Genomic DNA, 72,089 nt, shown 5'->3' with positions numbered 1-72,089 from the left:
CCTCTGTAATGCCTTACACACATGGAAAAAACCCAAACAAAAAATAAAAATAAAAAGGCACCTAAAAACTTAGGAAATTGTCTCTGCAAACTGCTAAATGTTGTCTGAGATGAGTTGACTTGGACGTACCATTTTCCCAGTGGAGACAAGAGCTCACAGTGTTTCTGTACTTCCTTCCTTCAGCCATATTCATGACACTGATAGCTCACTCTAACATGTGGTGCTACCAAAACCTGCCTTCCTATGGATCTGTGTCTTGTGGTTGATTCTCTAATGTCCATTAAGGCTTTAGTTTTTGCTACAGAATTTCCTTCTGGACAACCAGTAAAGGTTTTTTCCATTGACTATGAATAGGAAATCTTTAACTGTAGAGTACCTTTGAGGTCTCCATTTTTTTGTCAAAAGTCATTGAAATTGTACAACATATTCAAAAATACTCAGGAAAAAAAGAAGAGGACTGAAAGGTTAGGCAGGCAAAGACACTGACAGGGAGGCTATCACAAAGGTAGCATGACTGTAGAGTACTTCTTTCACTAGGAAACTAGGGCAAACAGCATTTTCATTGCTTTTTATTATGTCCTGCTGTGCATTGCCATCTTCTGCCTGCAAACATCAAAGAGCCAGTGTTGTAGTAACCATCCATGACGTGATGCTGAACAGGAGGAGATGAAATTCCCAGTAACAGGAGATCTATTTCTATCTAAACTACCCAGGCAATAACACTAGAAAAGCCTTTTAGAAAATGCATAACATAATGAGAAGCTGAGCAAATGTTTTCCAAAAATTCATTTCCACTCCACCCTAACAATTGCCATCAAATCCTGACTTTTTTTTCATTTTGGCGCAAAACAAATTAAGCTTAAAATAAGATCTATATTACATCCTGAATGAACATAAAAATGTTTGCATTGAGACCTCTATCTGCATGGGGTACAGCAACGGGCTCATGGCCGAAAAAATAAGACTGAGCAGATGATATAACCAACAGATGGTGACGTTTCATAGCATTGTCCCTAGACAGTCCCACAGTTCCAGGAATCACTATGCAGCTTGCCGGATCACAAGATACTGAGCATCATTGGTAAAGGGAAACTGCTGTAGGGATGTCAAGGAGCAGAAATGATGAGCAGTCCTTCCTTGGAAAGAAAGTATGCTACAGAGAGATGTATTTTGGTCCTGTTGCATGTTACAATCAGTTGTGCTATGAATTATCTAGTCCCTCAGGTACTTCTACACCTTCCTTAGCCAAAACCAGCAGATAAGTCCCTCCTTTACCGCAGAATTGCAGAAACATTTTGTTTAAGTGCCACATTAACAGGGACAACCACTAGGAAGTTCTTGAAAAGCTCAACTGTACAATATATATGCTGCCTCATCTCATATCTTCCCTGTAACAGTGGTGAAGGGATGGATGTCACACCGTTTATGGTGCCATGGTGTGCTGAAATGGGAAAATTTGGTTGCACATATTTCTGTTTATTAGCAGCCTTCTTGAGAAGACTGTTCAAGTCCTTCTCTCCTGATCCCAAATTATTTTCCCTTGGACTTATTGGTTTCAGCTGGACTCACTGTTTCTGTCCTGACTCAGACCTCTCCTTAGCCCAGGAGGCACTCAGTGAAACGTCAGTAAGTCAGTCCTGTGACTGTATGAATAGCAATGCAGCTGGGCACAAGGTTTCCATCATGTACCTTGGAAGAGGTGATTGTGCAGCTGCAAACCCCACTGAGCTGGAACAATGAGAAACATTGAAGCAGCAGCATGAACTGTGACTGCATGTAGGATCCTCCAGATTGTAGTGGGGCTGAGCAGCTCCGAAGACATCTGGATGCAAACACATACACGCATGGTTTCTGAGTTCAGTCTGCACTGATAACTGGTAAGGTCTCTGGACTTTGATGTAAACACAGTCTAATAGCCAGAGCATTAAATACAAGAGTTAGTATCCCTTCTCACACTGGCTGGAATTAATGATGATAAATAGAGATGTCCCTGATAGTCATACAAAAATCAAATTCTTTTGGAAAGCTGCTCATTTTCTGCCTTCTTAAAAACAGCCTCCTGCCTTAGAAAGAAAATAAACCAACCCACAAAAAGTCTTCTCTATTTGAAAACCAGTGTCAAAGAGGCTGTTTGAGGGCAGGACCCTCTAATATCTGAAAGGCCAAAAGACTCCCAGAGGAAGCTGAGGAGCACCCATGCAGAGGGTTATATAGATTACACTGATCACATTGATGGAACAGTGTATCTGATCCACTGTCTCCTCAGAACAATTCAAATGTCCTGGTGGCTAAGTAAGCATTCTTAGGTGAGGTAGGTGAGACACTGAATGTCCAGACCACCCCAAAATCAGAATTCTTGTTCAGCTGCTGAAATTTTGAGCTGTTTAACCTCAAAAAAATCTGCACAGTCACCCAGGCTGGTTGTCACTGGTTTTGATTTGAGCAAATTTGAGCTTTGCACAGTCAGGGACTTGGGCAGCTTCACACATGATGTGTTTGAAGAGCCTTCCTCCATCAGCTGAGGCACCAGTAACTGAGATCACAGTATCTAAAATAGCCATGAACCTTGTTGATACGCTGAGAACTGAACCTGGTATCTGCAGGAATTGCATAGCATCTGTCACATGGCAAGCCATGTCATCACAGACTTACTCAGCTAGGTCTGAAGGAGATTCTCTTTGGTTAGGAGTGGCGGGGGGAGTGGAGTACCACACATCCATCTTGTACAAACAAAACCATTTGAGACAGCAGTGAAGCTTTAAAGCAAACAAATCAACTCTGAACAGTGCAGTGTCAGTAACTGTAGTTCCAGTCTTGAAGTGTGCTGAAGCTGTGGCTTGTTTGACTGTTTGTTGCTCCACATTGTTTGTTCAGGGGCAGCAGTGGGGAAGGTGTTAAAAGCTACCTTAGTCCCATGGGTGCTTCAGGCTACAGGGAACATCATGAACTAGCAATACCAGGGTGATGGGGGACCAGCAGGCTCAGAATATCCTGTGGTGATTTTGCTGCAGAATATAATTTGTTTCCCGGCTTTCCTGCTGGAAACATATGGCCATCATTAATAACAATCACTGATTATTCCAGTTTCTGATCGAACACAAGACACTTGTGTGTGCAAAATGAGACAAAACTATATTGGCAGACAATCTAAAGAGACAAAAGAGAGAATTATGTGGGTTTGTTTGAGGATGTGAGTCTAGAAGAGTGAACTGGAGTTTAATTTGACTAGTCATCTACAAATCACACCATGTCATTTTTACTGCAGCTGAAAACATGCCTGATCACTGTTGCTTTCCTATGTTTGAACCCTACTCTTTTCGAAGTATGAACTGCATTTTGGAGTCAGACTTATAAAGGAAGCCAATAATTAACAAAATTATTGCTAAATCCATTAACTGCAAAAACATCCTTCCAGGTCTTGGCAGTTGCCCACCAGGATCTTATCTTCCCGCACTATTTCATTTTGGCAGAATTTTCAGACGTTAACTGCTGTGACACAGAACAACACATATTGGCTGGAATGCCAGCTCTTTAGACCTTGTATTCATCACTTATAAGCTTTTACCACAGCTAAAACATTTAATTTCTTAATTTTATAGTAGTGATTTGGACAAAAATATCTGTGAATGAGAGAAATTTGAAAACTTGGAATAAAATGCAACCAAGTTTTATTCTGGGTCAGTGTTGTTTCTCTGACATGTCAATAACCTGTAGGATAAGGTGTAATGGATAAAACGAACCTTTCCTAACAGACATTCTCAGCTTTTAGTAGTGATTTTAAGACCTTCTGAGCTAGAGTTTGAAGATGAGCAACACTTTATGCACAGCTACCATGGGTATATGGTTTTTTATGCCATCTAGAAGCAAATTTCTGTGCACTAAGTGAAAAAGAAACATGCTGTTCCTCTTTGTTTTAAACCTGACACCAGGAACTTCAACAGAAGTTCCTTCATCACCAGTGATGAATCAGATAATCATCCGCTTCTCTGCATTACTCATGGTGGTACAGATCATGGTCTTGAGAGCAGCCTAGGGAGAAAAATTCACCTGCAGATTACCTAACTGGGATTTTGGTAACTCGCTTCCCCTCCAAATGATTATTGTTATTTATATTTTGAATTTGGTTTCGAATCAGCTTCATCCAACTTTGCAAAAGCTGCTGCTGTTCTTTGTTTCCAAGGAAATATTTGGATCAAACATAGCACCAAGAAGCTGCTGCTATTATTATTTAGCAAATAGCCCAAAACTTTGTTTTGTATCCAAACCTCTCTCAGACTTTGAAGAGTTTGGAAATCTAATCCCACACTGAAGCTTTGCAAACAATCCCTCTCTTTAAAATGGGCCAAGCCACAAAGTCAAATCCAGTCCTGCCGAACCTTCACATTGCTCAATACTTGTCATGAGCTCCAATCACTGCTTTCTGTTTCATCTCTGTTATTCATTATTGCTGTTATGCTGTGCCTCCCCCTCCCTGTATCCATAAGAAAATGCATCAGACGAAAACTGATGAGGCTTTCTAATATTGCCAGTGATATTATTGCAGAACTGTATTCATTACGTACCTTGAGGCTTATTAGAAGCATCTGGAAAGTTATGCGTCAAGGGTGTCAACAAAGGCCTCTGAGATTTCACCTTCTTCCTCTCAGACAATTTTCTTTTAATTTTCTTTTGGGCAAACAACTCCAAAATACCTCTGTTTCATCTCTAGTCAAAATATCATATGAGGTAAACATACCCCATTTATATTAAAAATTTTTCTTGCTGGCTTGCTTTTTTGTGTTTGGGTTCTTTTGTTGGGTTTTTTTTTGGGGTTGTTTTTTTTTCCCTCCAGAATTGCACACTAAAAATTTAATGATCCTTTGCATACATTATAGACTTATATGGAGATCTATGCTGCTTTAAAGTCAAGCATAAATGTTTGCTTCATAAAAAATTGCTCCAGAGGTTTAGAATGTCAGCAAAACAACTCTCCGCATGGGGCAATGATAGCCAGGAGTAGGTATTTATTCTTTGCTCTTTAGAGATGTGACCCACTTTAACCAATGTTAAATGGAAATCCATCCACTGATACAGGCAATAGGGTGAACTAAAAAACATAATCAGTGCCTGGTTCCTACATATGTGCATGTCCTTGTTTCTTTCTGCCTTCTTGGTATATGAGTTTCCAGTTCTTGTGGGTTTGGGACTTTTCTGCTGATGGTTTTGAGTTTTCTTTAGGCTTCTGGAAAGATGTGACATCTTATTACTGGTTTTCCATCAATCTCTTTGGACTATGTTGTTTCATCTGTTCTTCTAAGGAGTATTCTTTACCTCTGGGGCCAAATACTACTGCTCAGACTGCGTCCAAGGCAAGAATGCTAGGACAGTCATCTCTCCTCCTCTTCCAGCTCTGTTCCTTCCTTCTCCCCTTATTTCCTACATCCAGAGTGTGCCATGTTCAAGTTCCAAATCAAACCTCAATGTTGCTGGTAAGCCTGAGCCCCAAGTTATCTTTGACGCCTCCAAAAAGACCCAAAAACCTCAGCGTGATGTGTTTGCCTTCATGAATCACATTCACATAGCATGGAAGTCTAAGCCAACACTACTGAGCTCCAGGCTTCTGATATCTAGTTTTGTTCATCATAAAGCCAGTTCTCTCTCCTGGTTCCCCTCTGAACTAAACTAAGCGTCACAAAGATAATTGAGTATAAATACACAGATTTTGACACTGTGATGGTGTAAATTGAAATCTAGTTAGCAACGAATTTTATCCTCCTTCATTACTATGACTCATCTTTGCTTAGTCACTTCTTGGTGTCAAGGTTTCCTTTCCCCGGAACAATGTGTCTTCTGCCCTGGAACAAGGCTCACTTGATAGAGGTGGATGCTGTGACTAGACATGTCCACCCAGCTGGAGGGTTCAGCTCCAGGAGTGAAGGTTGGAAAAGTTTTGTGCAAAACAGATGCTTAAATATGGTCCTTTCTCCTACTGCAAAAGTTATTTTACAGCAGAGCACAATCCTTTCTGTATTTCTTCCTGGGAGCTCCTTTAGCATCAGCACAGATGTCCACTCAGGGGAATCAGTTGCTTTTCTTCTATTTATGTTTTTCTGCCAGACAATAAAATAATAGGGGTTAGCACTAAACAAACCCTGGTGGAGACGTATATTTTACAAGACTTCAGAAACACAGAATACTAATAGACATAGATAAAAGCCTTGTGGGAGACCACGCCCTCCGACCAGGGAGTGGAGACATTTTGTGTTCTGTTCCTGGAATAACACACAACAGGAACATCAGTGAAAAATGACATGTATAAACAGGGAACAGGAGACACAAATGCATTTCCATTATCATTTCGACTTGACTCTATCCACCCATAATTCAATGGCTGTTGCCATAGCAATGGAGTACCTTACCATTTTCCCGTCTTTTTCTTTGTAACACCCACATGAGTTGAGGAGTTGAGGAGGGATTGTCTACACATTACAGACAGGGAATGAGGTATGGCAGGAGGTGTTTTAGCAGCTAATTGAAGTGGTGGGTTCATTTCGACACCTTGGTTCACAGCAACGAGGGAGTCAGAGGCATCAGCATCCTAACCCGACACACCCATGTCCCAATGTCTCCCTGCTTGAGAGGGGTAATTGCAGATGTAAGGTGTCCCACAAGTTAAAGGGACACTAGGTAGAGTGCTAAGAAACAAAATCTTGGCTAGAGGATGTTTTCACATCTCTGGAGGATTTCAAAGTTGAATTCTGATCTTACCACATCTCTAGTTGCTCAGATATGGTAGTACCTGCGTGCCTGTGTATACTTGGACCTGGAGCCACTGTCTCAGGGGCATTAACTTGTGGTGACATATCTCCATTAGCTCTATCCACTCAAGCTAGTGGAGATTTCTTTCAAATCCCCTCTTTCTAGGCAGCTATGCCATCTCAGCCCCTCACTGTAGAGCAGCAACTGAACACCAATTACCATGCACACTCTGGGCCTTCAGATTTGAAAGGACAAGATAAAACACTGTATGAGTAGGAAATTAAAGTAATTCCCTCAATGTCCAACCCCATGCCATCCAAAACTCAGCAATTAGCATTTTACCTCTTTTTTTTTTTTTTTTTTTTTTTTTTTGTAAAATCTTTTAAGATGATCATTCTGGAACACAGGCAGGCTGCTTGCAGCTGTAATTTGCAGAGGGAGCCTCTCATTTATACTCCTAGTCCTGTGAATTTAGTGTTTATGCTGGTATATGAGCTGGTTACTCTCCCTGGCAGGATGGCAGGTTGATCATCCAAAGGCACAAGGACTCACAGGCATTACCATAGACCTGAGCTATCCATCTCTGGTTTTCCCCTTTGAGCCTGTGCTTCATAGAAGCATAGAATATTTTGGTTGGAAGGCACCTTAGAGATCATCTAATTCCAACTCCCCTGGCCATGGGCAAGGACACCTGCCACTAGACCAGGTTGCTCAAAGCCTCATTCAACCTACCTTGAACACTTCCAGGTGTGGGGTACCTACAATTTCTCCAGGCAATGTGTTCCACTACCCGCAGTCAAGAATTTTTTCCTGATGTTTGCTCTCTTCTTGCATCTCCATTCTTGTCCACTGCATTTGACCTCTCTTCTCCTAGGTGGTTTTCCTCTCTGACCTGTTTCTCTCCCATCTCACCCTTCTCAATCGCAGTCTTCTCTGGTGCTTTCTGGTCACTGCAGACTTGCTGGTGCAAGCAAAACAGAGCAATGGTAGAAGGGCAGATCAACACTCCCTCCCCTCACTCCCTCCCTGTAGCTCCTTTCCCTTCTACCTACTGGGACCAGAAATGGGATAAAATACCTGTTCTCCCTTCCTCTCCTCACTAATGAAGAGTGAAAAGCTTATTGCTCAACTCCACAATCTGCTGCGGACATGGGAACACATCCTGGCATCAGCTGGAGGGTTCAAATCCCACAAGTGCTGCTGCAGGGGACATGTCTGTCATCAGACACATCTGGGAAGAGTTTTCTTGCAGCTGAAGGACTGAAAGGAAATTTTAATGGATGTCAGGAAAGGAGGGAAAAACTCAATGTCCAAGGCATTTTTTGAGAACCTGGCTTCTCAACCAGTGGCCATTGCTGTTTATCCAGAGACCACTCCTGGGCCAGATACCCAGATCCACTGCTTAGGGTGCTGGGCCACTCATCTCCCCCAGTTTTATAGCAGGGGCTTGCTTGCATGCACAATGTCTTGGCTGCACTGCTCTGAAGAGAACAGACTTTCTTCCCGTCTCCCAGTGCAGCAGGATGGTGGCTCCACTGCTATTCAACACAGAGCACTGTGCGAGAGGCACAGGAGACCAGGCAGACTAAACCATCTTCCCCCCAGCCACTGGGTTCAAGCAACAATTTAGTCATGGCTGAGGGCATTCCCGTTCCCTGGAGGAATGAGCTGGGTGTTTTTCAGACACCATGCTTCATTTAAGTGTTTTTATAGCATTACTTTTCAGCTGCAGGGTGTGGTGAGTGGGGGGCTGCAGCTCTGACGTGCTGATTAGCGCAAGGACTATTACGCACATGGCTCGATGAGACCCAGCGATCATCTGAGCAGGAAAGAACCCTCAGAATAACATAAAATCAGGATTGGTTATAAACTTGGCATCTGGGGAGTCCTCTGAACTATCTGTCATTCTCAGACGTTCACCACTAGGGAAAGTTAATTAAAACAAGGTGCTGAGAGAGGCTTGCTGCTCTTCTCTCCAGAGCAGCTCACTGCTTAATTGGAGAAACAGCCATTTTCAGTGATGTAGTGGAACAACAGAAGCTCTTTTGGACAGGAGGTCCCTCAATATGAAAAGGAAGGCTGACGACAGTGAAATACATTTTACCAGCACTGATTTTTAGCAGAATCAAAATCCTGCTAGTGACGGTTTAGTCTGGATGATGAACTGGCAAATCACACACATGGTAAAAAGTGTGACTGGGGTAACAGAAACCCCCTCCCGTCGTGTTCTCCTGTTTTGGTTGCAAGTGCTTGTGCCCTGCAGAAATCTCTTTCCTGGAAAAAAAAATCCCTCTCTGACAGACCAGAAGCTTATGCATTGTGTCTGATTCCCAGGGAGCTGATTTTGGTGGGATTTGAGCTTGAGCAGGGGATTAGAGGGCAGCCCAGGGACCAAGCTACCTCAGCTGAGTTGCTTTCCAGTCTAACCAGTTGGAAAAGTGTGCAGTCTACCAGTGAAGGAGCGCTCTCTCGTGGACTACGCAGAGGGTGAGTAGAGCATGTGTCAGCTGTATTGGATCGGAGGTGATTAATAAAGAAAATAAAGACTGTGGAAGAAAGACATGACATAAACCAGCACGGCAGTTAAGTGTAACCAGATGTCAGGTTGTTTTGATCTTCTCCTTGAAGAGCTAAGGAAGAGGAAAGACAAATACCACCACCCCCCTTCATTGTAAGAGCCACTTTAGGCACCCGCTGTGCTGCTTGAGGCCAACTGAGATGAAAGGTAAGGTCCGATGTGTCACATACCCCTGCCTGGGGGCTGTGAATTGCAGAAGGATGTAGGACAGCTTGCAGCAAGGCACAGACATGCTGGTTTTGCTCTAACTTTGCTCGCATTGGGGTTTTGGCAAAGCAGCCAGCAGCTGAGAATGGCAGCTGGACCAGAAAACTTCAGGTAGGTGTGTTTCTGCCCATGGTTGTGAGAATGTGAACACAGAAAGGAAAGAGAAACACAGATGATGAATGAGAGGAAGAGCCTGTTAATTGATATATCATGGTTTGCACAAGGATGACAGCCACACTTATCTTTGCTGGGTGAGTGAAATGATTTGCCTATGGTCTTAGAAAAAGTCTGTGACAAAGTATGATAGCCTGAAACAAGTTGTTCCACCTCCTAGAGTACCCTCCACCTTTTTGGACCTGCCTTGCTGAAGAACATGCAATTTATTCTGTTCACATTGCACCCACATACCCATCTGCATCTTATGGTACAGGAGCTTTCAGAAACTAGAAGAGAATCACGGAATTGGAAAAGTCCTCGAAGAGCATCAATTCCAACCATTAACCTGTCACTGCCAAGTCCACCATGTTCCCAAGTGCCACAACTACCTGCATTTGAACACTTCCAGAGATGATGACTCCACCCCTTCCCTAAGCAGCCTTTTCCAGTGCTTGACAACTCTTTCAGTGAAGAATTTTTTCCTAACATAAAGTCTAAAGCTGCTCTAGTGCAAATTGAGTTTATTTCCTCTTGCCTGTAGCTTGTTACTTGGTAAATAGCCACCAGAAACCCCCAGAAAGACAGATAGAGCCTTTTCCAGCCCACATCCAATACATGGAGCTGAGCTCTATCAGCAAAATACTGCTACTTACAGTTAAGCATATCCTTAAATAATTCACTGTAGTATGCTTACATGCTTTACTCTATGGAAGTTCCTCCCTTGAACTCCTCCTTGGATTTCAGTCAGAGGATAATGCTCAGAGATTGAGATAGGACCAGAAACCAGAGTTTGATACTGCTGTGGATGAACATCTTCACTCCATCAGCTGAATACCAATTAAACATTTACATCATATATATATTATTATTATGTATTATGTAGATATTATATATGTTATAATATATGTCAGAACGTGTATATTATCCAGATGGAATTCTAATGGCGTATTTACACTGCTTCTTGACATCCTTCCTGCCAGTCAGCCAGATATGAAATCATTTGGCAGATCCCCATCTAAATTACTCAATATGGGGTAAAACATGGCTTGCACATATGTCTACAGTCTTAGAGAAGAAGCAGAAGTGGCAGCTCTTTGCTGCATCTGTTGCATTATCCACTCAGTATTTCAGTCACTCAGAATAATGCTGATCCAGGAGCAGGCTTGGAAGTGTTTTGCGCTCTTTAAAATGCAGGAAAAGGTAATCCGGGTTCCAGTGTCTTATTGTGTAAGACTACATGGTCTGCTTTAGAGAAAGCTGCAGAAGGTAAAGCGGTAGAAGAAAGGAGACAACAGCTATGTCCCTATTTCACAGCACGATGCTGGCAGTGCTAGTAGGAAAAGGCATGCTGCCCTCCCCAGTGCCTTGCTCCTTCTAAATCCACCAGAGAAGAAGGCAGTCCTAGAACCTGGGGAAGTGGTTTCTCACCAGACTGTTCTGTTTTGCCCACTTTTGAGCATTGCAAGCCTCACAAAGACTCTGACACTGGTTTGAAAGACCAAATGAGAACTTCCCTGACCAGAGGTGAAGTCTGAGCTGAAATCCATATGAAATCTCTTGGTCTCTGATGGGAAGCAAAGGCTAATGAAGCTGGAACCATGGAAAATCAGAAACAGCCCATCAGAGCCACAGACAGTTTAGGATGGGGCTTTTCTGACCCACCTCTCTCCCTGCAGTTCTCTCTATAGATGCCTGCAGACCTCCATGCTACTGGGCAAACCTGGTGGTTCCCTGTTTCTCCGGACTCGGATGTTTCTCTTTTTCTCTCGTAGCTCTGAGTATTCAAGATTTCAATGCTGGCTTGCAGAGATCTCAGCAGTGACAGGTGTCCTGTGTCTGCCACCCATGCACAGCAGCACTGGAGGTAACAGAGCAACACACCGTCAGCGTGAGAGGCTTATCATTATCAGCTTAGGATATGTAGGTCATTAGGGAATTTTAATGAGCAGAGACACTTTCACATCCAAAGAGACAAAGATATTATCAATTCCCTTAAATGGGTACCAGAGTAGATGAGCTGCAGCTCTTGGGACTCTTCCTCTCTTCATCCTGGCTGAAATAAATTGCTCCATGAAATGCAGCAATGCCATGCTGATCCCCAACTGTTAATGTCCTGGCTTAAAGTTAAATTTCTCTGAAGGTTTTTCATTTCCAAGGAGAACATGCTGTTTATTTGTCTCACTGCTTTGGAAGGTACCCTTCGTGATGGACACCCTGAAAAGCTATACCAGGACGCAGCAGGCTGCTGATATTTAAAAATGTCTGTCTGTCTTCTGGGTCAGTGCTTATTTTGACCAACAGTTTTGATCTGTTTTTCTCTCCTTCTCTTTGAGGGCATTCTGCACTTGCCCTGCTATAGCATACCATGCTGTGCAGCAGCAGCTAATGGGGACTTAGTGAGGTGTTAGCCTGGATGTGCCTGTTTCAGATGAAGGGATTAATACTTGAGGGCTTGTTTGGGACTCCTGCAGGCAGCACATTTGAAATATGGCAATATTTACACTGGGATTTATCCTTTGTCTTACTTCTTTCAACATCTTCATTAAATTATAATTCCATTAAAAAAATCACACTGTTGGAATGAAGATAGATAAGAGCAATTGATTATTTTATTTTTATTCTCCTTTCTGTGGTTAGTTGAACTGCAGGTATTGCTGTTTGGGGGGAAGTTAGGACCGATTGCTTCTACAACCCCAGAAGGCAAAGAAAAAGTGGCATTGGAGTGTGTTTTACTCTGTTATCTCTGGTCTTTTCTGAAGAGCTAAAGCATGTGTTTAACAGATGTGTTACTCTAGCTGGGTCAACTGAATTGGAGCGGCACTACAAAATAACCATCTGCAACCATTTGTGTGATTTGAATGTCCCCTGGAAACAGTCATGTCAAGGGTTGTCTTTATAAATGACAATTAATAGGCACTAAAATGTAGGTGTGCTCAGAAACTAGGTACATTGACCCTCATTAAGTTTTGTTCAGGCTCTGGAAACTATGGAAATATTTCCTTCAGAGAGTGAGGATCTTCAGAAAGGCTTTAAATACAGTTTTAAAAAATGCTAGTAGAAATTCCTACAGATTAGATTTTCTGTCAGTCTGAAATAGGGCCAGTTAAATTCCAATAAATTGAGCAGGCACTGGTCCAACCCTGTAGATGCGAAGGGGATTAGAGGGAAGGCTGGGACAGACCATGGGCTTTTCATGGGAGAGGGCTTTGCAGGGAGTCAACACAGCCAGGCTGCAGAAAGGCAGTGACTCTCCTGCCACAACGCAATGCAAACCTGTTGCCAGACACCACTGCCAGAGGATATATATATATATATATACTTATATATACACATGTATATGTTTTATATATATGTGTGTGTTCTTTTTATATGTATATTTATATATATGTATATATATTTATATATTTTTATATATATATATATATACACATACAAGAAGGATGTAGACCTGTTGGAGTGGGTCCAGGGGAGGGCCACAAAGATCATCAAAGGGCTGGAGCACCTCTCTCATGAAGACAAGCTGAAAGAGTTGGGGCTGTTTACCTCAGAGAAGGCTCTGTGGAGACTTCAGAGCATGTTCCAGTACTACAGAGGCTACAAGGGACATGGAGAGGTACTTTTGAGAAGGGCATGGAATGATAGGACAGAGGGAAATGTCTTCAAACTGACAGAGGGCAGGGTGAGCTACGTTTATAGATTAGGAAGAAATTCTTCCCTGTGAGCGCAGTGAGGCACTGGAACAGGTTGCACTGAAAAGCTGTGTATGCCCCTTCCCTGGAAGTGTTCAAGGCCAGGTTGGATGGGGCTCTGAACAATCTGGTCTAGTAGAAGGTGTTCCTGCCCATGGCAGAGGGGTTGGAATGAGATGATCTTTAAGGTCCCTTCCAACCCAAACCATTCTGTGATTCCATGACTCTATGAATGGAAGATCTATATCTATATCTATATCTGTATCTTCTATATCTATATCTCTCTATCTACCTACAAATGTAACTGAAGCAGAAGAGATGAAGCCATCAGGTTGCTGGAGGCTACCTGCTAAGACCTTCCATCTACCCAGGAAAGTTCATACCTAGCTCATACTGTATATTAATTAATTAGTTAATTCATTGATTTATTAATTTTCTGTAACTCCTAATTATGGATGAAGTGACCTTAGAAAATGGGAATATAAGAGATTACTGCACATTTTGCAGGAAAAATTATAAAGTGTCTGTTGCAGCAGAAGAGCTCTTAAGCAGGAGATTTTTGGTGCTGGGAAGCCGAGATACTGACAGAGAAGAGATTTAGCACTGAATGGACATGTGTGGAGTCTCTTTCTCTGCTCCTGTATAATCTTCTGTGTAACATCTGGCAGATCATGCAGAGACCTTGTCTTAAAAATGCTGGCCTAAGTTCTACATGATAGATGCCTCCAGTTGCAACAGAAGCAACACACCTCTTCGGTCTTGTTTCATCCGAAACTAAAAAGAATATAAAGCTTTAGGTCTAGTACATGCATTCCCCATGCAGCCTAGTGTAGACAGCTAAACTTTTGTGTTCTCAGTTTCTAAACATTTAAATTATTCTGCTCTACCACCAAATAATGACTAGATATTTGGGTATTCTCATGAAAGGAAACAAATTTTCTGATAGACAAGATTAAAGCTGGAGGAAGATACAAGACCACAACTAAGTGGCCTGTGCTGTGGTTCAGTATCCAAGTTTAAGTCTCTCTAGTAGACATTTGAAACTCAGATACTTAGATAAGACTGTAAAACTGGATATTTTCTTCAAGCTGCCAAAGATGCCAGAAGCTAGCAAAGACCTACTGGGACAGAAGATATTCCAGTGTAATTTCCTCCATGGGGTTTGTAAAACCTTGGTCTAAAGGAAATGCAACTTGGTGTCATACTCAAGCTTTATTTTAGGGATAAATGCCAGTTATCATATCTGGCAGGATCTGATGAACCAGTGAGGTTATGTGGTTACTGGAAAGTTTGCAACATAGCACAGGGTAAGACATCATGCAAAACGTCAGCCATTCATAAGTCCATTGACGCATTTGGAAGTCTTGTTACCATTCACTGTGTGCAGGGTTGGCCAAAACCCATCATTCTCTGCCAGAGATCATGGTCTACAAGATTTACAGTGATTATTTCTTTTTTCTTTCTGTTTTTTTTGGTGGGTTTTTTGTGTGGGTTTTGTTTTTCTTTTTTTGGCTGCAATGTGTTTAAGTTGTTTATTTTTTAAATACCCAAGGAACGACAAGCTTCCTGAATTCTACAAGTGCTGGTTGGGTTTGCTGTTCCCCTCAGGTTTTCTGTTAAGACCATCAGTGAAATTGTAATTGTCACTGACTGTACTGGTTTTGGCTGGGGATTTTCCACAGTGGATAGTGGGGGCCTGTGTTTTGGATCTGTGCTGAACACAGGGTTGATAATATAATGATGCTTCTGTTATTGCTGAGCAGTACTTGCACACAGCCAAAGCCTTTTCTGCTTTTCGTACTGCCACAATGACTAGGAAGTTGGAGGTGCATGGGAGACTGGGAGGAAACACAGCTGGGACAGGTGACCCAAACTGACCAAAGGGAAATTCCAGACCATATGACATCATGCTCAGTATATAAAGTGGGAGGAAGAAGAAGGAATGGGAAGGACATTCGGAGTGATTGCATTTGTCTTCCCAAGTGGCCATTACACATGATGGAGCCCTCCTCTCCTGGATATAGCTGAACACTTGCCTGCCCATAGAAAGCAATGAATTAATTCCTTGTTTTTCTTTGCTTGTGTGCGCACTTTTTGCTTTCCCTATTAAACTGTCTTCATCTTAACCCATGAGTTTTCTAGCTTTTACCCTTTCAGTTTTCTCCCTGATCCTGCTGCTAGGGGAGTGAGCGAGTGGTTGTCAGGTACTGGTTGCCGGCTGGGATGAAAGCATGACACTGAGCTGCTGTGGCTGATTTCGAGGCTTCTTCATGCTGGCCAGTTTTGCAAAGCATATATCAAACACTCAACTGCTTTTAGGTTCCCTGCCTATGAGACAGACCTGCTTGATATCTTTATTCCCAGATAAGACACCTGGCAATTTCTACGGTTGATCCAGACATTGATTCAGACACGTCTGAAGTTTTTTTGAATTTGACATATTTGAAGAAAAAAGCATTTAAACACATTGGGCAAGGGCTTTTTCAGTTTCCATCTCCTTTAGTACCTGGCTTTAACTTGCTCATTAAAAGTCCAGCTTTGCTAAGCCTCATGTGAAAAAAAAAAAAAAGAATGAGCAGTAGCCACTTCTTAGGTTGAATCATAGCTGGATTCTAAGAGGTTTGGAAACATCCCCTGGAAGAGGAGTGTTTCTCTATGTATAATGAGCTCCTGGAGATGAGGCTATGAAGCTAAATACTCAGGTTTTGATGCCTAAATAAATATGTGTATAAATATCTCATCTGGTGTTATGAGACTGTTTCCTGCCAGCTCTAATATTGACTATCCCAACTACTTGCAACATCATATATTCCACTAATGCCAGTGCTAGAGACTTCAGATCTCACAGGCTACAACATCAGTTTCCAAGAAAATCAAATAAATCTAGCCATGTTGGGAAAGAAATGGACCCACTGGAACTTGACTCTACAGGACTCCTCAGGGATGACCTGTTGCCGCTCTGAAGCAAACCAGATAATCTGGAGAAAAAGACGTTCCAAATGCTTGACTGTAACTTGAAAACAGGACAATATGGCACAGCAGAACACTCCTTCCTAAAAAACCCAGTACCACCAAAACCATGGGATATCAAATTCTTCCTGTGCTGCAGGGTCAAGAAGGTGAGGTCAGGTTGGGTTGACATCAAACAAATCAAAGCCACGGAAAGGACAAAATGGAGAGGAACTTCTAAAAAATGAAAGGATAAAGGTTGACTAATGCCAGGCAGTGAGCTGGAGTGATAATAAATTGTGTCAGTCTGACTTAACATAATTTTTGTGATCGAGTCACAGGTCTGGCATGTAAACTCAAGTGGTGATGCTGTCTCCCTAGATACCTACAAGTTGACATCCTGCTGAAAGTTGATACTGAAAGAGAAAATTAGTGTTACATAGTGATTGTGTCTACATCATAATAAAATTTAAAAGAAGATTAATTGCTATTTTGACATAAAATAGTAGATGAGGACCCTTCTTTGGTAGTGTTTTGTAGTAGAGCCTCTGGGATGTGATTTTTTTTCCCAGTGCTGTTCAAAACCTCTATCACATTACCTTGAAGAAATAGAAAAATCATTATTTATATAACTTGCAAATTGGTCTGGATCTCTCATTAAATGGAAATATTTTAGAAACACCCACTAAACCATATGGGTTTGTAAAATCTGGGGACAAAGAAATCATACCACACTTTCAAAGCAGATGTTTGCATTAAGGAGAGCGGAGAAGGGCTTAAAAACTGTGTTTCTGCAGTGTTCATCCAAGCTATAGAATTAAAGTGGAGAAAAATCAAATAGGTGATAAAAGATGTCATCACTCCTATATTCAGCATTAAGGAGTGAGGCTTACTAATGGATACTGCTTTTAATTTAGCAAAAAGAAAGAAAATTAAAAATGAATGTTGAAAGAGCATTGCAAGGATGGAATGCTGAAAGCATCCTCTATGGCAAAAGTCTTAATGAGCTGTTTATTTATTTTGCTCAGGATATGACTAGGATGTGAGCTAATTATGGTGTGCAAATAGTCTACAGGGAGGTGATATTTTTTGTACTTCCTGGGTTTTGTTTCTAAGGCAAAGGTAGAGTGAGAACCAGTTGCAGGAAGCTGAAGCCAGACACACTAAAAGCTAAGTGGGTATTTTTAATGTTGAGGATAATTAACAGTTGGAATAATAGACAAAAGAACATGGTAGATCTTCCAAGGCTGGAGCTTTTAATTAAGGCTTGGAGGATGTGCAGAAAGGCTAATGTGAGCATTTCCATGCTGTACTCTCTCAATTTTTTTTTCTATAATCAATGGAGATACGAGACTTTTCTGCAGGGAGAGCAGAACAGGAGTCAAGCCTTTTCCCTGTCTCTCTCTGCTGACAGCAGAGCTTTTCCAGAGAAATCAGCTTTATTCAGTGGTACCCTCTGGTATAATTCATTACAAAACATATTTTATTTCCAGGATGCTGAACGAGCTTAGAGGAGCAGCAGCTCCTGGGAGGCTGCTTGGCTGGGAGGCTGATGTGGGAGGTCAGACGGAGAGATTAGAGCACCCTCTCCTGCTCTAAAAATTAAAAGCAAAGAGATACAGCTGTGGCTTAACTGTCTCTTGGGAAATCTTATGGTATTCACTTCAGTGAGTATGAAGAGTGCTGGGAATTCTTCTGTTGGTATGCAAGTAATGCAGTATTGCAGAGAAATCTTTCCTCTGTAGTGTGGTTGTTGCAATAATGATGAGCTGTAGACGTGGGGGGAAAAACAAGGTTTTGGACACATAGGCAAGGTTTTAAACTTCAGTGTTAATTTCAGCCAGATGGATAACCTAAATAACTTTTGGGGTTTTTTTTGTCTCAGCTGCTTGATTTACCTTGCTTTTTTATTAGTGAACCAATCAGGCAGTGCCAGGACCTGAGAGGACTGCCAGGACTTGTTTTGCAGAAGGATGAGTGTTATCCCCTGTCCTGGGTACCCTGAGCAAAGGAGAGATTTGGCAGAGCCATTTGGGATAACCAGCTTTTCCTGTGAGGACGGAGGATTATTATTACTGCCACAGTTATTACTTGATGGCAGGAGGGTCTTTTCATTCACTGGCAAACAAGAAGCAGAAGAAAAGGGAGACTGAAAGTTTTCCACCCACTTGGCTATGGAAATGTATGAATTGTTAAGGGCAGAGTTAATTACACTAATGAATAGACCACCAATTTCTTAATCTTCCATTGCTGTATGCCTGACCACATATTTTTCAACAGATTAGGTTTTAATGCTATAAAGATGCCCTAGAAGTGAGTCACTGGAGTTTTGCAGCTACTCCAGGAAACTTTGAGACTGCTGATCTGAAGTGGCCCAGTGTTTATACTGAAAGAAATGAGATAGCAGTGAGCATATGGTATATGGATAGAGATATAGGTATATCTGTATATGGATAAATCAAACTTTCAGGTTCAAATAATAAAAAAAAAGACTCCTAATTGAAAAATCTTTATTTAATTTTTTGAGTAAAACCTGGTGACAAACCATAATGCACTAGTAGAATACAAAGCAGTGTTCTGAGTTTAGGCTTGACATTAGAGTGTGTTTTAGGCACTTTCCAAAGAAGCTATTTGATAGTCCCTGATGACTGTCTTGAGCTGTAACAGTCCTCAATGAAGCACATGTCCAGGAACCTTCCTGGGTCTGGGCCTGTGCAAGGAAATGAGTGAATGGGAGGAAACCGATGAAATTAACAGAGAGAGCTGAAGTCTTTGGGGCTTCCCTCCATCGTTAGTTATGAAGAACTGCTCTTGAACACACACCAATGACGTGTATAATTTATATGATGTAGTTGAAGTTAATACTGCTAGAAGGTTAAATCACAGATTGTTCCCTCTAGACCACAAGCGCTGGTCCTCTGACCTCAGCTAAATTATTGCAAGGGGCTTCCTAGCTAGGACAGGCATGGAGACATCTGAGGTCTTTGCAGGATAACAGTTTTATTTCCAGGGTGTCTGGGAGTGGTTCATTGGAGGGCTCAGCTCTAGGGAGGAATCTAGAGAACCCAGAGAAATAACCAAGAATCTTAGAATCATAGATTAGTTTGTATTGGAAGAAACCTTTACAGGTCACCTAGTCCAACACCCAAGAAGGCTTTGATGCAAGTGTGTGTCATGATGGGTACAAAGGAAAAAACAGGAAAAAGGAGAACATAACACATCAGCAGAATGGTAAAGCCAAAAATCAAATATTCTACTTACCCCAAACCTAAAATAGCTCTTATCTCAGCTGCTTATAAGGCAGAAGAGGAGCCATCTCTCCTGAGCTGCAGAGACTTAAGGAGCTGTTCTGCAGGGGAAGATCCCAGGAGCTAAATCCCACTAATCCGAAGGTAGAGATTTAAGGTGCTATCCCTACAGTTAGTGAGTTAGATAGGAGTCTGTCTCTGCACTGAGACAGTTCAGCGTGAGGCATCCTTGGACCTTTGCAAGATCTTCATCAAGGAACCAAGGTCTTGGGACGTTATGCCCCAAGCTGTGAAGCCCTCAAGAGGAGGATGGCCCTCACCAAAAGTGACCTAGGAAGCTTTTGACAAGGCACAGAGGGTCCCAGAGCACCCACCCAGCTGGAATGGCCCATGCACACAAGAAGTTGATGGAAGTGGGCATCAAAGCAGGGGAAGCTGACTGTGCATCACCTATCCTTGTGATGGTATCCACACCCAAGGACAGCCACTGCTGAGAAACTGCTCTGCTAGTGGGTGGCTCCTTCTGGAGGTCTCCCTCCATCAGGCTAGAGGACCTGCAAGTGCATTTACAGCACACACTGCATTGCAGTGCTCTGTATTGCATGTCTCAGCGGCTGGGGATTCAGGATACAAGTACTTTTCCAGTATTGAACAGGTAAGCTGATGTAAGGGGCTTGCTATTTTTAGAGCACAAACTTGCTGGAATCAGCAAAGTTTTTTAAGCCATGGGGTGACACTGCAGAGAGCTGGGGAGCCTGTTGTGGCTTTGCTATTTCTGCGCCTGGCTGCGAAGGGTTAGATGGCTATTCCAAAAAACCCCTCTATGGCTCCTCATATTCAACAAGGAGTATTTTAAGCCAAGAGCATACACAAAGTTTTTAAACTGATAGTTACATAGCAGTTCTTTATCCAAATTCAAATAATAATCCTACTTTTCCCTCATTTTCTGATCACCTGTTTATCCACCTTTCATTTTGCCAGGTTTAAGAGTCTCTGCTATGGGTTGTTCTTGAAAAACTTTTTCAGGAAGTTTTAAAATCAAATTCATGTACATATGTATGCCTAAGTATATGAATATAAGGGTCTATGTATGTGTATGTGTGTGTATTTGTCTTCATATGGGCTCTAATTAATATTCAAAACTCACTGTGGATTCTTGGCAAAAGTTGATGGCTTAGTGTGTTTCACTTTTTTATTTTCTTCTACGGGTGTTTGTGTGATTTTGAAATTATCTTTCTTAAGAACCAAACCCACAGTGTATCCACAAGTTGTGCTTACTGATGCAAACAAAGCAGACTCATTCTTCACTGCCAGGTGTCAGAATATGTTGCAAAGCATGTTAAAATATTTATGTAAGTGTGCATTTAAGGGTTATGGCACATCTGACGCTGGTTGGACACTTCTCTGCATGATGAGGTGGGTTGTGTGGTGCATGTCCACGTGTCTGTGCATGGTTTTGGCTTCTCACAGACTTGTGCCTTGAGAACGGTTGTGCAATTTGTGCTGACTCAGACGTATCTACGTGCAGTGAACAAATACGTACGTTGAAAGGCGAAAGTAATCTACTTTCCTTCCAGCCACTGGTAATGCACTGCCTGGCTTCCTCAAGAACTTGGTGCAGATCTACCCACCTGTAATACAATGTCGTTTCTCCTACGGTGCCCTAACAGCTTCTTCTGGGTGCTGTCGAGGCACGTTAGCTTGCATCACCTCAGCACTGGAAATTCATTCAAGGCATTTTTCTGGGCTCTCTGGTGGCCACTGTTTGGAATAATCCTACTTTGCTCTCCAGCACATTGTTCTGTCTTTAAAATTGGACTGCTCGGACCCTGGAACTGTGACCCCTTCTTTTCCAAAGCCTTTCCCCATGTGGCTGCCAGGTTAGCTGTGGGACGAATAAGCCAAGATCCTTCACTAGATCTTGGCCACAGGCTGGATTATGTGATCCTGCAAGAAGAATGTGAGGCACCAAGAGCTCTGGTTAGATTCATTGACTTTGGAAAGCTTTCCTCAGCTTTCATAGGCCCTCTGAACCCTGGCTTCTGTGAGGTGGCTACACATTTAGGGGCAAACTGGAATAAAGCTATCTTCTCATGGATGTGCAACAATTATAAGCTGGATTCCACCATCCACCACCCTGCATTTGCAAGGACTCTGCCCTCTCCAACCCACGTTTTGTTTACAGTAATGAAATATTTTAACTGGGCTCATGTTGGAATCATTGCGTCCAGTGAGGATATTTGGATGTACACAGCCAACGAGTTAGCAACTGCACTCAGGAGCCAGGGGCTACCTGTAGGCATTGTTACATATGTGCATAAAGGAGAAAAAGGCATTGAAGACACCTGGAACAAGATTAAAGAAGTTAATAACGTTAAAAGTAAGTGCTTTAAGTCTCATCCTCTTTCTTTTTTTATTTTTTTTTAATTATTATGATTTTCTCTAGGGTGGTACTGCATTGTTATAGTTTAGAGAATGGAAAATTTAAAGTGGTTTCAATCAAGAAGAACTTTACCTCTAACCTTAATGGAGCCAGGTCTTCACGTACAAGAGCGCTGGACATTTTGTGTTTGATGAAGATAGAGCAAAATAGTCTCCTACAACATGAAAGATTAGTTCCAGCTTATCTGAAAAAAATGATACTTAGTAGAGGGTTGACTGCGCTTGACTTGTGTAAAGAGTAGTTTATAGGAAGGTTTTATATTAATAATGATTTGTATTCTGGATTATCAAAAATCTCACCCTTTGACACTGTGTCCTTGTTGCCCGTGTTCAGTGAAGATATCAGAAGTGAAATTCAGTGTTATGCAACAGTCTACTAAAGCAGTGGAAGGACTCTTTGACGCACAGCTTGTAGTAAAGAACGATCTTCTCTCTGTTGAGTAAATGGGGAGGGGGGAAAGTCCTGTTTTTCTGGTTCAGAGCCTCTTTAGGAAATCCGTGATGGAGCTCTGATCCTGGATGTACACATCTGCAGTCATCATTGGGACTCCAGTGAGGATGCGTTTTAGCTGACTTTGGATTTTACATCAAAGAATAACAAGGGTAGCAAAATGCTGTCTAACTTCAAGTTTTATCAGTACTCAAATCTGTGCTTGAGACCAAATCCGCCTTGGGTGGGTTCATCTCCTCACCATCACAGCTCTCCATGTGAGTTACAGATGATGGGTTCCTTTCATATTAAATGGAGAGAACCAGTCCCTTTTCAAATATCATTCATTTGACCAACTTAAGCTCTTTGCTACAGTATGGGATGAACCACTGTCAAGAAGTACAGGTTTCTTTCCTGTAATTCAGAAACCTGAAAATACTCTTTTTCATTTTAGCTTCTACTTTTCCAAGGATACTTTTTCTCCTAAAAAGAGACCACAGCTACTCTAGGGATCCTGTTCTCTCCTGGTTTAGTAGCCATCAGGTCTCCTTTGCAACTTTCCTTTACACCACTGCCCTATTTTTCTTCTCTCGTTGACTTAGTCTTGAGATGCTATCTTGGATCAAATATCAGGAGTGGTTCCTTTCCTGAAGGGCCAGTGAGCACCCAGGAAAGCCTGTTAAACAGATACACCTGTATTTCAATTCTCCCACCAGACATGGGGACATTGGCTCCATGGCATTTTGCGGGCAAAGACACAGACTTTGTGACAGTCAAGCATGAACCAGATGTTTAAACACAACACAGTGTCCAACCTAAAATCTGTATATTTGGTGACAGGGTGAATGGGTGGAGGTTGGACATTGCTTGCAACAGTGTGGTGTCTGTCAGCTCAGGGCACACAGAGGGAAAGCTCAAGTCTCATGTTCAGTGACAACAATGACCATAACTACCTGTCACGTTAACCCATGCCTCACTTCTGTCAGAATTTCTTCTTTACAGCTCCAGAAATATGTACTACTCACAACCTTCTTTACTAGATATTGCAGACCTCCAAAGGCTGAACAAAACAGGTGTAGCTCCCAGCTTCCTTGACACATAACATAGGAATCTGACCTGTAGTAGTCAGGAGTAGAGTAGTTCAGACAGCTCTTTTATTGGGAGGGGAGGGAGCTATTTTGTGTTGAAAACCCCACATAGATTAACAACACTCTCTGCTGTCCTTGTGTTCCAGTTATAGTCCTGTGTATGCATTCTGTTCTCATCGGAGGGGAGGAACAGGCCACCTTACTTACAAAAGCTCTGGAAATGGGACTAGCAGATGGAAGATACATCTTTGTTCCATATGACACTTTACTGTACAGTCTTCCTTACCAAAACAACTCATTCAATGTCTTTGATAATGACAGCAAGCTCCAGGAAGCATATGATGCTGTGCTGACTATCACACTGGAGTCTGGAGAAAGGACTTTCTATGATGCATTCAGGGAAGCTAAAGAAAGTGGTGAAATAATAAGGGATTTGGAAGCCACACAGGTAAATATTCTTTCTCTTGGGCTTTTCTGGGACCTGTCAACAAGAGACATGAGACAAGCAACCATGGCTAGGCTTCGCAAACGAAGATTTGGGAAGGGCTCTACCCACATTTGTTACAAGCACGCTGGTGGCTAAAAAAGCCAATATGAGATAGACATGTCCGGTTGCAAAAGGCACAGCAGAAGGACTCCTGAGGTGGTATTGGCAAGACACGATTCTTTCTGCATTGTCTTTTCTCCTTGAGAGTGATCCTGCGTGTGTTCTCAAAGGAAGCAGCAGTGTTATAGATAGAAGCAATAGTTATAGAGAAAGCACAGGGGAGAGTCAACCCAGACTGCATGCTTTCATTTTGAGAAAAATATGGTGAAATTTGAGTATGGTCTGCATTCATTTGGAAAGATCATTTCTCCTGGATGTCTGGCAATATAACTCGTTTCAATTTGCAGGACCATGCTGGGAATCCAAGAGAAAGGAGTTGTCTCTGAGGTTCTCAGATTTGGTTTGCTATGTGCTAACTGCAGTAGACTCAAGTTGAAAAGGTGTCTCCTAAATTGAAAAAAGTCCATGGAGTTTGTAAGGAACCAAAATAAGATGTCCATATGCCTGAAAACTTGAGGGGATGAGGCAGACTAACGAAATACTGGATGTTTAAGATGTTTAAGAGGGAAATGTTTAAGATTCTTGCTGCCTTGTTCTTCTTAGCACTATAGTCAAAATTACTGTTTGTCAGCACAATTATCTAAATGTCACCAGTAGCCTATTAAAAACTAAATCAGTTGCTACCTTGTAGACATTTACAAGAAGAACTGGGGAATCTCATACTGGTGAAGAGATGCAGGATTCAGCTGAGCTGATCTTTAAATCTCCCTATGACCTTTGAAAAAATTACAAGTACTTTTAAGGCATGATTTATGGATGTCTACTTTAGGAGGAGATGAATCATGCCTTGAAAGCATTCATTTCTTTCCCTTCAATATAATGAGAGCCCAGGTTAACTATATAGAGTGTTGGGTTCTTTGCTGTAGATATCTACATCTGAGTAACAAATCCCACCACAAATGTCAAATTCTGTGGCTCCCAATGGTACTCCTCATTTTTTTCACAGGTATTTGCCTCTAATCCCTCTTCACCTACCAGTTGTGAACATCCACATGATTGCAAAAGTCACCATTTTTGTTAAAGGTTCCTAAATCAAGTCTGTCATAGAAGGGAGCAATGCAAAGAGAAAAGGCTCTGTTACCCAACAAAACAAGTTTGCCATGGCTCTGCTTTGGGATTTTAACATTTTAGGAATAAGTAATTTTCTGATAGAGAAGACCAATTATTTAGGCAATGACACTTTTCCTGTCTTGGTAGGGAAGGAGGCGAGTCTGTGACTTTGAACTTCTATTTGTAGAAGATGTTTTAGTGTAGTGTTTTGAGGCAGGTTGTGATAAATTTCAGCTGAACATCAGGCTCAGAGTCTGGGCTTTTACCATCCTAAAGCAATTTTGCATGGTTTTAAAAATATTTTGAAATTGTATTTTGGGAAGCAACCATAGGAAAAGACAGGTGTTCAAAGTCATGCATATATTGAGCCTATCCAGAGCTACCTTTGACCTGAGATTCTTCAAATCCTTTACTCTCAGAGCCTTAATGCTCAGCTGTCTCAGTACTTGAGTTTACAACTTAGCCAGTGGGACAATATTTTGTCATAAACCTCAAACTGGAGGTTGGGAACAGTCTATCCTGACCTCAATTTCTCCATGTATTTTTAGGTTTCTCCACTCTTTGGAACAATCTATGATGCTATTTACTTCATGGCAATGGCTATAGACAGTGCCCGGAAGAAAGGAGGCAGAGCCTCTGGAGCTAACATCGCTGAACACACAAAAAACTTCAGTTTCCCTGGATTTACTCACCAGGTAGAGACAGACAGCTGTGGGAAGGGGCTCAGCAACTATGTGATACTGGACACAGATGGTCATGGGAACCAGCTTTTCCCAACCCACATGCTGGACATGTCTTCAGACTCCGTGTTGTCCTTAGGCCAGACCATCCACTTTCCCAATGAAGCTCCACCCAAGCCAGACTCCAGCTGTTGGTTTGATCCAGATGTTCTCTGCACTGAAGGTAAGGGGGAAAAAAAAAACAACAAAAGTGTCAAATGGTATTGAGTGTCATTTCTTTCATTACCCCTTTAGATTAGAACTCTCCAACAAGAAAAGTCTAAATTCAAGAAATTAATATAAAGATGTCCAGTCATCATCCTGTTGGTAATGGGAATTATATGCAGAGATACCATCACTGATCCAAAAGACTCTTTTATTGCTTGTTAGTCATAGAATCATGGAATCATTAGAGCTGGAAAAGACCTTCAAGAGCATTGAGTCCAACCATGAATCTATTATTTCCAAGGTCACCACTACCATATCCCTAAACACCACATCTACACATTTTTTGAGCAGTTCCAGGGACATTAATCCCATCACTTCCCTGCACCAATAAGGTTGTTGCCACTCTACTGTTGTGGTGTGCTTGAAGGGGTTTTCTGGGTCTAACAGTCAACATCTACCTATTTTAATAATAACCATCATATACCCAGCACTATGTCCCTGTCCTTCTGAGGGATAGGGCACTAAGAGGATTTGCCTGGAAGACAGCCTTAGAGAGCTGCTCAACAGCAGATGCTTTCACCACCTCTCCTGTTAACCCAGCTTTTTTAGCCAGTTGTGGCATTAAGGACATCAGAGCTCACCTCTTCAAGAAAAAATGATAATTATTACTCAAAATAGTCCGAGTCACTGTAGACAACAGAGGTAGTAAACAAAGGCTTAGGGGCCAAGATATTTGTTCTGCTTCCCAGATTGGTAAAATTGGGCACTGTTTTTACTTATTGTTTTTAATTTGAGGCAACTGTGGTGCAGTTTTAAAGTCACAGGGAAGCCAAAATCTCAGGGTAGGATACTTAGCCTCCTCTTGACATATTTACTTATAATATTAAGCATTTACACCTACTGCTCCAGGATATCACTGAAACACAAAATTAACCACATCTACAGAATACTTCATTCAGTAGCTGAGAAAAACATTCCCTTTGGCTCAGCCATAGCTGGTTTAAATCAGTGTCACTCTGAAAATTGGAGATACACTGATCTTACAGCAGCTGGCAAGCTATAGAAGAGATAAATATAATACTATCATAGATCTAATTTTGCACTGCTACTAGGAACCATGTAGCAATTTAGCATCCCCTTCCAGTCTATGGAAAAATCCCACTGATTTTCAGGGAGATCAGATTTCATGTTCACACCTTTACAAAAATATAAAGCTCTAGGCATTTGTCAGTGAAACAGTGCTATATTATTATTACTAATATTTCAGAGACTGAATTTTATGACTAAAATTAAATCCAGGACTCACTCTGGCTTTTGAAGTTAGGGTTGGAGGGGGATTTGATGTGAAGTTGTCAGGCTGCTGTGGTTCCTAGCTCCAAGTTCACCTAGAGTGGGTCTGTGTTGCTGTTCCCAGTACGTGGACATACACACACACACACATACACACTGCAGAGACAACCAGTCACTGATAAGAGTAACAGATATAAGAGAGCAGTGTTTTTAGAGGCACCACACCTACAACCAGGATTGCTGAGACACGGACAACATAAATGGCCCCATCCTGTTCTCATGCACCACATAATTAGGCTCCAAGCTTGCTGCCAGATCTCACAGCCCCAGCTCCTGCAGACTTACAAACGCACCCTCTGGTAGATGGTCCCAACCTAAATTCCCTAATAGCCAGCTTTCAAACCCTTTGATCTCTGCAGGAGGTGACTTCAGACTTGTGATTTCTCATGGGTTGCAGGCTCCAGGACTCATCTTACCTGTTCGTTTGATCAGTGTGAAGTCTGTAAACATCACGCGCAGTCAGACAGCACACTCACCCAGAAAAAAAAAAAAAGAAGGAGTAGGGGTTAAGAAGAAGGTAGGACAGATTGTGATGATCAGGTGCAAGGTTTGGCTGGAAAAAAGGCACAACATGGTTAAGTGTAACCAGCATTCCCATCCTCTCCCATACTTGACCATCCCTGACTCACCCTATCTGTTCCTTTCCCCATTTTTACCCTTCCATCTAAAGATCCCATAAGAAGTTTCACATAGTCCCACAGTTCCCTTAAAACATTCCCTAATGACTTTAACACAATCCCACAAGTTCCCTCAAGTATGCCATAAGTTTGCTGTTTCCCATGAGCTCACGATAACCTTGCTTTCACTTCTAATTAATTATAAAGATCTGTTTGAGCTTCCTCAGGGCTTTGTATGGCCCCTGCAATGCCCCATTCATCACTGACATGAACTCTCTGGTGTTCAGTAGTGCCTTTGCTATCTCTCATTCTTCAGGGTTTGTTTATCTGGCTGTTTATTTTTTACTTTTCTTGTCCTTTCAGTGTATGGTTCACTGCAGTGAATGTTGTGCTCTGACTAGCTCTCATTCTCATCAAATCCTGTTTCAGTGAATAAAATTAGATGGACTTTGGATGTTTTTTAGCTGATTAAGTGTCTTCACATCTGTAATGATGTGAAACTGTTCCTCTACTTCAGCAAGGGACATGATCAGAGAGAGACCCTTTGGTACTCCTTGATTTTGTGCACTGCATTTCAAGTACCACATTGCATAAGGGTCCTCTAAAGAATGATCAAGCACTTGTAGGTTATTCTAGGCGATGATAACAAACAGAAGAACTTCTCTTGGAGTCTTTCTCAAAGGAGATTTGTTCAGACAGTAGTCTCTGGGGGCTACCTAAGGAAGTTTAGGAGACAGGATCAGTAAAAAACCCTGATTAAATACAGAAGAGAGCATTACCAAACTCCAAATTATTCCTACCACATTGTGGTCTGGGTTACAGATTCTCTCTGAAAATGTTAGAAGGCCATGCAGGGATGTGAGATGGGACTTTTATACCTTCATCACTGGTTTGTCCAGGAGGCATTCCCTGCTTTGTCCAGCAAGAAAACCAACTCACAGCACTGTGGCTGGGCTATTCAAAGCTCATTCTCTCTTTAAAAATAAGTTTCTTAGCAGGTGACCACAGCCCAGAGCACTGGGCTACCTGCAAATCTGCCTCTGAGTGGATCCAATCCTTCCTTCTCCATGCATGTAGCATTGTGCAAGACCTTTATGTGATGTATTCTAGCTTTGCATTAACACCATTCCATCTGGAGGGGAACATTTTGGCAGCTCCTTTGCCTGCCTGGAATGAACACTGGGTTACTGTCACCCACTCTTATGAGGATCACAACAATCTGACTTTGTCTATGCTTGAAGAACAAAATGTGTCCTGCAAGCCAGCTTGGTGTGGGTTTGTTTGTTCCTGTATTCAAGGTGAGCATCTTCTGGAGAAAGGTATCTATGTCTCCACTGCACTATGGTGAAATAAAACCTTGCTCTGCATCCACACTGTCTGCAAAGTGGAGAAATGGGTGTGAAGTATCCACCCCACAGTGCACAGATTTCTTCTCAGATGAAGGTATCCAGGGCTAGATCCAGGCTGGAGCATGAAAACAGAGTGACTTCTTTTACAGAATCATAACATCATAGAATCACAGAACGGTTTGTGTTGGAAAAGATCTTCAAATATTACCAAGTCCAACCTCACCTTTTATGGAGAGGAACATCTTTCACTAGAATAATAAAATAGTTTGGATTGGGAGGGACCTTTCAAGGTCATCTAGTCCAACCCCACACTAGACCAGGTTGCACAAAGTCCCACTGAGCCTGGTCTTGAACACTTCCACAGATGGGGCAGCCACAGCTTCTATGGGCAACCTGTTCCTGCATATGTGTGGGGTCAATCAAAGCCTGGGGATCTACGCTGAGCCAGGAAAATTTCAGCTAAAATACTCTGTCTTTTCTGAAATGGACACCACTTTTCAAAAATGTCTTCAGTTTTCACTGGGAAGGTCTAGGTTTCAGAGGTTGCAGATAGGCCTGTGATTTAGGTGCAAGTGTGACAGAAAGTCATGAACCTTTTATTAACCCAAATTTCCCCATGTTTGTTTGCATTTATAGATCTCTGAATACAAACAGAATAAAATAGAAAATCAGAAGACAGAAAAGGCAGACACAGCAAACAGCTCTCCCTGGAATTCAGCTCATTCACTCATGTTGGCTTCCCTTAGCTCTCTAGTAAACACACTCATGAGCAAAGTATCTGTCTCCAGTACTTTCTATCCATGGAATGTTGAGGAGAACATCAACATTCTACTCCTCCTCTGCTCTTTTCAGCATTAGAAATCTGAAGCAGAGAATGAAAAATCCCAGATGCGCCAGTAACTCACAGTGGCCATAAGTTTGGTACCACATGATAAAGATTTTTCAGCATTTCAGTTCCTGGAGTGAAAAGGGTCAAATGTTAAAAAGTTATGAACTTTGCAGAAACTTTCTCTAAAACTTAATATTTTCCTGTGAAAATATTGTTTACTTGAACAAAAACTATTTTTCCACTGATCCAAGGCTCTAAGTCTGGTTTAGGCAAAAAAAGTGCATGGAAATAAATAATTAGAGCAGTTGCAGTCTCGTGTAAACAAAGTCAGTAAGTATTTGTGTATTCACAAGTTAACATTGCATAAAAATTTTCTTTTGGCATTCTCCTGGTTGAATATTTGACTTTGTAATCTAATGGTCTGACATTGATGTTTTTAATATTACTGCCTAAATCAAAATGATTTTCTAATTCACTGATTCTTTTCTCCCCTTTGCACAGGGATTGAGCCTGAAGTCATTACGTTGGGAGTAATGCTGATATTTGCCCTGGTGGTGTGTGCTGTGGGCCTGGCTTGTCTCATCAGGTGAGGTTTGCAGCACATATTTGAGTTGGTGCCATTTTTAACTTCTGGGGGGGCTTATGCTTTAACCAGCAGTTTAGACCATGCACACAAAGCAGGTGTGATTGTGCTCTCTGCTCTCCAGCCACAAATCACTTCATATTTATAGTGGGTTGACCCTGGCTACATGGGAGGCATCCACCAAATCCACTCTATCTCTTCCTTCTTCAGCTGGACAGGGAAGAGAAAATATAACAAAAGACTCATAGGTCAAGATAAGGGCAGGGAGAGATCATTCACCAATTACCACAACGGCCAAAATGGAGTTGACTTGGGGAAACTAAATTTATTACCAGTCGAATCAGAGTAGGATAATGAGAAATAAAATCAAATCTTTAAATCAGCTTCTCTCCACCTCTCCCTTCTTCTCAAGGCTTCACTTTGCTCCTAAATTCTATACTTTGTCCCCACCAGTGGCACAGCAGCCAGGTAATGGGGACTGTGGTCAGTTTTTCACACGTTGTCTCTGCTGCTCCTTCCTCCTCAAGGGAAGAACTCCTCACACCCTTCCCCTGCTCCAGCGTGAGGTACCATCCACAGGAGACAGTCCTCTGTGAATATATATGTTAGGAGTTCTTTCTACAGGCCACAGTTCTCCATGAACTCTTCCAGCAGTCCTTCAGGAACAGGCTGCTCCAGCATAAGTCCCCCACGGGGTCACAAATGCAGCCAGCAAACCTGCTCCAGCATGTGCTCCTCTCTCCACGGGTCTAAGGTACTGCCAGGAGTCTGCTCCAGTGCAGGTTTCCCAAGGGGTCACAGACTTATTTGGGCATCCTCTTGCTCATGGATTGCAAATGGGTCTCTGCTCCACTGAGAACCTCCATGAACTGCAGGAATACAACTTGTCTCACCCAAGTCATCACCACAAGCTTGCAGGGGAATCTCTGCTCCATCACCTGGTGCACCTCCTCCCCCTCCTTCCTCCTTGATCTTGGTTTCTGCAGGGTTATTTCTCTCACATATTCTCACTCCACTCTGGCTGAAGTTGCCCAGTTATTTTTTTCCTTCTTAAATATCTTATCTCAGAGGTGCTACCACTGTCGCTGATGACCTTGGCCACCAACAGGTCCGTGTTGAAGCCAGCTGGCATTGGTTCCATCAAGGAGAATCCCCTCCTTACAAAGGGAAAGGTTCTAGCAGCTTCTCACAGAAGCCACCCTATAGCCCCCAACTACCAAAACCTTGCCATGCAAACCCGATACAACCTTACTAGGTGACAGTGGCTTGAGCACTGCAGGCGTTGGTTCTGCAGTCTCAGGAGCAGCCATTTTACTCTTAACACAGTCCAGGCTTGGTAGAAGATTGCAGTCTGTTGCTGTAAGGATTAGCTGGATGATGGGTCTGAAGCATCAGGATGATTATCACTTCGGAAGTGCAAAGGATGGCATATGAACCAAAGACAGGAATCTGCTATGAGAACATGAGGGTGGAGACCAACTCTTTTTCTTACTCCAGATCATTCTTCCCCGATATAATCATGTTTCCTACGCAAGGCTGACCCTCCGTATTTTCTCCATGCACCAAAGAGAAAGAAAATACCTCTAGAGAGGGTTTGGTCCAATTGTTTAGGATGCCTCTTTATTATCAAGCTGATTTGTTCTCTGTTTTGAACTGGAGTTCAGATCCCTAATCATTCCCATTGTATAAATATTGGTCTGGGGATGAGACCTTTGGAGCAAATGCAGTAGTCGTCTGGGGAAGGAACTGTTTCCAATAATTGCATAGGTCACACTTGTGTGCCAAGTGTGTGTGTGTGTGTCCCACTCTATACCCAGGGTAGAAATCAGACAGAACGGAGTGCTTAGTCCAGGAGCTATGAATTGATGTTTGGCAAGGACACTGTGGCCTCTGGAGTAGTCTATCTCTGATTATTGGTGTCTACATGACTGAAAGTAAAATGTAAATAGACTGAAAGTAGAAGGCATTTACTCAGCAGCAATGAGTTCAGCAAAGCAGGGTTCCTAGGTTGTTCCATCCAGCCTTACCTCTCAAATAATTCCCAAATATGTTTTCTCTTCAGTCCTGAATCATCCCTCTGAACCCAGATGATACAAGGCCACCCAGCAAGCAACACCCCAAACAGCTCCCCCACTTCAAGCACACAACTGCTTCTGATAGCATTGCAGGCACTGAGGAGGTTGCCTCCATCCACCCACACTTTGAAACCCAGCTCTATTCCCTGGCTACCAGCCTCTACAATTAAGTAAACAGAAGACAATCTTTCTGCCTACTCTATTTGTAAGCTCTTCCACAAGTACCATGATTGGGGAGGCTCAGTCATGAGTAAAGATGTATGGCCATCTGCATGGCAAGAAAAAAGTCCAGCATGACTCAGATAATAATTTTTATTAGGAAAGGCATGTCTAGAACTAAATATAAACCACACCATAGTCTGTGTTTAAATGTGAAAGCTCTGGTCCTAGCTCTGCCAGGGATCTGCTGCATGACCTCCAATGAGTCACTCTACTCTCTATGCTTAGCTTTCGGCAGAGGGTTGCTTTCCTCCATGCTTGTGGGAAAGGATGTGATTGATCAAGCAAGGTTTTTCAGGTGGACCAGTGTAAGATACATAAGTTATGAGTTTTTTGCATGAATATGAGTTGGGTGGCTTGGGACAGTGTGGTTAGAGAGAGATTATAAAAACATCGTCCCAGGTAAAGCCTGTGGTTACACGGATAAGGCTCCCTCTGAGCTCCAGGAAACTCTCTGTGCTCTTCTAAAACGCCCAAAATGGTACATGGAGTGGAAAAATGAATTGTGGTGATGCGGGGGTATTTTATGGAATGGAGTTCTTCTATAGTAGAGTTAGCAAAAGACATTCTACGGTCCATCTTATCAATATCACAGAATAGTCAATACCAGAGTATATTCTGAGTTGAAAGGGACCCACAAGGAACATAGAGTCCAGCTCTCACTTGAATGGCCAGGTGGGAATTGAACCCACAATCTTGGCATTATTAACACCATGCTCTAGCCAACTGAGCTAATCTCAGTGTCAGAAAAGTCTTAGGGGAGTGCAGAGCTGACATCTGCTTTAGTGTTAACAAAGTTCCTTAAACAAGAAAGGAAAGTGACACTGAGGGCAATAGGGAAGCATTTCCTTCCTTTCTCTGCTCCTGCTTGGGGAGCTTTTGACTGTCTAATAGATATAGTCTGCTTTGTGCTCAGTGTTAGACCTTGATGTCCATTGAAACAGTGGGTTTAAAATGATGAGGTGTGATGTCACATGTGCCATACTGCTCATCCCATATAGCTTTTCCCTCTGTGTAAGCTTGTGATCATTACAAGAGCATATCTTCCTCTGTGCTTCATACAACACAATACTACAATATAGATACTCAGACAGCATATTCCAACAGTAACTTGTGTCCAGACAGCTTTTATAAATTACCCACAATTCAGCATCGATTCCTAAGAAAGGCTAGTGTGTCTGAGAGTGGTTTGCTCACCAGCCAGGCCAGTTGGACTAATGAAACCTATTTTTGTGTCCTAATGGAGGATGATTTGGGATATGACAAATAAAACTGAGCAAAACAAAATATGCATTACATACATATCCAATTAATATTTGTAACCAGATTAAATCAAGTTGTCTATTTGTGATCACAACATTTTAGATGGTATCTTTTGTAGTCTGTGAAATGGATAACTCTTGATTCAGGGGATTTCAGTCCAAGACAAGGCATTGTGATTTGTCCCCTGGTTTCACCAGTATCCAACCCCATTGCCACACCATGTGGTGTGGTACCTTAAAGACCATGTAGTTCCAACCCCTCTGCTATGGGCAAGGACACCTTCCACTAGACCAGGTTGCTCAAAGCCCCATCCAACTTGGCTTTGAACATTTCCAGGGATGGTGCTGCCACAGCTTCTCTGGGCAACCTGTGCCAGTGCATCCCCACCTTCACAGTGAAGAATTTCTTCCTAATTTCTAATCTAAATCTGCCCTCTTTCAGTTTGAAGCCATTTCCCCTTGTCCTGTCACTCCATGACCCTGTCCAAAATTCCTCTCCAGCTCTCTTGTATCCCCTTTCGGCACTGGAAGGGGCTTTAAGGTTTCCCCCGAGCCTTCTCTTCTCCAGGCTGAGCAACTGCAACTCTCTCAGCCTGTCACCACAGGAAAGGTGCTCCAGCCCTCTGAACATCTGTGGCCTTCTCTGAACCTGCTCTGACAGGTCCACAACCTTCTTATGTTGGGGTCCCCAGAGCTGGAAGCAGTACTGCAGGCGGGGTCTAATACTGCAGGGAAGCCAGATGTGGGGAATTCAGAGGCGGCGCAAACTGGTTGCCTACCTAAAAATGATAACCGTGACTCTCCAAACCTTTCAGGCAGAGTATCTTGAACAATCAGCTTTTCAAGGGTCCGAACAAGATAATAGTGACCTTGGATGACCTCATCTTCATCAACCCAGAGTTACATAGAAAGGTAAGTCTTCTACTCGTGAAAGTAATGCAGTGGAGCACTAGAACAGGTTTGCTGTGTGGTATTTTCATACCCATGAAGCTCTGTGAAGGTATTCACTTCTCCATGTCATTTTTCCCTGCATATCAGAAAATTTCCCATATGTTGAGTGGGTTTGAGTCTCAGATTAGATGTCAGAGCTTTTATGATGACGTAAAACAGTATCCTTGATTGTGTTTATTCTAACTGCCAGGGCTTATTCTTTGTTGTTGAGGTTGGATGGTGTACTATAGTGCAGGTCCATATAGACAAATCATCCTCTACAATAAAGTGTCTGCATTCAAACCTATTGGAAAACGTTTCTGGTCTGTGCTGGCTCCTACCCAGAGCTGGTGACCTCCTGGGGGATGATCCCATGATTTACTTATCAAGAAATCTGTGGTCCAAGACAGAGCTGGAGTGGAAGTCTATATCCAAAGGTGGTAGCTGTCTTGCACGTGCTTTCCTTGCCTTCCAGAGGCTGACCTTGGACAGTCTGACTGATGCAAACAGCATAGCAGTCAACTGCAGAAGCCTGAAATCTGTAACGCGCTCCTCTTCCTTGAAAAGCACAGTTGCCACCCACGAAACCTCCAATGTAGCTTTGTATGAGGTAGGTAGAGACCTCATGCAGCCTTCTCCCACTGCTTCTGTTCACTGAACTGCTCTAGTGGGAAAATCTTGGGTTACAGTACTGTAGGTCACAGAACGGGAATTCTGTGAACAGACTCTAAGCATGAAAATAAGTTATTCCCAAGCATGGACTTACCAGTGCTTAAGGTAAGTAAAGGTTGGAATACTCTACCCCAATCCTCACCCTGACACTTGGAGTCATGTGGGATGGTGATATTCAACATCCATATGCATTGTCAGGTCTGGTCCCTGTTAGAGAAGTCACCATCTAAAGGCACCATGAAGAACCTTTCTTACAAGACCGTCTTTAGCTGGTGACATCTCTAATAAGGAACTTTCTGACAAGACAGCATCCAAATACACAAATAAAGGCTCTCAAATTCCCCTTTGTGCCACTAGGACTGTATGGAGCTTAAGCAGAAGCAATGGCCAAGAATTTTCACCCCGTCCATCAGTTCTTACCCGAAAATACAGCTTTTTGAAAAAATGGCACAGTAACTTTACCTGAAGAGGAGCAAAATAAATTGGATCTATCATTAATAACAGAAAAAGATCTGGCCAGAGTTGCTTTCCTTTTTAATCAATTTATCATTGTTTATCAGATACTAATACACCTTCCAGGCATGAAGTTCTGATCCGGGTGAAAGCCCTGCCTCACCCCTTTCTTGAGGATTTGTGTGGATATTCTTATTCAGGTGCAGTGTAGAAATAATCTACTGCCAAGAACATTAAAAATCCTCAACCACTTTGAAAGTGAAGGATCTGGAATTCATACCTAGGTCCCAATGTTAGCTGTTGCTCAGAGACTTGCTCTATCATTCATCCACCTGTACTGTGATTAGGGGACTGGAGCATCTCTCTTATGAGGAAAGGCTGAGGGAATTGAACCTGTTCAGCCTTGAGAAGCAACAACAGAGAGGGGACTTCATCAGTGTGTACAAATATCTCAAGGGAGGGTGCCAAGAGGATGAAGCCAGGCTCTTCTTGGTGGTGCCAAACAATAGGACGAGAAGCAACGGGTAAAAACTGATGCACAGGAAGGTCCATCTGATTATGAACTTCTTTACTCTGTGAGTTACTGTGCACTGGGGCAGGTTGTCCAGAGAGATTGTGGAGTCTCCCTCACTGGAGATATTCGAGAACTGTCTGGACACAATCCTGTGCCATGTGATCTAGGATGACCCTGCTTGAACACAGAGGTTGGACTAGATGATCCATCAGTGTTTATTCCACCCTTACCCATTCTGTGATTCTGTGATTATGGACAGGGAGACTGGGTGTGGCTGAAAAAATTTGAGACGGGAGTGATTCACAATCTGCGGCAAAGCTCCACCAGCATCTTAAGGAAGGTAGGAACAGGAGATAAAGAGATGTGTGGAGGGAAGGTTTCTCTGGGGGGACTTTTGAAGCTTCAGGGTGTTCTTATTCTCCTTGTCTCCTGTTTATCCATTGAATCACACATCATGGTTGTCAATGAGTCTTGTCCAACCCGGTAGAATGGACCATGCATGACTGCATCTGACAAACTTACCAATGATCAATGTGTCAGAGTCAGCAGTTTGCAAAACCTCACCCAGGACCTGCCACTTCAAAGCTGGTACAATGCTAAATGTACGATGAATCCTCCAAATGACCTTGCCTGCAAAGGCAGAGTGGTTTGGGGAGCTCATCCCTGTGCGGTGTGAGGCACTGGTAGACACTTTCATGTATTATATGTTGACAGTGTGACACAGAGACAGTTTTGCATTTCTCTGGTATTTGCTTTGTGTCTCCATCCAAGATGCCTGTTGGAAGTTGACTTTTAGTCTTAAATCTTATTATTGTTACCAAATGACAAGAAAATATATTTATTTTCCAAATCCAAGGCCATTAGTTTTTGACAGCTATCGCTAGCATAGCAGTGGCATTTTAATGCATATAAATACAACAAATTTACCAGGTCATGTCTCCAAAGGCAGTGTTGACAGATAACTTTGGACCCTCAAGTATGGAATTGTTTTCCAAATCAGACCAGACCCAGAGCAAGATGCCACATGCTGAACTCAATCTACCCCAGCAAAGCCATTTTGGCCTATTGAAAGATTCAATCCAGCCTGTCTAAAGAGAAAACAAATTTCTGTTCAGTTTGCTTTTGCTATCTTTCTTTCTTTGTCTTAATGGATAGACAAAGGAAAGCAAAGCTTGAAAAGAGCACTGAGTAGCCAAAAATAACCATCAAAAAGGTTGTTTGCTTCCCCATCCTTGTATGTAATGTTGTTTGGGAGCATAAGGACATCTAATGATATCAAGAAGCTGCTAAGTAGATGTCTGGCTGACTTGGACTAGCTGTGATTCACTGTCTTGTTTCAGATGAAAGATCTGCGTCATGAAAATGTGAATCTGTTCCTGGGCTTTTTCTCTGACTGTGGCATCTTTGCCATAGTGACAGAGTACTGCTCCCGAGGAAGCCTGGAGGACTTGCTGAGAAATGAAGATATGAAACTGGACTGGATGTTCAAGTCCTCTCTTGTGATGGATCTAATTAAAGTAAGTCCATTACTCCTGCTGAGGCATGATCTGCATGTGACTTTTATATTGACTGAGCTATTTGATCCAGAACTTTGGGATTTTTATAGTAATGCAGGGAAAACCAATGTGAATGTAATTATACCGATACACAGCATCTTTAATGGAGAACTCTTACCCTTATTTTGTTACTATCTGAGAGAAATTAACTATTTAGGGTAACAGGACTACAGCCACACAGCAGGATAAGAGGTTAAAACTACACATCAGGCTGCAACTGATCACCTAGAACAAAGAATTTTGTGACAAATTCATACTTTTCGAAGGCCCTATCTTATTGCAAATCAGAAATGCATCCACCATAGAACCAGTGTCCATCCCCTGCCACAGGATGTCTGCACATATGTTCACTGTGTTCACATCCTTCCAATCATGTCCCAGGTGTTTTCATCCCATAATGGTAAACTACTAATCTGGGACACACAGTGTTCAGAGGGTAGACTGCCAGAACAATTCTTGCAGCCTGTGATCCACCTTCTGAACCTCCTGCAGGGAGCTGGATAAGGGCATCCAGCTGTTCATGGCTTCCTTTGGCCTAACCATTGAGTACTACTTGTGCCCGCTTTCTTACCCTTGCCTAAAAATGAAACTTACGAGTGCACCGAGTCCTAAGGCTACAGAGGGAGGCATCTGACTGTTCCTAAAACTGTCAGACCTTTCCAATATTAGTTGAGGGTGCAGACAACCTAGTTCATGTTCCTAATCCATTTCTGAACCTCCCCCATACTTTATTGGTTTGATCATGACTGCATTTGACATAAAGTCAATGCTGTATCCGATGCCATCTAAGGTGACAATCTGGCTTGGTGTCTCTAAATGCTGATTAATAATATAAATCCTAAGGAACAGCCTTGGGTTTTTTCTGTGTTTCATAGGGAATTAGATATTTGCATCACCGAGATTTTGCCCATGGACGTCTCAAGTCTCGCAACTGTGTTGTGGATGGCCGGTTTGTGCTGAAGATCACCGACTATGGTTATAACGAGCTCTTAGAAGCACAGAAATGCCCCTATATTCAGCCATCCCCAGAAGGTAGGTGACATGAAGAAATATTCTTTTCGGAAATATTTTTCCACTGATTTAACAAATGTTACAATTTCAGGCCAGTGGCCACGTAAGGATTTACATGCTCAATCTCATGACATCTTGTTTCCTGTATGTCATTGTTATACGAAAGGATAAGCTAAGTTTTTTTCAGACTTCCTAAACATGAATAACAGAGTGTCATTGTAAAGAAAATAGATTTTATTGTAAGTTGTGACAGAATGTAAGCTTATTGCAATTGGAGAAGGATTTAACTGTCCCTGAAATCTTATCAGTACTGAATTTCTGTGACCAATAGAATTGGCTTCACATACTTAGACCCAGTCCTATGTTTGAAGTTTTACACTAACCCACATGCAAAGAGCCTTTTTGTTAAAAGAAGCTATCTGAAACACAAAATGATGCAGATGTCTTTGAAATAGGTCCTCTACATGCCAATTACCAAAGGCTATCTCATGAGAATCCCACCACTTAGGAAGAACATCTCATGGGACCAGGTCTGGAGACTTTGACAGGATTTCTTTCACATGCCCCTTGTTTTGGGATTCCTCTGATATCTCAATTTATTCTTGAAACATGGTTTCAAGTAGTAGGTAGTGTTTTGATCCTTCTGTTGTGGGATTTGATGCCTATGCATTTCCAGTGTCTCGGATAGGGCAGTTACCAGATAGAAGACCTTCATATTTGCAGTAGTTGAAATGTTCATTATTCCCATTATTCAGAATGCACAGTTACCAGGGTAACAATAGCACAGTTTCAAGATTAATTTCTTGATGAGGCTGGATATGTTTTACACCTGTGTTCTTCATCACTTGAACTATTGGATTACAAAGACTGATTGTGCTTCAGATTGCCACGAACCGCTTTTGCAGAAACCACTTTCATCTAAGAAGTACTACAGAAATAATGGTATTAATTGTTTGCTTTTTAAAAGAGCAACAACAGTAACAAGAAATCCAGGCTTCAGTGCCAACATTTTGTCTCAAGGATATTTTAAATAAAAAAAAAAATAGTTAAACCTTTTGGCAATGGTGAGATGACTTCTTACGCTGAAGTTCAAGGCTGGTGTTACGTGATAAAATTTGTTGGTACTGAACCTTTTTTTTTAAATGTAGAGTGAAATCTGGAAAATTCAATTTTTTTATCAGGATGGAAGTTTAATATTTCTAATACATCACAAGAAGTAAAAGATTTGGTCCAGTAAGTAATGAAGGACTTTCCAACCTTTCCTCAAATGACTGAAATAAGGTATTCCTTTAAGCACTTACTTTGCAAGAGTCTGAGCTCAAGTGTAAGAAACGTGATGCTCTGGAATTTTTTAGAATTGCTCTGGACAGCTCCTGAGTTACTGAGGGACCCAGACATGCGCAGAAAAGGAACATTCAAAGGGGACATTTACAGCTTTGCAATCATCCTACAAGAAGTGGTTGCTCGGGGTCCACCATACTGCACATCAGAACTCTCAGCTGAAGGTAAGCAACAGTATATTTTTAAGGCTTTGGACAGAGCACTCAGAAAAAGTCTGGTCAAGCCCCTGGGTTAAAACATTAATATGGAAATAATGTATCAATCTCATGACTTTTCTCAGTGACGAAAGCTTGTTTTCAACAAAATATCCATAATAAACATCAAACTGTGTAGTTCTGATCACAGCCTTGGGGCTCTGGGTACCCCTTAAGATGCTTCAGGGCCGGCCTCAGTAGGCCACTGCAGCACCTCCAGTTCCCTGTCCAAACTCCGACTTTTTGCAGTATGGGTTGAAATCTGATGGTAGAATTTTCCATAGCTTCCCACTCCTTAACTTCCCATTTGACAGCCCATTTTTATGTGCATCATGGGGGTTGAAGTTTTTGAGCTGGACCCCTTGCCAACGTCCTATTTTGTCCATCTGCCCATCTATTTTTCCTTAATTCTTCCCCATTTAAAGAGATTCTCTCTTCAACAGAGTTTGAAGAGATATGTCATTAACATTTTACTTATATATAAGGTGACTTCTATCAGAAATAGCAAAGATATAAGCTCCTTGGGAACTATTCATTGTTGCAACCATGTTGTGCATGTGTGGAAAGAGTAAAGTCACTGCAGTCTGGGTCACATCACAAGCAGTTGAACAGGGAGGGACTGAGAACAACCTAAATTGAGCTGATTTTAGTGACAACCTGTCTCAACATGTTTTAAGCTGGGTGGTCACCAAATAGGGTATGGCCATTCAGTATCTGCCACTTCAGTGCCTGAAAAAACAGGGCCTCGACCTTGTTGCGTCTGAAGATGCTACAACAATGCAATGACAATGATGATTATGATGTATCCCACCCTGCAAATCGGAGCTGGACCTATGATATAGCCTATGATGTAATTAGCTCTTGTTGCCCTGCAGAATCTCCAGCAAATATGAACACAGTTCAGTCCAATTTCCTAGCCTGATAAAATGATGGATCTCTACTCATTGTGTTTTAATCCTCAAGGGGCTTTCACTTCCCTTGGCTGCCTGTCGACTTATTTGGGCCGGGTGCTTCGATTAGTTCATTTGGTGGAGACTGGTGGGATGAACCAAAGAGCCTTAAAGTAAACTGTCAACACTGAAAAGCTTTGGGTACTCACAGCAACAGCTGTGGAAATGTAGAGCTCCTACCAGAGAGAGGGTTTTCTCTCCATTTGACTGCTCTGCACTACACAAAATGAAACTTCCAAATAAAATAACTTTAGTGGGTTTTTTTTTAGGGACTGACTTCTCAGTATTAGTATTAGTTCCGTATTAGTCTCATTTCACCTCTAGATAGGGAGTAATTTCCCAGATGTTTTGAACCCAAACTCTCCCCCTTAGTATTGTTTCCACTGTCTCCATTCACATAACCTCCTACATACTGGTTACCAGCTAACCATGAAGTGTCAGAGGCTGCTATTCTTCCTGTCTGGGCTCAGCCATAAACCTCTGCTGTTTTAGAAGACTGCCAATCCTAGTGGAGAGAGTCAGAGGGAATTTCATTAAACACACGCCTGCAGGCTCACACATCCATCTGTCACACATTCTTCCCCCATCCAGCCACTTTATTGCTCATAACCTGGTTCTCCAGGGACAAGAAAGCAGATGAATCTCTTTTAAATCCTTCAAGAGACTCCTGACAGAGTAAAGCAGAAACCTCCAACTTCATTTGGCACAGACATTGGGTGCTGAGAAATAACAGTAACAGCTGAAGAAGCAAGCAAGGGACAGGTGAAAAGTCCTTTGCCCCTACCAAGACCCTCCATCTCACAACATGCTTCCCATTCTTCTCTTTGTCACAGAAATTATAAAGAAAGTGAAGAAGCCCCCTCCTCTGTGTCGCCCAAACATAGCCCCTGAGGTGGCCCCCCTGACGTGCCTCCAGGTAATGAAGCAATGCTGGGCTGAAGCCCCTGAACGACGTCCAACCTTTGAGGAGATATTTCATAAGGTTGGTGAATACAGCAGTAGGTGTAATTCCTCTGTTTGTACTTGGCAGGGAAGTGTTTTGTTGTTTTGGGTTTTTTTCTTTAACTGAGTTATTAAAGAATGAAGAAGTGGAAGAGCCCTAGACTTGTCCTGACCTTGAGGTGGTGAAGCAACCTGGACATGGGCTTGATATCTTCACATCTGCAGTGTACCTTCACAGATTGTCTCATGGAGATCAATGATTTGTAAATTTTAATAGCACATTTATATCTTTTCCTTTTTTTTTTTTTTTAATCTACCAAAGTGTTTAAAAGGTGAGGAAAAGGAAAATTTACCAAAGATTGTTAAACACAACGATACAATGTTTGGCATAGGAGGTCTCTCAACTCCAGATTGGTGGAGGATGGGAGAACATCCCAGGGAAATATGACTGTACTTGATCCCAGTTTGAAAAGCTTTCTTAGACATCTGTTACTGGCCAGTCTCATGGGCAGGCATTGGCAAAATAAGCCCCCTCTCTGATCCAGTAGTGCAGTTCCTATGTCCTTATAAGGTCATAGAATCATAGATTTCTTAAGGTTGGAAAAGATCTTCAAGATCATCAAGTCCAACCGCCAACCCAGCACCACCACTACGTTTGCCACTAAACCACGTCCTCAAGGGCCACATCCACAAGTTTTTCGAACACTCCAGGGATGGTAACTCCGCCACTTCCCTGAGCAGTTTGCCACTATGCTTTACAACCCTTTATGGGAAAAAAGAATTTTCTTAATATCCAATCTAAACCTTCCTTGACACAACTTGAAGCCATTTCCTCAAACCAAGTGTTAAACCCCAGTCTAGCTTTACTGGGTGCACACTTTCATTTTAGACTTCAAGAGATTTTGTCCATATGAATTCTTGCAACCAACTCTGGTTGTTTGATACTTTGAGTTCATGTCCGGAGAAAAGACTACACACTTTCCTCTAAGAGACTTTTTTTTTTAATTTGGTGAGAAAATAGGCATTTCGGCAAAAAGGGGTTTACAGAGATTACGTGCAACTTCACAAAAGTATTACAACAGGCTACTAGGACTTGCTATAGAGTAGGGACCTTTGTTACACCCAGCAAACACAAAACCCTATGCAAGTGAAATGAGATACCCACAACTTAAGTGAAATACAGAAAATAGGTGTTTAAGTTACCCACAAGAGGAAGAAAAGAGTAAAGGAAGAGAGATTAAGAGAAGAAAGAATAAAGAGAGAAAAATATAGTTACCACTGGAAGATCACATGTTGACAACTTCAAGGAGACCAGGCAAGATGGAGACCTTATGTGCGCCTCTTTATCTACTGTGGCCCCTCTCTCTAGGCAGGACCTTTGGTTCACTGACCACTCAAGTGTCTTCCTAGCCAAAGGGAGGGGTTCTGCAGCCAGCCAGGGACTCCAGGGGGTGTGGTGTGGGCAGGCTACCAGGCAGGCCTTGTTGGTTGACAGCCCAGCCACTTGGGTCTCGGTGCTACCCTGTGCTCTTCATGGGCACAGCCGTGTTGGCTACAGGCCTTACATGTGCCTTCCTGCCATGGGCCTGCAGATCATGTGCCTGCAGGCCTAGCCTAGCCCTTCCCCCAACACACATGCTCCCCCAGAAGGTGGTTCTGACCCAATAATTACTGATCTACTGATTTGCTTGGTCTAACACCAAGTAAACAAACATCCATAATTTTTACCTTTTGGTGCTATGAATCTGGGAATAATTTTAGACCCAGTGACTCCACTGCTGAATCTAAGGCAGCTTTAGAAGCCACAAATTATCCAAAGGTTCCAGAGATTCAACTTCAGGTCAGGAAGAGAAATCACAACAATAATAGAGAATGACGGTGGCAGTACACATACATGCCAGAGTGTAAAGCTGGATTTAAGTCCAGCAACATGTAAGCAGGCTGTAAGTGTTCCTAATACGCTGAAATTTGTACCTCTGAATGCAAAGATTTGCAAGTCACCCTAAAGATTGGTCATGGGATAAATGGGGTTGCAAACCTGCAGCCTGATAAGACTCCACAACAACGATGTTGACAACTACTGTAAGGTGATGTAAGGGAACTGTCACTGAAAGTTCATAGATGAGCAACATGCTACTCCTGGGCAGCTTCCATAGCTACTGATGCAAATTCACCTTCTAATTTGCCTTTTTCCTTTATTGTTGAACTCTTCCCATTGATAAAGCCAGTCCTTAGCACTGAACCTTGAAAATAAGTGTTTGCTTTTCATTCCTTTCCAAACTCAGAGTGATACAGTGGTGTAATAAGATGGACAAATAACTCTACAGTTTTATTTTCCAGTTCAAAACAATCAACAAAGGGAAAAAGACCAATATCATTGACTCAATGCTCAGGATGCTTGAGCAATACTCAAGCAACCTGGAAGATTTAATCAGGGAGAGGACCGAAGAGCTAGAAATTGAAAAACAGAAGACAGAAAAACTACTGTCACAAATGCTTCCCCCGTAAGTACTGGTACTTCAGGTGGTATAAAGAAAACCCAAACCAAACCAAATAACCCATAGCTTGACTGGATAAAAATCTTCCCCAGAAGTGAGCAACACTGTACAGCTGACTTCTAATTTTGACCAGCACCTTCCAATCAAAGTAAGAAACTTTAATCAGTATTTGTTACAGCCATATAGAACTTTGTATTTAGTGAAAATACTCTGAACAAGTAGGACAAAAGAATCTGAGCTCTTGGGCATGCAGCAGAAAAGGGTTTGTGCCCTGCCAACTTTGCTGGTGTTGTTTTTTCAGATCAGTGGCAGAAGCCCTCAAGACTGGTGGCACTGTGGAACCGGAGTATTTTGACCAGGTGACTATCTACTTCAGTGACATCGTGGGCTTCACATCCATTTCAGCCCTCAGTGAGCCCATTGAAGTAGTTGACCTTCTGAATGACCTTTACACACTGTTTGATGCTGTTCTTGGAAATCATGATGTTTACAAGGTGAGAAGTAGTTTTATTCTATGTCTCCTTTCCATCTTTTTCAATTTTTTAATTTATTTTTTTAATGTAATGGTATTTGCTAGGTGGAGACAATTGGTGATGCCTACATGGTTGCTTCAGGACTACCAAAACGGAACGGCAATAAGCACGCGGCTGAGATAGCCAACATGTCCTTGGACATCCTCAGTTCAGTAGGAACATTCAAAATGAGGCATATGCCAGACATTCCCCTCAGGATACGAATTGGGCTGCACACAGGTAAGCAGCAGCACCCACCTGCACCTGAACATCAAAGAACTCCTTCACAATTGTATTTCCAGCTTCAAATGCTTTATTCACTCCTGCCCCCCAAAAAACACTCTAACAAGACACGTTAAAATCTTCCATATCAACAGGGGCATTAAAATGGAAACACAAAACCCAAAGAGGGTTTGTGGAGGAGAATGGCTAAGTATCATTTCAGGGAGAAATTGTGTATTCTGACCCAGTTAGGAACTGCATCCAGATTATTAGTCACAAGGGTTTCATTGTACGGATAGATCTTTGATGTGCCATAGGATCTTCAGTGGTGGGATACGAAGACATCCAGTGATGTCTACTCTATTCTGAAATTAAAAGCACAGAAAAACTGGCATATAAAGTGAAAGAATAAAAAAAATTGGTGATATTTATTACAGGTAGGACATACTGGAAGAAAAATATGATACAGATCTTAAGAAAAAGTGATGTTATAAAGAAAACAAATTATCTCTAATGTAGAAGTCATAATCTAGTCAATTAACAGAAAAGTGGCTTGTTTAAAAAGAAAAGAGAAAGTTCTTTTCTTTTATATATCTAAAAAATATAATTAAACTCCAAAATAAACAAAAAAAACCCCAAAAAACCCAAGACTGCCATTACATAGGCAAAAATATGATTTTTAAATGTAGGAAAATACATCTGCTATTATCATGGAATCAATACTTTTACAAGAGATATGAACCTTCATAATTTTATACACTTTGTAGTCATCCACTAATAGATTTTTCCCAGCTGTTTGTTACCAGAATTCTCGCCTCTTCCTCTAGAGTATCAGGTAATGCCCATTGTGGGAAGCCAAACAATGAAAAAGACTGCCCAGGAATCTCACCCAATATTACAGGAGGTTTAATCCTCCTACCTGTCTGATAATGTCCACATTTTTGCAACTGTGTCATGCAAGCATTTTACAGATGTCAGTATTCTAGTTTCTGTTATACATGTTGGGAGGCAGAAGGAGAAGAAAGGAAGTATCTCACCCAGAATATCCAAAGAACAGACCTGTGACTTGAGCAGAGTTAAGATTAATGTTTCATATCTCCTAGACCTTGCAAGATCTTTCTTTGGGGATATCTGTTTAAAACTCATCTCCCTGCTGTTTTCTTTGAAGTTTGGGAGCCTTAGCTGGCCTTTCACAGAAGTCTGAAGTGTTAAAGGAATGATTGCAGGAGCACTGTGTATTTAATACTCTATCAGAAATTACGTGAGACTATGGCCCAGGCTTGTCTTGCCCAGAACAGGAGTCTCTGGAGCACAAGGAGCACATTTTCGACATGGAAAGAGAGGAAATTGATGTGCAACATCTGCTGCTGCCTGTTGACAGCAGGTCTGCAATGTGTCTTCCATACAGTATGCCAAAAAATCTATCCCTAGGTGATATGTACAGGGGGTAGTTATATTTTTTCTTGATTTTATGAACTCTAGGTAGCTGGAATGCAAAATTGCTAAGAATTGTTGTATTGGGTGTGAGAGGAAGAGGGGGAGGAGTTGGTGTTTTCTTTCTAAAGAAGCAGGAATCAGATCTTGTTTTGCACAGATCTGGCAGCATCGTACTGTCATGGGAGCAGCCACAAATCCATGTTCCAAAGCAAACCAGCTCTCTGAGCCACTGAGCTGACAGCAGAGTTTGATTAACCTTAGACCTTATTTCTCCTGAGAAAAGAAGCATGAAGAGGGAATCATCAGCATCATGAAAGCATTGAGGAGGCACCTGGGGGAGAGGAGAGTTTGGCTGACACTTTCACTGTACTGGAAAGGATGGAGAATGGGTGTGACCCCCAGTTGTGCAGTTCAACTGCTCTCTGGAAAGTGGTGTCAAGAAAAGCTCATGATCACCTCTTTGAAAAAGCAATAAATGCAACTTGGGCATGGGCTGCCCATGTCCTTTCAACCCCAATGGAGAGCTGCACCTCTGGAAACTTCTCCTGGCCCATGTCCATGGTCCACTTATGGCAATGCATGGGTGATGCAAAGTGGACAAGAAGACCAAGGTTTGGTCTGCAGTTTCTCCCCTGCTTTAAATGAATCCTGGAATCTTGTCTCTCCACTCTTGACTTCACTGCATGTCCAGGATAACTCAGCTGACTCAGCTGTTTCCATGCCATCCATATCTGGGCTGGAGCTGGACAGCTGGGGAGAGTGGTGGTGAGAGGACAAGCTTTTCCGCTGAGGCTGAATATTTGTTTATCGGTCAGGCTCTCTGGCAGTCAGCCCTGTACTTTGCAGCACCACTGATGGTTGTTGCAGAGTATTAGCCAGAACCTCTCATTAACTGATCCTTGCAAGCCCTGGCAAAGAGCCATTTCAAAGCAAACCTGTGAACCTATGTAATTAAATAACTAGGCCATTACATTCTCATCACAGGGTGTCTGGTTTCCTCTGAAACTGGTTACTGTGGGAGATTTACCACTGGAAATTTTTACTAGCCTTTTACTGAAGCTGTCTAGACAAGGGAGAACACACCCAGGCAGTGAAGGCAGTGAGTGAATTAAGTCTTAGATGCTTTCAACACAGAGAAGTCTTTTGGGAATGCTTACGCCGTAGGGTTGGTTTTGAACTAGGAATTTCCTGCATAGGTACCTCAGCCTAAAAATCTGACCTCTCCTAGGTTCTCAGAAATGGCTAGATGATTGCACTGACTGAGTAGGAAACCTGAATTTAGGCACCCACATGGAGGTATTTCCAGGGTTTTTAGGGAGCCTGCATTCTTTTTGAGGACACATAAGTGAACCCTGGAGAACTGTTCAGGTGCAGGAATAGAAAGGCTCTCACAGCTCAGTTGACCAGATGACCTGTCTCCACTGACAGCAGTAGAAGCTTGACTCCCTTTACTTGTGCTTCTTAAGATGGAATCAAATCCTCTTCAGTGAGGACTGTTTTTTTTGACAGGAACCATCTTTTTGTGTCCCTGCAACACCTACTACAGAAGGAGCTTTGTTCCTTACTGAGATTTCTGGCTGCTGCTGTCATGTCATCATCACAAGAAAAAGAGAGGTGATGCTTTCTGAGAAAGTGTTTTCTCAGGGAAAACTCTTATTGAAGCGTGAATTAAAAAGTCTCCAACAAGACCCTTTTTTATGTATATGTCACATTAGTATGCACAGATTAAAGACCACTTAGGTAAGCGTTAGGTCCTTGACCCAGAAGTCTCAACAGTGCCCTTACAGTTATGCTACAGAAGTGCCTATAGACTAAAACCTGAAAAGACTTCCTGTGATGGATATAGCTCCTCTCCTGAAAAGCTTGAAACAAATTAGAATGTACCAATAAGGATGGGAATTAAATTGGAAGGTATTCTGAGGAACAGCGTCTTGTCCAAAGTTTGTTGATGGTTGAAAAAACCCAAACCTTAAATTAGGTTTTTATGATTTCTATCAGTCTCTGCATGCTGTGTTTGATCCAGATATGCTGTTTAAATCCTTGTAACATTTTTGGTATGACCCATTCTTCCTGTCTCTTTTTTTTTTTTTGATATTTAATCTAGCAGTGCTTCATCAGGTAAGAGTTAAAATCTGTCTCACCTCTCAGTTTGCATCCTCATAAAGTATATTAAAATCTGGTAACTTTGTGCAGCAACAACTTTTCAGAGGTTACAACAATAGGGGTTCTTGCAAAGTTTCCTGTAGGTTTCAGCTATGGAGTTTCATTGTCCTTAAGATGTATCTGAAAGAATCAATTTTTGTAAATAAGGCTAAAATCGCAGTAAAGTAACATTGTACTAAAACAAGTACCTGATCGCTTCTAAATTAGGCTACAATTATATTTGTTACTGTTTTAAAAACAAATAATTTAACCCGCACAACCCCCACACTTTAACATACAACCTTATCTATAGCATCATTTCAGGTACTGCTGATGATGTACAATGTTCCCATCTCTTGTAAACTTGCATGGCAAAAGATTTCCTAGATATCACTTATACTAAATCTTAACTCAGAAGGATCAAGACATTGAAAAGGCAAAGACATATCTCATAAATGCATCTAATGGAAAATACAGTGCCTCCTGTCCTTTCTTTGCAAGAAACCCCACATCACCTTACATTGCTTTTATTTTGCAGGCCTGATATTTTATATTGTGGGTGATGAAATTTAGCATCTTATCTTTCAGAGTGCAGTCTAAACATTATCTAAGCCATGTGCCGTGGATGACAATTGTCTACGGTGTTTGTCTGTCACACATTTCATCTCTCAGTGTGTGCATGTTCTTGTGAATCCTGCACACATACGTCTCCATGAGAACTTGGCATCGATTCTTTGGAAGCTACTTTGGAAGTGAAATGGATTTTGTACAAAGAATGAAATAAAAGAAAAAAAACAGGTTTTGGCTAGAAAGGCAAGCTAATGATGATTTCCTTTCCCAGGAGGGGGCACAGGGTGGTCCAGAGTGCTGCCAGCAGCTCTGGGCTTCCAAGGCTGATTTTTAATCCTGTTTCATTGTGATACAGAGCATATCACAGGATCTGAACTTTCATCTTCTCACATGGAAAAAGGTCTTTTTAAAATGAGATTATGGTAGTCCTTGAGTTTCCGTGAACTCTGGACAAACTTATCCCAGATGATGGTAAACTGAGGTCCTACCACGCATGACCTTTCTCAGGCATAAAACACCAGTGTGCAATCCAGACCAGTGCTTAATTTTTGATTGCTTATAGCAAGCACTAAGATCAGTGAGATCTTGTAAAAACTTTTCTTCTGTATTTACAAGTGGCTTTTTGGGTATCAGAGGAGAGGATGAGATTTGTTTGTCAGTGAGCCCCAAGATTTGTGCAGTACCATCTGGGTTACACAGATGATGTGTCTTTCAGGGCCTTGTGTGGCAGGCGTGGTGGGGCTGACCATGCCACGGTACTGCCTCTTTGGAGACACGGTGAACACGGCGTCACGGATGGAGTCCACGGGCCTGCGTGAGTATTTGGGACAGTCCCTGGGGTGGGTGGTTGAACTAACTTCTCAAGAGAGATGAAGAAATGCACATCCATAATTATAAGCATTGCAACTGAAAAAGGGCAAGTCAAATGACAAAATTCAAAGCAGCCTGAAGGACAGGGCATCAGCTTTGCAATTGTAGGTCAGCCTTTACGACTCTGCCTTCAAGACCCTGCCTTCCATCTCCAGTCCTCTAATTTGAACACCATCAACTAAAATCAACATGAATCTTGCCCTAGTTTTCTCTGACATAGGTTGCATCTTACTTTCAGTCAGTACTGAGAACCCTTAATTCAGAGCTGTTCTTGCACAGTAAAATAATGCATTTACCTGTCACGACCAGTACAAAGCAAGGGTTGAAGCACACAAGGGCATTGCTTCCATCATACCCTTGGCTGTAGAAAGTCTCATTGAGATGGAGGTAGCAGGAGCACTGCAGATACAAGAGCGTTGTTATACATTAGTAGAAATGCATATAGATAACTAACAACAGGAAAACTGTAGGTTAGTCTCTCAGGAAATGTAGCTCATAACTATGAGGTCTTCCTCTACATACTCCAATTGATGTTCTTCTTTTAGATTATTATACACAAAAAAAATTAATCGGCTCATCCCCCATCATTCAAGGGGGAAGGGAATTTGACTGACACAATTGAAATAAAAGCTTAATAAAAACAAAAAAGAAAAGTGTCTTTGAATGTTTTAGAAATGTTTTAGAAACATTTGCCTGGCTTGTTCACACCAGCATAACAATAACAAATTTCAGGGAGTTCCAGCAAGGGCTGTAAAACAAGTTGGGAGAGTTAGGAATTCAGTAAGGTTCTCCACCTTTGCCCTTTTTGTTCACAGACTTAATGGTAGCTCTGGGTGGAATCAATTACTGAAAGCCCAGACAGATCTAGTTGCATAGCCACATTTTCTTTATGTTCCCTTGCAAACTCCATCTCTCTGCTCTTCATCCCAACTTTCTATTTATGTTGGGTGTCTGGAGCAGGACAGTTAGTTATTTTAGGGTTTTTTTACCATTCCTTAGTTATTCTGTGGCAATAGATAAAACAGCAATCCAGCTGACAATGTCACTGGAAAATCACTGTCTTTGTTGAACTGGGCTTCTGCAGTTAGTGTGTTTGGTATCCATCTGCAGGAAGCCCCCAGTGTGGATCTCCTCTGCCCCTGCGCTTGTTACAGCCCTGCCTGAAAGGATCCATCAGTCAGCATTGAACTCTATGTAGAGGAGCACCACACAGCTACACCAGCTACACACCTGCATGCTTTGGAGCACTTTTACTCATCAGTATGAAGCAGTGGGGAATTTGCAGCCTGTGTGCAGCACAGTGATTCAGCTGTTTTGCTTTCTGTTCCCAGCTTACAGAATTCATGTCAGCCAAAGTACAGTGGATACACTTCGGAGTCTGAATGAAGGCTATGAAATCATACCTAGAGGGAAAACAGAACTGAGGGTAAGAAGGGCCGGGGCTGTGCGAAGCACTTCACAAGGGAGTCTTCTTCTTTAGAGAATTTACATAGTAAGGTCTTGTTTGGCCTTCATCCACCACTCTTCTGCTAAATCCTTCCAAAATTGTCCGTTCCAGTTGTTTCAGTACATGAGGTGGTTATTGAAGCACTGTGGGATTGAGCAATCAGCTGTATGCGCTGGATATAAGTATTTATTTAGTACTCTATTTAGTCCACCTTAAGAGAAGCTGCTACTTCTCACAGTGTCCAAACAAGAGAGTACTAAATAATTCAACCATCATTTCTACCCTTACATAGTTAATAGACAGAATCTTTATTTGCCTTAAAAACCTAGAATTAAAGCTCTGAATACGGCCTCAGGCCCTCAACAATCTTTCGTGACAAGTGGATTCATCTCATCTGAGTTCATATGTCTGCAAGTGGAGATCGGAGGTAATTATTCCAGGTTTAGTCAGTGGAAAGAAACCTTTACACAGTTAGTGGAGATAAATTGGCACTTCAGAAAATTATTAACCTGACGTACTGTCAGGGTCCAGTTTATGTGAAGATGAATGTTTCCTCCACTTCTTCAGTCAAGGGTGATTGACTCTGATACAGATACCTACAGTTCACCAGATGTATCACACCTTAAAAGCTAAATCATCAGTGGTGGGAGAGGAAGTTATGTTCTGATAATCAGTCCAGAAAGAGTTGTAAAATCTCTCAATTAATAATGCTAGTGCTGCCAAATAAGGTGATTAGAGATCCTGTAGTTTCCCATTTCTGTTAAATTGTGTAGTTTCAATGACCCAGATCACTAGGAGTCATGTGTAAATGACAGTTTGAATAAGGATAATGAATATCCTGCTTTAGGATAATAAAATTCAAATAATCCCTGAGCTGTTTGGAAGGACAGCCCAAAATTTCCAGCCATGGTCTGTTTCTGGAGATATATGAAGCCAGAGAAATCCAGAGGAAATTACGTATTGAGCAGAGAGCAATCAGAAAGCTGCTCTTTATCTGGATTTTTTATTTTATTTTAGGGTAAAGGAGTAGAAGACACATATTGGTTGGTTGGGAAAAAAGGCTTTCTGAAGCCCTTACCTAAACCTCCTGAAATAAAGCCAGGGTAAGTGTGACTTCATCACTGTTCAATACATTCATTATAAGGTCCTTTTTGGAGTTTGCAGGCTGAATATCTGTCTTTCCATGTTATCTGTTTGCAAAGTCTCTATCATTTTCCTTAGGTGACTTGTATGTTCAGGCATAGTACTGAGACTGAGAAGTTATGTGGTTTCTTCAACTCCTCTCCTTAGTGGCAGTTCCCAAGTGACATGGAAGCTTGCTGCTTCTCCCCTATACTCCCTTGGAGACTGAGCACCAGGGAGTTGCTTCCTTAATCTCCTTCATACTCTGTGTGCATATGGGAGACACACAGGTACGGACACTTTTAGGTCTCTGCTGTCATCAGTGTATGGGTGACACTCAGATTTTTCTCTCCCTCCATCAAAATTCCTGCAGAAGACACCAACCTCATTCAACATATAAATATATTTCTTCCTTTTCACTCTAATATAAAAATAAAGAGATTTTGTGTTACAAATTATGGCACCGTTAGGTAACTGAAGACTTAATGATGTTGCCTCCATACAGCTGGTGGTGAGCAAAGATTGATCACACAGAATTCATTAAGTCATTTTCTAGCTTTGCCATGCCTGACTTTGCAAACAGAGTACTCCCTGTTCAACTGTTACTTGCTGTATGCCTGGAAAGGATGTTGGGGTCAGGACATAAAAAACAGAAGTCAGATTTGCTTGACAAGAACAGCGTAGTCACCTACATTAAAAGCAGTCAGTTTTGACTCCCTTTATAGTCAATAAAGAGAAATATAAGCTAGGGTGTCTGATTTGATTGGTTTGCTTGGACATCTGTATTAGAAGATTAATTGCCCTTGCAAGGTGCCTCTTTTGTTGACTGTAAAGAGATCCTACAGTGACTACCTCAGAGATAGATGTCTGACAACAAACAAGGTCTGTTTTAATGTGGCTCTGACTTCTCCTGATCAATCTTGTTCTAAGTATTACCTCATTTCCTCTTAGCAAAATGAAGACTTCTTTTTTTATCTCTCTCTGCACACTATAGTCGCCTTGGGAGGCTGCATACAGGGCAGTCCATGTGCTCAGAGCCATCCCAGAGCTTTCTCGGAGTAAGGTGGAACTTACAGTATTACAGTACTTGGGGACATCATTTTAAAATTGTTTGGGTTTCAGTCAGGGTGAAAATAGAAGTTTACTGAAAGGCAATTTTGAGAGACAATATTTTGTAGGCCTTGAAGGCATTTTACTGTTAATACTTGACAGAAGTGAGCTATTGAATAATGTGTGTTGGTACCAATAATGCATTATTCACGGGAAATATGAAACTTGGAGGAATTTTGCCATATTAGCAAGATGGGCTAGCTTACCATGCAACCAAGGAAGCACTTAGACTTTTACTTTGAGAGTAGATTCTTCTCATCCTGGTTTTATTATCTTGAAGTCATGATTTAAGCCTCTGTTGACTATTGAGATTCTTTTCATTACTCTCAAAGATTCTGGCCTCTGGTCATGTTAACCAAAGTCAAATTTATGCAGGGTTGAACTGTTTCTAAACGTGGACTGTAAACGGCAGAAAATGAATCAGGTCCAGGCACAAAATAAGAGAAGTAAAAAAATGTTTCCATGTGCACAGGATCAGAAGATCTTGAACATCTGTGTGTAACCTCTGTAGAGTCCACCTGTAGCACTGCAGAGAGGGAGGTGGTCTTCTGCTCTTGTCCCAAGGCACAGATCTTCACTGTTCTTTTGCAGTATCTCTGTCCCCACAGATCATCATGCAGCAGTTGAATGAATGTTACAGTAATCATAGGAAAAAGTAAAGTTATACAAAACAGAATTTGTCCTAGTGAAGTGTCATAATGAAAGTTATACCCCATAGGAACCAAATGTCAAATGACAGAAATAAGTAACTACTTGTTCAAGCAAGGCAAATATTCAGAGAACTGCCTCATGCATCAATTGGGCTGTTATCAGATAGGTGTCAGACATTATGTCCTACTTTTCCAGCCTTATCTTGATGGTTCAGTTTTTGGCACAAAAATGAAGTTGTGTCTCTTTTGTTGGCAAATATGGTGGTTTCAAGTCATGGCCTCATATACTTTCATAAGGATTTCCTAATTTCTGGACTTTTGAGTTGAATAAATTCTTTTTCTACTCATCTTTTCTCCCTGTCCTCAGGCAACTCCTCTTCTACTTGGGTATTCCCTTACCATTTGATCTATGAGCACTTGCTTTTATCTCACACTTTATTTTGGGACTTAGGCGGCCTAAACATCTACAGGTGGGCAGTTTTGGTGGCCACGCCAAGAGGTGTCTCCTGCTAATGAAGGTTAATAAATTGTCCTTGATCTTATGTCCATACTATGGAATTGCAAACCTGTTGGCCGTGGATTTAAGGGTCATATCCTAGGGATGGAAATTTTGAAGTTCCTTTTTGAGCCATAAATACCTCTTTATAGGTCTGGTCAAATCTCAGTTTTACCTGCTTTTCATGGGAGCTTTAGGTTAACTTTGCATAACATAGAACAGGGCACACAGTTCTGTTGGCTCTCTAGAATTTTTCTTGCTTCAAGGCAAATTTCTACACCTACACCTGATACTGCCACAGGAAATAATGGCAGATTGGACATAGAGGAGTAAGAAAATTATGAGATAGTAAAAAGAAGCATGCTAAGCAGTCGAGCAGCAGACTACCTGTAGGATAGATATTTTTTTGAGATTTCAGTCAGATAGGTTTAGAGGAAGGCTAAACCAGGAGACTAGTTAGGTAGCTGAAGAGCAGACATGATAAAAACACAAAATTGCGAGTATATAAATGTGGCATATTTGAAGCTGACGATGCTCTGGGACAGGCAGAGCCTTGGCAGCACTGGTGGAGCACTCCTCTTGTCCAAAACAGCAGAAAAGACATGAGCTTATGCAAAACTAGCAGATATAAGCCTGACCTGGACTAGCTCACAGATGCATTTTGTAAAGCACTGAAAAAATATCTAACACTAGGAAAAATTCATTGGCTAATGACATTCAGAAGAACAAAACAAGCAAAAAACATGCAAGCCAAAATGAAACCAAGAGCCAGGATCATGTTCATTTGCTGTTCCAAGGAGATAAGTGACATTCTCAGCCTTCTGAATTTCCAAGTTCAACATCCTGGTTCAGAAATCCTTTGCTTTGGTACTGAATACAGTGTTCAAAAGCATTAGAAGTCCTCTATCCCAACAAGTAGTTTTATCCAGAAACTTTCTCTTTCTAAGACTATTCTAAATTAGTTATGGAAAGTTAACTGGAGGGGGAAAAGTAACAGAATTCAGCAAAGAAAGATACAGATTGTTGATCCTCTCAAGGGTTTTTAACTATGAACTCAGTGCCCAGGTAGATCACATATGAGAGTTTTTGATTTTTAACATCGACCCCAGATTCCTGACCTCATATGAAATCATGTAGTAGGTCTTGAGTCCAGAAGGGTCAATAGGTTATCCAACCCACCACCATTCACAGCAATGAGTGCAGCCTGACATGAGACACCACTGAAAACTGAAGATGCAGGCATGGATAGGAGTGAGTCTGGGGGCTCTCTCATCCTCACATACATGAGGATCATCCCTGGAGGAAGCACTGAGATCCTTGTTTGAAGATAAATGGGTGAGAAATAGTGAAGGATGCTCAAAGAATCCATCTCCCAACACCAAATGAGAATCACCTTTTTATGAGCCGGGAAAAAGGTACCCATTAGGAAAACATGGCTTTTTCTTCTACTCAGTACAAGGTTCTCATTGTTCTGTCTGTATTGATGCACCATGGTATGATGGGAGTTGATTGGTAGAGAGCCTCTGCTGTTGCTGTTGCTGCTGATGTGTCCTTCCCAGGAGAAAGGATTTCTATTCAGGCTCCTATTTGAAGTCTTTCATCTGATGCTCTTTTAAATCAGAAATAAAAGAGCTTGTGAGGCAAACAGCAGCAAAAAACTTCTGTTGCCTTCCACAGCTGGACTTATGAAACAGTATCAAAATATTTCCTAGATAAACTTTATATAACATATAACAAGAGCTATCTGGGGAAATCCAAACATCCTCTGGCTCATACTCATAGACTTGACCACCGAATCTTAGGACACATGCTTTTTGCTTCACAATCAATCCCTTCTTTTCAAATTATTTCTGACCCCCTAACATGGCAGTAAAATAAAGAAAAAGGAATATTTTGATCATGGCTGTGGCATAATGATTGTGAGAAAGAAGAGTTTTCTCTGAAATCTGATTGAGGGGAGAGAGGGAATGAAAGCTGGTGACATCTCCCTTTGAACAAGACTGTCTGACTTGTGATATAGTTGCTTCAGCTTTTATTTTTAAACAAGCTCTTTTTGAGCAAGCTGAGGTTTCTGAAGAATTAACAGGAATATTAGAGAATTGGTGCTGATAGCAAGAAACCCTAAATGCAGTATTCAGAAAGGAAGCAAAGTCAGGACTTTACAGATTTTCTCCTACTGGCTTTGGAAACAAGGTGGTAGGAAGAGAGGACCTTGGAAAAATAACAGCTGTCTTAAAAAAGACAGAGGATGGAGTGGAGGGTGCAGAACCAGACCTCTCCAGTTGCTCAGACATTAGTGAGTTCAGGAGATGTGCAAGTTCTATTTGCACAGGATCTTTCTTTTTGTTATTGAGCTGTGGATGAAAGGCAAGTCATTATCATAGTTATTTGATACTTGTGTGAGCAATGTTTGGAGGTGGACCTCAATCTCATACTGTGCTTCAGCCCTAAATACCCTGATCAGGTCTTCACCTTCTGTGGGTCACAACCTGCTGTGCTATTGTGCAGACACAGGCAGCAACATCCTCCACTCCTCTGTGGGTGAGTCCTGCCAAGTGGATTCAAGGAACAAACCACTCACACTCACCCTGTGGCTGAATTTTGCTACTGCTTGCAAAAAGGGTCTGGACACAAAGATTCCTCTTCTCCCTCCAACAGTCAAGATTTAATCTTATTAAATGTTATTTGCCTCCATCTGATCTGGTCATCTTGCACATCTTTTAAGAGTCAGTGCAGGGAAATAGACATTTCTAGGCGCAGATCTTCTGTCTCACAAAGGATATCTACTTTGGGATAAACCCCTGCTGTGTTCTGGCAGTGTCAGCTTCCCTCCACTGGCTGAGAAGGGAACACAAGATATTTGGCTCAGATGAAAATATCTCTGTTGCAGAGAGACAAATGGCAGGAAGCTAAATCCCACCTGAATTGTGGATTCCCAGAAGTCATTCCTCATTGAGCCCATCAGGGTTATATCCTTCTGGCTTCCCAGTCCTTTGGACAGAGCCCTAAATGCTCCAGCACTCATGAGGAAGTTTATAAACAGGGATTAATGTTTCTAAAAAGGAGAAGGATGTTCCCAGAGCTGAGGATTTAGGTAAGGAATGGGAGGACAACTTGACTAGATATTTCCATTTGTAGAACAGAACTGACAAAAGAGCTGAAACTTGACTCTGATCTCCCTCAGGAAAGGCTTTTAAATTTGTGGTAAGCTTTCAGAGACAGCTGGCTATCTCTAGGGACAGTTAAATGGGATTTCCATTAGGAAATGTGCCCATACTTTTGAGAGATGAGAGCTTCTGAAAGCAACACCTCTGGAAGACCAAAAGGCACTGAGACAGGAACTGAACCAACCAAAGGTGAGGTCTTCACAGCAGTTTTGTTCTTTCCTTTCCTTTAATTAATGAGGGGAAGGATCAGTGGAATAATGGAATCATTCTCCCAGGATTCATCTTGTCTAATAGATTCTGAAACAGCCATGATAGACATATAATTTGTGCTCCCCAATCAACAAAGTCATTCATCTTGTCCTGGGAGAAGTGTCTAAGAGTACCAAGAGACCTCTGAAAACTCAAAATTTAATTAGCTGACCTCACTTTTTGCAGTAATTCAAGTTGAAAGGATACAAAATGGGAATAAATAAAACCAGGACCAGGACCAATATTTGTTTTCCTTTTTCTCTCCAGAAGACACTTACCTTTCACTTGGTCTACCTTACAGTCTGTTATTTATTACAGATGAAACTGAACTGGTTCTTTCTCTAATGGCCTGCCTGTTCACTGCAGGTATAGAGCTCATGGGTTACTCCCGGAAGAAATTGCAGAGTTCAAAAGGAGGAAAGCTGAAAAAGCCTTGGCAAAAGGGCCTAGATCTGAGGTAGTAGCTGTAGGACAGTCCCAATGTAGCTCTTCTGCTTAGTGTCTGCTTGCATGTTGTGTGTCTGCGCTTTGCTGGTTTTAGTGTCTTTTTTTTCCTTTTTAATTTGTTTTTCTTCCTTTCTATTTTTTTTTAATATGTTGTATTATTATTCTAAAGTGTCTCATTCGAAATGTGTTCAGAAAAGCAGTAAAGCTGTCTAAAGATAGTAGTAGCCTTGTTGGGTGATTTCTTAGTGAATTTATGCTCTACTATCATATTAATTCCTGAAAGGCATACAGTATTACTGTGTTTACCTGCAGTGTATTAGCAGTCCATTGAATGTTGATGTGCACTGTGCCAGGAGGAGACTAGTACATGGTAAACACAGTGATAAAACTGTTCAAACCTGGAAAAATCCAAATTACCTATTGTTGCTTTCCTGTAATGTATATCTCCTGCCTAGTATAATCCCATATCTCATGACATGAAAAAGGATGCAGCTCTGTTATTAATCATTATGGTACCTACGAGTACGAGAAATAATGGATTTAGGGTGATTTGGGTGAAATTCAGAAGTTACATGGAGTATTACAGCATGACCTGAGGTGTCCGATCAAGGAGGTATTACCAGAGCAAGGCTGGTGTGTAAGCTTGCACACCCACACATGCACATGTATGGTGTCCCCTGAAAATACTGTATGATTAGATGCTTCTGCTCAGTTCCTCTGAACTAATGTGTATTTAATTTCCACTTTCTTAAGAAAAGGAGAGGTGGATGAAAGCCCAGAGTACCTAGGTACAGGATGGTTACAAACCCCTAAGATACAGGCTGATCAGGCTGATAGATGACTATGAAGACTAAAGCTCCATCTAATTTTCTCATAAGGATAAAACCCAGCAGACAACTTTTGGCTGTGTTCCTCCTTCCCAACCACAACTTTTAAAGATTCAGTGTGTGTTACTGGGTTGGTTTATCTCCCTTAAAAGATTTTTAAATTTTGAGGTTCTCCCTATCAAGGACCTGGGCAGAAATTCCTCCTTAAAAAAATAAAAATAAAATAAAATAAAGGATTTAAATATGGGACCCAATCCACAGAGACCTGCAATAAGCACTACCATATGAGAACACTGGCTGCTAAATATAAGCTCCAAGGCACAGAAGACTGCCCTGCTGATTTACACCTAAGATTACCAGCTAGTCCTCCAAGGCCAAAGACAAAGAGCATCTCTCACTGGGGTTAACCCTGCTTGACAAAACCTGCACATATACTGATAAATAAATATTTAGTAGTTATATCACCCACAGGCTGATTAGTAGTATATTATGGAGAAGAGAAGGTCTTTAGTAGCCAGCTTGGCTCAATCCATGGGAAATAGCTGAAAAATCAATAAGGCATTCATACCTGGATCTTTTCAACGGCCCTAGTTCAATCCTTCTTGTGTGCATGAAGCTTTCAATGGAGGCAATTAAGTCCTCAACAGCTAGTTATTCCCAACATGCCTCCTTGGTGGTTTAGTGATGTTTCCAGCTAAGCTACTTTAAATGCTTATGGTGAAAGGGAATATGCCACCAATAACCTTGTTTTTCCTTGACAGCAATAAAGGAAGACTTTCCACAGATCTCAGATATAGCGATCCATAGTCCATTCACTCAGTGTATGATCCTATTAGTCTGGGACCATAAACAGCTGACAGTTCCAAAGGGTTCTTGCTGCAATAGGATAGGAATCCCCATCTCGGAGTAATTATATTTAGGAGTATTCATCTGGTCTGGAGTCTAGAGGAAGGTCAAGACTCTGCTCTTCGTGCTCAGGAATCAAATCCTTTAACCTTGAAGGAGTGGCTGTGGACTCTGCTGTCTTTAGTGGACACCTTATTTCAAAGAGAAGTGATGGTTCTGGAAGGATCTTGGTAAAAATGTTCATCAAAGCATGAGGAACACCTGAGTGCATCTCCAGTTACCAGAAGATAAACCCCTTGACTATATCACTAGTGACTCTTATACTTTGTCCTGCGGTAGGATCTTTGACCTTAACACGTATCTTCCAACCCACTCACGTGAGTGGGATTCAGCCCAGAGCACCATGTTTGTAGAGACACTTGTGCAAGGCTGTGGATGAAACAGCAGCTGAAGACCACGTAGGATAAACAATGGCATCTCAAACACTGCTGGATAATATCCTCAGGCAGATGAATCCCACCCTTTGCATCTTAAAATACTTCTGATAAGGAGAAAGGGATTTCTCTCTTTAAATTCAAGACACAGCAGAGAACTGTCCCACAGAGAGGTCAGACTCCCTCGGATCTGTGGATTGATCTCACTTTGGAGATGAGACTTAAAGTCCATGCAAGTCAGTCAGAACTCATTTTGGAGTTCTAAGTGGTGAGATTTCACCCCAATGTGATGGGTAGCTGTTGTGTTTATAGAGGGATCCATGGTGTATGAATCTTAGTACGCTCTGTATTGCTCTTTGCTGACCTTTAGATATATAAGCATACGGGTACCATACAGGTATCCTGCATGGACAAAAGTCTGGGATTACCCAAAAATACAGAGGTTCAATTTTTCAAGTTATTTTCTCTCCTTTTTTTTTCCTTGTTCCCCAAGAATTTGACTCTCCTTCTATTCTGATCTCTCGTACTGTGAACTCAGCTTAGCTACAGGAGATCCTTCAAGATTCTTTCTTGTTCAGGAAATACAGTAAACACCCAAATAATTGCATGTTGCTGGCCAAATTATAGACTAGCAAGGTGCAGTTGACCAGCAGATAAGATCATAGAATCATAGATTCATAGAATGCTTTGGGTTGGAACGGGTGTTTCAAGGCCATTTAGTTCAACTCTCCCCTTCCCTCCCTTCCCCTCCCCTTCTGTTTTACAGCCACAACTGGCCAGATGTACTGACTAGGAAACTCAAATCTGTCCTGAGGGACACAAAGAGAACACTAACAAAAGCAACCTTTAAAGAGCTGGGGAACATGAAGGAGTCTGACATAAGTTTCGAAGAGGATGAAATTTGAGAAGAGCACAGCAAAGAATTAGTAAGATCGGGATGGACACCTCGAAGCCAAACCAACAGAGCTCACTCTCCGTTTAGTTCCCAATCACCCAAAAGCAGTATAGTTAATGAAGCCTCTTGGCTCTTGCAGAGGGTGAACCTGAACAGGCAGATGAATCCTGACCATCTTCTCTTGTGAAACGGGGAACCAGCTCAGAGCTGTATGTGTGCATTTTTTCAGGGGGGGTCCACTGGGGAGGAATGTGATGGTGATGATGACAGTAATTACAGCTCTTCATGAGCAACTGTCACAAGGATGAACTCGAATACTTTAGCTAGGTCTGTGTAGCAGGACAAACAAGTCTGGCTGCTTTTGGGCCTGGATTTGAACAATAATGCCAAGTGCTAAAATGATTTAACTGTTTTGCATTAAATAATTGTTTTCCTCTTGTTGTAGCACACTCTGGTTTCATGAAAATCATTGCAATTGAGAATAAAATGTTTTGGCCAACAACAAAAAAATATTTTTACTCTCCCACAAGTGGAAATTCTGAATCAAAATGTTTTGTTCCTGTATGTCAATTTAAGCTGAAACATTCTCTTTTAAATTGACATTTCAGCTGCAAAAGCCAATTTAATGCTATTTTCAAACTGAAATGACAGTTTTGAATTGAAACAGTTTGGTATGAATCAATATTTATTTCAAATGCCAAAATGAGATTCTGCTCAAAATGTCAAAATATGTCATCTTTGTAAATCCAGATCCAATTGCAAGAACATATACAGGATATCTAAAACATTTTATGCGTTTCATCCCAAAGCAAGATGAAAACAGAATGCCAAGATATTGCAAAACTGAAATGCAGTTCCATTAGCTGAGTAATACTAACAAAATACACTTTTTTTCCTGAAAAAGTGGGGCTGATGGAACAAAGAGTACATCACTAAAGCAGTTCAAAGCCTAAAACCCATCAATCTTTTTCCTTCCCAGTCTCCAAGTGGTCTCTAAGGCACTTGTCTATAAAGGAAGCCTCCGAGTGGGTAAAAGGCTTTCTGTAAAGGGTCAACATTTGGCCTGTAGGCACTTCTCACAGAGCACACTTCATCAAGGTAAAATAATTTTGGTGTTGGTCCCTTCTTCTTCTGGCTTTTTTATTCCTGTTCAACATCTGGCTTCTAATAAACTTCTGGAAATTATTATTCTCTCTTCTTCAAGGCTGAAGAGAAGAGCAGGTATGTTAATTCATGAATATTACCACCAGAAGGTGCTCATTGTAGACACTGAGACCTTTCTCAAGCTCAGTTTGCACTCTTCCCATCAGAACAATCTAAGCAGATTTTTACCATTCAGATAATAAATAAGAGTCAACAACCACTTGACAAACATTCTTGGGATATTGCAAATATCTTTATGGAACAAGGCTTCATAAGGCTGAGGAACATAGTGTTTTCTTTACTGTATCAAGTATAAAATGTACACTGCCAAAGTAGGAGCTGTTTGGAGTATAAACATCTGAAAAGCGAAAACAGAAGAGAAATCCATTAATACTATTTAATAATAAGATTTTACTCTATGGCACCTGGTTTTGTCAAAGAAGTTTTGCTTATTTCATGATGAGAGTAGATATTCCAGGTGGGAGAAGTTGGCCCTTGAATGACATCTGTTAAAAGGCTCATACAACACTTGAGCTGACAAATTAGGATTAGGAAAGCTTTCACTTCCTGCCCTCTGCTCACCCTCTGTTCGAGAATTCATTCAGAAATAAAGTCCTATGGAAGAGACATGGGGCAGGTAATTCTGACACAATATACCTCAGTATACAGTTTGAGGGAGGGACATTACTGGGGTTGGTTTGTACAAATGTGAGTTTAAAATCAAACAATTTCTCCATAATTCATGTGTTTTCCATTATTTTCACATGTAAAAAACATTTACCAGTGCTGTCCTGCTGCATAGCACAGTGGGTTAAATCAATCTGAATTTTCCATCTGAAGACGACTGAAAACAAGACAATTTCAATCCATCCTTCTGCACAGTTTTTTCCTTCAGCCTGTAGTCTTCTAAAATAAACAACATTCTTTGAATTTATTTTAGAAAATAAGATAGTAAATCTGTGGGAAAGGGTAGAAGAGAAGCAAAGTTCTATTCACTGATTACTTTAGTAATCCCAGGATAATTCTTAATTCTCTTTGAAGCCAGTGGTTTTTTTTTTTCCCTCTTAATTTCAACAGGAAGAGGCCAAGGACTCATCCCTGAGTGTGACCATCTCTACTGTTAGAAACCCATAAAACATATTTATATTTTTCTGACATTATTCTGTTTAGATAGATTTAGGTTCACTCATGAGATTTCTTCTAATACTAACTACGATTACTGTATTAGCCTCTAAGTTTGTTAGTTTGCTCCTAAAACTAGTGTTTGGATGTTGCAATGAGGAAGATGTGGGCTGGAAGCAGCAAATGTAAATTTTTGTAACTCCACATGAGACTTCTCAGCTGACTGTGGACAAGACGGTGGATTCTTTGGTAGTGAAGTGCACACTGTAGAAACCACTATCAACAAGAATCTATCACATGATTGCTGGAGGTTTTACCACTGATGTTATAGAGTGAATTTTAATACAGTTGTGCAAACCCACTGAGAACTGTAGAAGGTGTATTTGTATGCAATAAACACTCTCTGAATACAGTTCATATTTCATACAGTATTTTCAGCAGTCAATTTATAACATATGATAATAAAGATCCTTGAAGACCTATACCTCCACCTGAAAATCTCATTTTAGTTTGTATATTTACCTTCAGCTGACTTCTTGGCTTATTTTTCAGCTGTCTGTGCAGATAAGGCACCTGTGGAGCCCCCTGTTCACATATTTGCTTGATTATACAGTAATTTAGAGGCAGGTCTCAAAATGCTCAAGTCAGAGGCAGGACAGTCAGGGAGAGAAGGTATGAGATGTAGAAGAACCCCAGGAAGATATGGAGCAGCCACAATGTGGATGGGTGTCCAAACAGCTGCAAGGGCTAATGTCTGGGAAAATTTCCTGTGACAGGGGATATTAATGCAAAGAGAGGGCGATACCACTCCCCACAGCACATTTCTTATTAGAAAATATGAAGGTGTTTCTCTGAGTTATGAAATTACAGCCAAGTGAATGCAGGCATAGAGCTGAAGGTGAGTAATCCCAGGATAATTCTATGATTCTGTCCTCACACCAGCAAAGAATCTGTTAAATAAGTGCATGGAAAGCATCACATCAACCTGCTCCTTTCTATCCATTCAAAGGACATAGTCTGGGAAGGGCCTATGCACAGGCAGATTCTTATACCGCCCTTTACCTATACACTCACACACAGTGGTCATCAGCTGGATGTATCACTGATGAAGGTGTGCTAAGGATTACCTACTGGTGTAGCCACACATCCTTTCTTTCCCCTTCAGGCATGTCAGAAAGCCCTACTGTGGTACTCACTAGCCTCATCTGTGTTAAAAATAATTGTTTGAATCATATAAAGGAATTATAGAATTGTTTAGGTTGGAAAGGACTCTGAGGTCATCTAGTCCTACTATTAACCCAGCACTGCCAAGTCCACCACTAAACCATGTCTCCAGGTGCCACTTCTGTATGTCTTCTAAATCCCTCCAAGGATGGTGACTCCACCACTTCCCAGTTCCAATGCTTGACAACCCTTTCAATGAAGAAATTTTTCCTAATATCCAGTCTATCCAAACCTTCTCTTGTACAACCTGAGGCTGTTTCCTCTTGTCCTATCGTTTTTTATCTGAGAGAAGAGGCTGATCCCCACATGGATACAGCCATCTTTTAGGTAGTTGTAGAGAGTGATCAAAATAAAAGAATACATGGAAGAAGGCAGAGAAACTGCAGATCTTCATACACAAACTCAAGCTCTGTGAAATGATGGTGTTAGATAAAGCTCTTACAGATAAAACTCAACCTGATGAAGAGCTATAGGCTCGCTAGGTCAGCTGTAGAATACAGAGAGCTTGATGTACAGGGAGGTTGGATTAGCACATAGAGTTGAAGCAGACCTCCCAAAATGCACTGAGAGCCATTGCATTAAGGATCTTTTCCAGACCCTGGGTGTTCGCAATCCTCTCCTCCAGCCTTCTGAAGCTGCTGGGTGAGCAGCAACACACAGTGCTCCTAGGCCAGCAACTGCTGAAACAAGTGAGCAGGGAAAGCTTTTCTGTATTCATCCCACTCCAGGATACTCCTCCAGCCTTCTTGCAATGACCACAGGAGAGAGTTCCCTGAGCTGACGAAACCAGGTCCATGTTCTCTGCGGTGTAAGAAGCACCTGATGCTTTTCCTCTGATGCTCATTACTTTACAGATGTTGGTATTAAATTTCATTCACCAGCCTTTTACCTCATTCATCAGATTTTCACAATCCTTCCCAAGCCTGACTTCATGCTATTTGCAGATGTTAGCATCCCATGCTTCTCCTTCCTTCCCTGAACATCCCTAAATTCTGTTAAACAGTACAGGACCCAGTGGAGGGAGTATGAGGACCACCCACAAAAGTTCTTGCACAATGCATCCTGATCATGCGATTCTCTGCTTGGTTTCCTGACTCCACATCAGTCATGATCCACTTTACTTTATCATTGCTTGGTGCAATGAAGTCTCCTTTCTGCACAGGACCTGTTTGGAATCACTTGAAAATCAAGAAAAATTTTATCACCTGGTTCTCTTTTATTGCCTGTTTTCATTGACACATTATAACTATTTTATTCAAAGGAAATAAATTCCCCTTTTGCCATGATCTGTTCTTAACTTGGGGCTACCCAGAAGCCAGACTTGATAGCACAGACATCAGGCACAGTTAAAAATCTAACAGATGCTGAAAATAAATACACTCATTTTCATAAATCTAGATGTCTGAACCACGTTCATTAACATAGGCAGAGAAGAGCACGAAAAATCGATTCAGGGCCAAGGACCCATGCTGAAATATGTTATATCCACATAGGCCTGATGCCCAAATGGAAACCACGATACAATGTATGAAATTTCAGTTGGTCTTGAACAGAAGGCATTTATTAAGTGCTGAAGCCTGTTTTTTCTATTGTTGTTAAAATTTGCCAAGTTGCAAATGTTCTGCAGTTTTCAAGTGGAAAATGGTCTGGTTCTCGGACAGTTTGTTTCCCAGACACCTCAGCTGCCCATCTGCTGGGCTATTCCAGTTACCAATTCCAAAGCAACCCTGGAGGCAGATGTCTCAACTCCAATCTCCACATACAATTTCCTCCTTTATTTATTTTTTCATTCAAATGCTGGAACTGAAATAGTATTTCAAAATATTGAAATCCTGCAGGAAACCAACTGACCTTTCTCCACACTCACCAGAAAAATGTGGGCAGGAAGAGAAGTCAGCAAACAGACTCTACATCTAAAGCTCCAGCCTTGAGGTCTTTTCTCACCGGAAGAAATGCACTGTCTGAACAACACAGAATAATATCTGATGGCAGATGTACAGCAATTAGCTACTTTAATAACCATGGCTTATCAAATATTTTTCTGTTGTCGTACCAGAGGTGTTAAATCATGGACTGATAGTCTAGTGCTATAAAAAATTGCTTACATTTCCCTGCATGTGAGCTCTGCTTTGGTACATTATTGCTTCAACAGACAAAGCTAAAAACTTATTCTGAACAATTCTGACTTTAAAGGAAGGTCAGACTTGGCTTGGAACATGCATTTTGTGACTCTGGGCTGTTTGCAATAAGAAAGCATCACAGGAGCACAGCATTCTTTGCCAGTCCTTGTTTTGAGCTGTCTGTGAAATCTTGGCACTGTGTACTAAGAACGCTGTGTTGAAATAAAACTTTTGTTTAACCTACTTGTGTGGGCTCCCTGTGGAGGTGACTGCCTGTGCTGCCAAATCTGTAACTCTTAGCTCCCCAAACACCATCAGCACATAGAAAGAACCAGAGGGAATAACCACAGGTTGTTATCCAAGTAAGGTGCCAAAGTTTATTCATGGAGAGATGTCATCAAGGTTGCTCAGGATCACTGCACCTGTCAGGACTGCAGCACAGTCAGAACAAAAGGAAAATATGACCTAATACTCATGGTGGGTCCAAGGCTTGAGTCCAGTCTGCATTTCTCACACTGTGGAGGGAAGGGATCAACCTGAAAACCTTCTCCTCTCTACCCCTGCTGTTGTACTTTTGTCCTTGTGGCTGATATTGGAATGGTACAGGCTATCCAACACTGGTGTGTGTGTGGAGAGGAACCAGCCACCAGAAGGTGGGCAGGTGGAAAGGAACTGAGTGAAGAATCTCCCCAGTTGGGTAATCCTCCAGCTGTGGTGGAACAGTAGGTTTCATATCCTGCAAGATCTCGGCCAAAATATTCCCCACATCTGGAATAACAGGAGGCCCTAAGCATTGAGAGGAACAACCCTTTCCTTGTCTATCCAGACTTTAGTGAAGCGTTTGACACCATTTCCCTGGAAAAACTGCATGTCCATTGCGTTAAAAATTGGCTGGATGTCCAGGCCCAGAGAGTGGTGGTGAATCCAGTTGGCAGCACAGGTGGGGTTCCCCAGGGCTCAGTACTGGGGTGAGTTCTGTTTAATATCTGTATTGATGATCTGAATGAGGGGATCGAGGGCACCCTCAGTCAGTTCACAGACAATATTAAGTTGGACAGAAGTGTTGATTTGCTGGAGGGTAGGAAGGCCATACAGAGGGATCTGGATAGGTTGGATCAATTGGCTGAGACCAGTTGTATGAGATTCAACAAGGTCAGGTGCCAAGTCCTGCACTTGGGTTGCAACAACCCCATGCAGTGCTACAGGTTTGGGGAAGAGTGGGTCCTGTGACTGTGGACATCATCTCCATGTTGCCTAATGCTACAGGGGTCCAGAGACACAGTGTGCTCATCCCTGCACATAGCTTCAAGACAAATTCAAAGGCAAATATGTAATCAGGATAATAATCTATAGAAGGGTTTGCACATCTCAAGGGCTCTAAGGACTAAAGGCTGTTCTCCCAAAGGCTAAGTCACTTGGAAGTGCTGAGTGGTGAATTAAGATGTTGATGAGAAGCTTCTCTGTTTCCCTTCCCTCTGGACATAGACAAAGCTCATCAATATGAATATCACCTTTGCTATCCTTCCCAGTGCAAGAGGTCATCCAAAGAGAAAAGGCTGGAACACTGTGTTCAGCCTCTTATATTTATATAAGTCCTGAATGCTGCATTGTTGAATGCATGTATCCTCACTATCTCATGCCCAGGTGCTGGACTCATTTCTAGGAGCTGTGAGGGGCTGCATGGCAAATCACTGTACTCTTTGCAACTACGATGGAAAATGAGTGGAAATATGATACTGAATCTCTGCTGAACTGAAAAAAACCTCACCAAGTGTGAATGAGTATACGTCCTCCAAGATTTCACCTTTCTCTCTGTGCCCTCCTGCTATCCCAGACTGGCATTACATAGGGAAAGGCATATCCATGCTGTGGCAGTTATCTTTATGCTGTCCCATATTCTTTATAAGAACTGGTTCTGGAAAAACATTTTGTCCTTGATTTTGTACAGCTCACTCAGTTTCAGCAGTTTATTCACAGAGAAGAAAAGGACACAAGAAGACCTCACTGGTCTCTCAAGCTGGAACAAATATTTCACTATACTTCTCTTATTTTCATTCTGAAATATTTCAACTGAGCTAAATTTTAAAACAAACACAGGAAAATCTTCAGCCTTAAAAAAACCAGCTACAGCCAATGACAATAATTAACTACTGCTCACATCTGTAACATTCAAATTCAAGGTACAACTCAGATGTAAGCACTTTATGCTGTATAAGTCATTGCATATGTACCCAATACATATGTACATATATGTATGTGTATATATAAATAGATAGGTATGCATACAATTATTCAGCAACCGTTCACCACCAGAGGGCAGGCAAAGAATATGAAAGTCTATTGTCCTGTGTGATACTGCACATGTCAATGTGCAAACTGTTCAGTGGCCAGAAAGGTATCACCACCGTTTTCTTTGTCCATCTCCAATGACTTTCTTATCATAGAATCTTAGAATAGTTTGGGTTAGAAGGAGCCATTCAAGGTCATCTAATCCACCCCTCCTGCAACGAGCAGGGACACCTGCAACTGGATCTAGTGGTTCAGAGCCCTGTCCATCCTGGTCTTGAATGTTTCTAGGGATGTGTTTGAGGGATCCTATTCTGCACTGATGCAGCCTCACCTCGAATATTGTGGCAGTTTTGGTCTCTGCAATATAAGATAGACATTAAGCTCTTAGAAAGTGTCCAAAGAAGGGCAACAAAGATGATGAAGGGCCTTGAAGGGAAGCTGTAAGGAGCAGCTGAGGTCACTTGGTCTGTTCAGCCTGGAGGAGACTGAGGGGAGACCTCATTGCAGCCCACAACTTCCTCTTGAGGGGAAGAGGAGGAATAGACACTGATTTCTTCTCTGTGGTGACCAGGGACAGGACCCAAGGGAATGGCCTGAAGTTGTCAGGGGAGGTTTATGTTGGATATTAGAAAAATGTTCTTCACTCAGAGGGTGGTTGGGTGCTGAAACAGGCTCCCCAGGGAAGTGGTCACAACACCAAGTGTGACAGAGTTCAAGAAGCATTGGGACAATACTTCCAGGCACATGGTGTGACTCTTGGGGATGGTCCTGTGCAGGGCTAAGGGTTGGACTTGATGATCCTTGTGGGTCCCTTCCAACTCAGCATATTCTGTGATTCTATGATTCTGTTTGATCAGAGATAGGTTGTCTTTTTCACCTATGACATCATTCTGGGGTTAGAAATTTTTATGAGAAAAAGGACATAGGAGTTTACTCAGCTCTTCAGTGCTGCTGCCCTCACTACTTCTATTTGTGTTTGATGGGGGGCAGGGGATACGTGTTTGAGCATAATTACCCATGCTTCTGTGTTCCCCATGTTTCACCATTCCAGTGCACTAAACTTCCTAGTGGAAGTGTAGCCTGTGCACTAGCTTCAAAGTTTTTTCTGAGTACACCCCACTTCTGAAATCTAGAAGGGGATGTTCAGGAGCAAATTACATTTTCAGTGTTCGGAAAAATCAAAGAGATAGATGAGCAGAGTTGTTTCCTTCAGGTTGTTGCATTACATCTTCTTTCTGTCTCCACTGAAATAACTCCAACCTTCCCCTATGTCTCCCAATGTATCCCCTGCTTCATTATTTGGTTCAGAGGGGTTGTTAGATGGTACAGGTACC

At 41.8% G+C, this 72,089-nt stretch overlaps 1 protein-coding gene across 1 annotated transcript; it reads left to right on the top strand.

Moving 5' to 3' along the window:
* The first annotated feature begins 21,206 nt into the window (after nucleotides 1-21,206).
* On the top strand, nucleotides 21,207-63,066 carry GUCY2F (guanylate cyclase 2F, retinal). The gene is made up of 19 exons (XM_025896404.2): nucleotides 21,207-21,945; nucleotides 23,672-23,973; nucleotides 25,731-26,085; nucleotides 30,716-30,800; nucleotides 35,169-35,265; nucleotides 35,759-35,893; nucleotides 37,182-37,262; nucleotides 38,263-38,439; nucleotides 39,354-39,510; nucleotides 40,845-40,994; nucleotides 42,808-42,956; nucleotides 45,257-45,420; nucleotides 45,716-45,908; nucleotides 45,992-46,166; nucleotides 51,013-51,111; nucleotides 52,499-52,593; nucleotides 53,632-53,717; nucleotides 62,729-62,888; nucleotides 62,997-63,066. The coding sequence occupies exons 1-18, from the start codon at nucleotides 21,207-21,209 to the stop codon at nucleotides 62,865-62,867; spliced, it is 3,378 nt and encodes a 1,125-aa protein (XP_025752189.1). The 3' UTR covers nucleotides 62,868-62,888; nucleotides 62,997-63,066.
* The last annotated feature ends 9,023 nt before the right edge of the window (nucleotides 63,067-72,089 follow it).

This window comes from Manacus vitellinus, unplaced genomic scaffold (genome assembly GCF_001715985.3).
Source record: "Manacus vitellinus isolate BGI_N305 unplaced genomic scaffold, ASM171598v3 scaffold_83_pilon, whole genome shotgun sequence".
Taxonomy (NCBI): domain Eukaryota; kingdom Metazoa; phylum Chordata; class Aves; order Passeriformes; family Pipridae; genus Manacus; species Manacus vitellinus.
Note: the sequence above shows the minus strand (reverse complement) of the source record. Positions and strands in the feature narration are given on the sequence as shown.

Bases quoted from the DNA above. Each gene is read 5' to 3' on its own strand.
- GUCY2F (XM_025896404.2), top strand. From the start codon at position 21,207: ATGTCGTTTCTCCTACGGTGCCCTAACAGCTTCTTCTGGGTGCTGTCG. The intron at 45,421-45,715 runs GTAAGTACTGGT...TTGTTTTTTCAG, and splicing joins CTGTCACAAATGCTTCCCCC to ATCAGTGGCAGAAGCCCTCA. The intron at 52,594-53,631 runs GTAAGAAGGGCC...ATTTTATTTTAG, and splicing joins GAGGGAAAACAGAACTGAGG to GGTAAAGGAGTAGAAGACAC.